At 43.2% G+C, this 60,948-nt stretch overlaps 2 protein-coding genes across 3 annotated transcripts; one reads left to right on the top strand and one right to left on the bottom strand.

Moving 5' to 3' along the window:
* Window positions 1-843: 843 nt before the first annotated feature.
* On the bottom strand, window positions 844-29,486 carry CCDC169 (coiled-coil domain containing 169). Its single transcript, XM_060234704.1, has 8 exons — window positions 29,330-29,486; window positions 23,370-23,452; window positions 21,893-22,003; window positions 21,742-21,782; window positions 13,786-13,884; window positions 13,525-13,578; window positions 7,113-7,189; window positions 844-1,050 (listed from the first exon to the last, which is right to left on the bottom strand). The coding sequence occupies exons 1-8, from the start codon at window positions 29,407-29,409 to the stop codon at window positions 948-950; spliced, it is 648 nt and encodes a 215-aa protein (XP_060090687.1). The 5' UTR covers window positions 29,410-29,486; the 3' UTR covers window positions 844-947.
* A 3,222-nt stretch (window positions 29,487-32,708) lies between these two features.
* On the top strand, window positions 32,709-48,804 carry LOC132568652 (ketosamine-3-kinase-like). 2 transcript variants are annotated; one of them, XM_060234703.1, is made up of 4 exons: window positions 32,767-33,058; window positions 33,585-33,854; window positions 44,647-44,717; window positions 45,898-48,804. In XM_060234703.1, the coding sequence occupies exon 4, from the start codon at window positions 45,944-45,946 to the stop codon at window positions 46,868-46,870; it is 927 nt and encodes a 308-aa protein (XP_060090686.1). In that variant the 5' UTR covers window positions 32,767-33,058; window positions 33,585-33,854; window positions 44,647-44,717; window positions 45,898-45,943; the 3' UTR covers window positions 46,871-48,804. The 2 variants fall into 2 exon arrangements, with proteins under 2 accessions (XP_060090685.1, XP_060090686.1); XM_060234702.1 differs by lacking the exon at window positions 33,585-33,854 and having other exon boundaries at window positions 32,709-33,058.
* Window positions 48,805-60,948: the final 12,144 nt, after the last annotated feature.

Here is a 60,948-nt window from a genome sequence, read left to right as displayed (position 1 = left end):
ATGAAAACAGGGTTGCCACTGAAAAAGTCAGCCCTGGGCCAAGCTTCCCCTCCTCTCCTTTGTGACACAGTTATGGAAACTCAAGTTGCTCAACAGGCAGTCCCTGAAGCCAGTTCACCTGAGTATTTGTCACTTGTTGATTGACGCTTCATGTGATAGCTTCATGTATTACATTTGTACTATGTCCTTCCTTCAGGGCTGTGTACTTTTCTCATTTTATCCTTATTGCAATCCTGAGAAGTAGAAAAGGCTGCAAGATAGAAGTTGATCTAGTGGACCACAGCTGACTAGGAATTTGTATCAAGGCCCCATGATCTCAGATTAGGGAAATGAGCTCTTTTATCACTATCAGTTTTCTTGGAATGCTCAGCTTTTCTTGAATGTTCAAGATCAAGAAATAAACAGGAAGATTAATAAAAACAAGATTTAAAAAACAGTCTAGAATAATAACTAAAAACAAATCAGAAAACTATTAGAAAGATATCCTAAAAGCCCAATGAACAATGTTTTAACATCCCCTCTGAAACATCACTGGAGGTGCTCTACATAGGAAGGCAATGGCAAGCCACCTCTGCTCATTTCTTGCCTAGAAGGCCCCTGGATGCGGTCGCTATGAGCCTGTTGTGACTCAAAGACATCTTCTTCTTCTTCTGCAATGACAGAAGGAATCAATCCATCAGTTGCAGCAGATTGTCCCACAGGGTCAAAGATGTAAAGGTTCTGATCTATGGCATTCATATAGCAACAGTTATCTGCAGTAGGTTCAAGGACAAATCATGCCTCAAACACCTGGTGCAAATGCACCCTTGTATGCAATCTGAGTGATATTCAGAAGTTATTTGCTTCTGTGGTTAGAACTGCAACTTTAATATACATTCTGTCTTAAAATAATACATTTAATTCGATATGTGGGAGAATAAACAAATCAAAATCTTTGGAAACAGTAGTCAGAGTTTCAGTTTGGGAAGATGCTTCACTCCTGCAGTCTTCTTAATTGGTCCTTTCTTTGGGTCCAAGATTCTTTGATTCTTTGGAATATTACACTTTCCTCTGAAACATAAGTGAGAAGAAAGTTCGGAAATACATGTCTGAGCTGGTGCAGAAATTAAAACTGCTCATATGCATTATGTTTTACTACATGCTGCCACAGTACTATTGTATTCATTACTGCCTCAGATTCTGTGAGACAGGGTGGCATGTGAGTGTTAAAAATTAGGATTAATAAATAAAAAGGACTTTCCTGAAGGCTGACAGACCACTTTAATTTAAGAAAAGTAATTTCCAAGCAATTTTACAGCATTGGAATAATACGGTTTAGAGCAGTTGCGGCCCCACAACTCTGGAACAAACTCCCAGAGGAGGTGCGGGCCCTGCGGAACTTAGACCAGTCCCGCAGGGGCTGCAAGACCGCCCTCTTCAAACAGGCGTTCACCAATAACTGAATTAATGTTTACCACCAGATTAATAACGGTTACCGCCAGTGTTGATTTAGGAATGTTTTAATTATTGATTGATTTTAATGTGAATTTTAATGTGAATTTAATGTTTTTAATACTGTATTGTTTACTTGAAATGCTGTTAGCCGCCCTGAGCCTGCTTCGGCGGGAGAGGGCGGGATATAAATAAAATTTTACATTACATTACATTACATCCTATTCATCTTAACAGCCAGAAAAATATATTCTTAAGAGCCAAAAAAAAATATAGACAGCTTCAAGAGGGGATTGGATAAGCATATGGAGTGGATGTCCATCAGTGACTACTAGCCACAGCATATTGTTGGAACTCTCTGTCCGAGGCAGTGATGCTCTGTATTCTTGGTGCTTGGGGGGCACAGTGGGAGGGCTTCTAGTCTCCTGGCCCCACCGATGGACCTCCTGATGGCATCTGGGGTTTTTTTGGCCACTGTGTGACACAGAGTGTTAGACTGGATGGGCCATTGGCCTGATTCAACATGGCTTCTCCTATGTTCTTATTCAAAGTACATGAAATCCTAGATGGTGCCAATTCAGGATTCCTTAAATGCTTGGCCAGGTCCGGAGAGAACACCTACTTGGGAGAATAGGAATTACTGCCCTGGAAATAATGTAGCACCTCCATCACAGAAGAATGTAGAAAGAATGTAGCACCTCCATCACAGAAGAGTTTGTATTTATTTACGTATTAAAACATTTATATCCTGCCTTCCCTCTTGTAATCATTGATCTCTGCCCCCTTTCTCCACTTGCATGCCAAGAGGGAAGATTTCCTGGTTTAAGAAGCCTGTGATTGAATCCTAATCTATTGTGATATCTGAATTAATTTCAGGAGCTGAAAGAGAATGAAGTCTTCTGTCTCAGGTGCAGCACACAGGGGGGGGGGGGGGTGGTGGAATATGCAAGCCCAAAGAGGTCAAGCTTTTTCCATTCCATAAACAAATTGTGGTTTGTCTGCGACATCTGAGTGCAGCTTGTGGTTTGCCTTTTCCTGTGGTTTGCCTTCTAAGGCACACAGAGAACTTCATCATCTATATGACTTAACAGAAACAAAATTCATAGAGATAAAAACTAGAGTGGGGAGAGGGGAGATGTTTATTTAAGATATCTGTATTCTCTCCCCCTCTTCCATGTAACATTACTATGGCAGCTGCTCTTGCATTTAATTCTGGGAACTGCCTCCCTCCATAACATTAAGTGAGAGAACCAGGGTTGCTGTTTTTTGTAGCAGGAACTTTTTTGCATATTGGATCACACACACCTGATGTAGCCAATCCTGCAAGACTTTTAAAGGGCCTACTGTAAGCTCCAGGAGGATTGGCTACATCAGGGGTGTATGGCCTAATATGCAAAGGAGTTCTTGCTACAAAAAAAGAGTCCTGGAGAGAACCAGAATCTTTCATGCATCATGAGGGACTTGAGAGCAGCACCCATGTACTGGGAGCAAGAAGACACTAATCTTTCCCAAATCCTCAGGCACATGTAGCAAAATCATTATCTCTCAACCTAGGTGACTTCTCTGGGCTGTTGTGAGGGAAACTTTAATGAAATAATAAACAAATTCTTCCTTAAGTTCTCTGCATAGGCTAATGGAGGAACTACATAATGGCTGTGGATCACCAAGACCCACCAAAACTTGGGAACTCCTGAAGGTAACTAACTAAATCTACAAAGCTGAAGAGTTTGTACATTTTGGTATTTTGTGTATCCTAAATGAAGGAGAATGCCTCAGTGGAAAGGATGACGAAAGGAAAGCTAGATGCATACCAAGAGCTGAAAATATTTCAGTGTATTTATTCTGAACAGATGGGTCTAATAATTTTACATTCCTAAACCAGCTGTTCAGAAAGCATGCTAATCTTACTTTTGAGAATCTCCATTATTGTACCATCTTCCAGAAGTAGCAAGAGGGCTAGAAATCCTTGTCTGCTTAAATGCCCAGAAACTCCTCCAGACACTGGGCTTTTCCACGTGGTGATGTTCTCCTGTGGAAGTCCCATTGCTTCTGCAGCTGCCAGTGTAGTGAAACAGCAACAGGGCTTCCATAGGGTGAGTATCCCCACATTGAAAGCCAGGGTAATGTAGTGGTTAAGAGTGGTGGACTCTAATCTGGAGGTTAGATTCTCTACTCCTCCACATGAAACCTTCATAAATGTGAATGTAATTCAGCACAACTCAATAAGGCTGAGCAAGAAGAGACACCAAACATTTGTCCTCACATTTTCTGCTGTGCCAACAATATTGTTATTACTATGAAAAGAAGGGTGAATCTCTGTCTAAACTGGCTTCTGTTTTCATTTGACTGTCACTAAAAACAGGGCATTAAACGCATCCCTGTTGCATACTTTTGCCTTGCTGCTTTCATCTCTTCCACTGGCTAGAAGATTTGGAGCATTGGACTCTATTCTACTCTACGGTTTATTATACCACATCCCGGATTCTGAAGTTGAAAGAATGAACTATCAGCTATGAGTAATTGAACTGTGTATGGGGGTGGTTCCTACTTGCACTTTATATATGTTCTTTGACTATAAGTAACTTTTCATTATATAAGTCATTTTAATTATTGAGGTCTCTATTGACATGGATGCCTTTGGCTGTATACCTCTGCCAGAGCTATGGCTGACCCAAGGCCATTCCAGCAGGTGCAAGTGGAGGAGTGGGGAATCAAACCCAGATCTCCCAGAAAAGAATCCACACGCTTAACCACTACACCAAACTGGCTCTTGGATTGTTTTCAGAGTGGATGATCTGTTGCAGAGATCCACATCCAAACTGCTCTTGTGAACTGGTTGACATGTATGCCTGGGATTCATGAATTCAGCAAGTTTTAAAGCACTGCTTGGGAGGGAAGGCAGCATGCCATAGCTTAATCTCATCAGATCTCAGAAGCTAAGCAGGGTTGGTACTTGGTAGGGAGATCACTAAAGAAGACTCTGCAGAGGAAGGCAATGGTGAAGCACCACTGCTTCTCACTTGCCTTGAAGTCCTTTGCTGGGGTCACCATAAATCAGCTGAGACTTGATGGCACTTTACACAAACATACAAACCGCTACTTCTACATGTATCTCTATGGTCTGGTGGGCTAGTTTAGGAAAAGCAATAGAGTTGGAAACCTAATAGAATATGATATGTGTTCTCAATTCTGCTGCCCCAAGGGAACGTCTGTCTTGTGTTTTCAAACCGTAGATCCAAAATGTTACATGGCACCCCTGTTAGAACTTGAGGGGCCTTTCAAAAGGAATGTGTAATATGGAATAGTGGTGTGCTGTTTAAAGAAGAGTCAGAAATCTCACTGGCTGTGCCTAAAATAGCTCTTTGGAAACTGGCCACAGTTTTTAGTTGTTCCTGTACATATACAACACTGTAAGCACGTTTTTTAAATTATGTGTACCTCTTAAGATTATGTTCCAAACAATTTATTGTTCATCTGAGTTCTTTATTATTCATGGTACATCGATTTTCATTAAATAGTTTCAAAATGTCATCTCTATTGCGCTACTGATATTTCTGATTTAATATAAATTGATTTATTCAGTTTGGCACCAGGCTTTTGACCAACAGGCATTTTATCTGTGAATAGCTTAACTATGAAGGTTACAAAAACAAAATAGATGGATTTAGTTTTTATAATGGGATACGGTATTGTAATTCCATGGCCAGTTGTTAATCTAGTAATTATTTACTCTAAATTTAAACTTGGCACACCAACAACCCTATACTTCAGATCTGTTTTGTATTATCAGCCTCCTCAAAAGGATTGGCTTTCTCTTCCATTATGAACATTTAATAATCTGGAAAGCTTTCTGCAGCACCTGTGTAATTAAAAGTCCAGGTTTGACTTTTACTAATATACCTGAAGCAATAAGGATGTGGCAAAATGCCATTTTAAAATTATCCATGTCATATAAGAAGATAGCACAATTATGCTATCTTTAATATATTTAAAGAAATTTCTGCTAATATGTGGTGGAAGGCTTAGGGTTGGAAGAAGAGAGAAAAATGACCTTTTTTTGGATTCAGGTTTAAGTAGAAAAATGTCACACATGCCATATTGTATAATGTAATAATAAGCTATTTCACAGTCAACGTAAAGCCTGTCTGCAGAATATGTAATGATTTGTTGGAAATGTGAACAAAATGTATAATATGCTTGTTCACATGGACCAACTCCATATGAATTGACAAAATCCCCTTAACTGAGGTGCCAGTCAGAAGAGACAAACCTGTGTGATCATCTTTCCCACATGGTTCAAACATTCACACACACAGGACTGCTTCGCACCATGGGGAAGCAGCTTCCACCATGCTGTATGTGAAAGACTGAGGCCAAGACTTTAAAATATTTATGTCTCATCTTATCCCCTTAGACTCAAGGTGGCCTTGAGGCCCTCATTATGATTTCCTTCTTTCCTTCCTCTTCCCCATTCCCCTCAAATTACTATATAATCTGTTCCTTTTAAAATATGGAACATTTTATATGCAACATTACCACACTAATATTCTGACAGTATGTTAGACTGTGATACAAGGAAGTGATGTGGTACAAAGAGGCTAACATAGTTCTCTGGAAGGCATCAGAGGAAACTCTATACAACAGTACCAGACTCTTCTATATCATAAGTCATGGATCTAAACACCTGCCTCATGAAATGCTGCCCTTTCAGAATCCCAGAGTATTTTGGGGAAGGGGGTGTTTGAAGATGCCAGGAATGCTATGAACTAAGTTGGAATTGTTGAAGAAGTTGGGATTGTTGCCTATATAACAGAATCTACAGAGCTGGAAAATGGAAGGAGCCAATTATGTATATTTTGTGTGAACCAGTTTGAGACTCTTTAAGGTAGAGAAAAGCAGAGCATAAAACCAAATTCCTCCTCTTCTTGTGGAGATGTTTTCTTACCCCTTGTATCTCTGTGAGGGAAGGAGGTAAATACTTTAAAAAATAATTACAATGGTATATTGACATAACAATATTTTAGTGTCGATTCTTTTAAAATGCAAAAATCCTGGTGGGGGCAAGGTGGCCACTTCCAGGACCAGAAGCATAATTTGAAAGGGACACAGCACTTCCCATACAGTTCATGAACAGATGGGAATGGCTCCCCATCTAAATTTCCTGGTGCAAAGACAGGCAGGCACAGATCTTCACCAATAGCCAGCTGCAGCACTCCCCGTCCCGCAGGAATGCTACCCATTTCCCTCAACAGCCTTGCATGTGTCAATGGAGCTCCCTCACACTCTCTTTGTCTGTAAGCATATGTTCATTTTCAGTTTTTTAAAAAATTCAGCAATGATATAAACATAAACATGAGCAAAAAATAAAGGAGGAGGGGTGCAGTGATGCAACTGATGATGAAAGCACTCTCCCTTGAAAATCCAGTTTATTTAAAGCACACATGGAAGAAAAACTGACTCCACAACTCTGAAAATGCAGAGGGAAGCCACACATGTGGAAGAACCATGTCCAAATCAATTCCAATGCTTGTGGATTGAATGCCAAGAAAATAAGTTTTAAAGTTAGTTTTAATGGGTGCCATCACATGTTTTTATAGGATATGCTTTTAATTTATTAGCTGCCTTTTTTGCCCTGATGAGGGCAGAAAAGTGGGGTATAAATTTTATAAATAAATAAATACCTCAGAATTTGGTTTTCCCTCTTGATTTCTACTTCATCCTTTTTCTGCCTCTCAGATGATCTCAATGATCCTGATATCTGCAGAAGTAAATACATACCAATTCTTAACTCCACACGCAAGCTGGAAAGTAATACAGCCTTGTTTGACAGAGATCTTTAGCACAACCCTCCTTGTATGTGAAGCTGTGCAGTTCTATAAATCCGGTACATTTTCATTGTTTGGTATAAGAATGATTCATGACACAATCTATGCAGAGATCTTAGGAAAAATGATCACCATGATCACTATGATTTTAGTATTTAACTAAACCACATGCTTGGAATTTCAAGCCTTAAGAATACACAGCGATCTGCACAATGGCTATATCGTTTGCTGATCTCTTATCCAGGGCTGAAAGATCACAAGTCTCTCTTGTGCCAGTATGGTGTAGTGGTTAAGTGTACAGACTCTTATCTGGGAGAACCGCATTTGATTCTCCACTCCTCCACTTACAGCTGCTGGCATGGCCTTGGGTTAGCCATAGCTATCACAGGAGTTGTCCTTGAAAGGGCAGCTGCTGGAGAGCCCTCTCTGCCCCACCCATCTCACAGGGTGTCTGTTGTGGGGGGAGAAGATAGAGGAGATTGTAAGCCACTCTGAGTCTCTGATTCAGAGAGAAGGGTGGGATATAAATCTGCAGTCATCTTCTTCTCTCAGGTTTCCATGCTTCCACTACTCAAGTGGGCAGACCCCTCTTGCCCTCTGCTGATGGAAAGGGATATACTTCTTTTTCCTTTCCAGATGTAACCATAGTTGAACACTCATCATCATTAGCTTTGAATTAAAGACATTATTAAGACACCAAGAAATGTTGCCTCTGCACCAAATCAAGCACTCTGCATGAAGCTGATGCATTACTCCATTGTGAAACAGGTAAGCAAGTCACCCCTGATTTTTTATTCTCAGCAGTTATTTTTAAAAATTCCAATTTCTAATTTACTGCAATCACTACAGAAGGAAGCTAGATGGTTTAACATAAATGCAGAATTGTCTGTAACTGTAGATGTGGCAAAATATGGAGAGATGGAATGGAATGTAGATGTGGCAAACTATGGATGGATGGAATGCCTTCACATGACTGGAATAACATCTTTCAGTGAGTCCCCAAACACCAGCAGGCAATGCCTTTTTTCTTCCAGTTTCTACATATTGGAATGGTTAGATTGGAATATAAGTGGTGAACGCCTGCAAACGAAATTTTGTCTCTGATGTTTTCCATACCTAGCTTCCATAAGTGAAAAAAATGTTCATGGATATCAATAGCTGAAAGCTAGATATACTGTGGGGAATAATAAACAGCCCAGAAAATCTACAACTCATAAAAAATAAACAGAAATACCAAGTAATACTTATTAAGAATTAAAAAGACAAAATCTTTACTCTAAAGCAGAGTTGGGCAACCCGTTTAGCACTCGGGTTGCCGGATCTGTGCTGGAAAATACCTGGAGACTTTGGGGGTGGATCTTGGAGAGGGTGGGATTTGGGGAGGGGCAGTACTGAATCTACATTTTTTGGGGGGAGAATTAAAAGATGACGCCCCCTTATGGACCATTCTATCTTATGGTCCCATAGAATACAATGGACTGCATACCCAATTTGGCGCCCCCTCGCTGTCAGCGCCTGGTGACAGCACCCCCCTCTGCCCCCCCAGATCTGGCCCTGGGAAGGGGAGGGGCCTCAGTATGGTACAGTGCCATAGAGTCCACCCTTCAAAGCAGTCATTTTCTCCAGGGGAGCTGATCTCCGCCAGCTGGAGATCAGTTGTAAAAATGTGAAATCTCCAGGCCCCACGTGGAGGTTGGCAACCGTAAAGCACAAAAGGTCCAATGTGCACAACTTGGCCATGCCTTAAACTATGTGTGTGTGTGTGTGTGTGTGTGTGTGTGTAAATGAGTGAGCAAGCACAGATTGGCAATTTTCTTCTTTTGTTCCTCTCCTCCAGTCCTCCTACCCCAGTCACTAGTAATTTGCTCTGTTTCAAACCTGCAGCATTTTAAATGCAGTGTTGCCACACTAACATTCTACCACTGCATTAGAAAGATTTGTTTGTTTGTTTTTCTTTAAACCACATGAAACTTTTAAAAGCTGTTTGAGATGCAATATGGAGAGCTGATGTGGTTCAAAGCAGGCACCAAAGTACACAATAGTACCAAGCTCTATACTAAGTCAAGGACCTAAATGTACAGTATGTCTTATGAAATGCTGCCTTTTCAGAAAACTGCCTAATGAAATGAAAATTAAGCTGAATCCCTAAACATTCTGCAGTGAGTGAAGGATGTTGGTTTAAATCCAAATTCATGACAGTTCTTTAAAAAATAAAATAAAACCATGACATTTAAGGGGAGGGGTATTTGTAGGTTCTGGAATGAGCTGCCTTCCATGACAATGACAACCTCTTTCCCCCCTCTAAACAAATGAATCTACCATTGGCATAGGGAATAACCTCACAAACTGCATTCTGAAATTAAAACATGAACATTTTTAATAGTAAAATTTCAATGATTTCTAGAGTGAGCTTAGGTGCATCTAATTACAGCTGTATTGCACCAGTTATTTTGGACATGTTGAAGGGTGCTGCTGAATAGACAGAGGAAAAATACACACACACACAAAGCAGAATGTGTGACTCCCCACACACCACCCTCTTTTTCATCTTCAGCACACCTCTTAATAACGACAAAACATAAATATGCCAGTACCAAGCTAGCCTAGCAAAAGGAACCATTTTCCAGCAATTTTACCTCATTCCATAAGACAGAGATAATTATACAGAGTAAACCATTTGCTTGCTGGTTAAATACATAGAAACACAGCTAATTACAAGCTTCCCCTTTTCTGTGCTGTGGTAGACAATAAGATGAATGACAGTTGTTTATTTATGGTATAGTGAAGTATCTTTATAAGCCATTACTTTTCACACTATTTAAGAAATGGCTTCCTTAGAACAATAAAAGAGAAGAATCTCTTTCTTTAGAATTCTACATTCATTCTAAATTACATATTATTTACTTCCTCACTGAATAAACCCATATGTGGGAATATTGTTAGGGAGAGGTATTTCCTGACAAGAGAGAATCCTGAAATTTGGTATACGCATGAAGTCAAAGCAACACCAAGTAGCAGAAAAATCAAAACTGAGGAATTTGTTCATTTCATCTCTCAAACAAGATCTGTAACCCAAAATGGTTATAGTGCTTCATCACTAGTGGAAATATGATGCACAAGTCATGTTCATGGACTCCTGAAACTACCTTATACTGAATCAGACCAATGCCTATACTGAATCAGACTCCTTTTCCACTGCAGTCTCCTGCTCCATGTGGCAATTAGTTCAAGTGGGTCCTGTGATCTTTGGTAATAAACTCTCACAGGACTAGAAAGAACTGCGGCGGGTGGGAAAACTTTGTGTCCCCCAAGTGCTGGATCCAACCCATCATCTAAGGCATGCAGATTACTTGTAATGTCTGCAAATGGAAAGGTTTGGCCCTTGCCAGTCCAACTGTGGGGCATGAAGCTTACTTTCTATTAAAGGGCATCATTCCAGCATAGAGCAATCCAAACTGCAGGGGGAGAAGAAAAGTTGGGGTGTGCATGGGAGTTCTAGTTTATCTAGCAACAGCTTAGAATGTTGCAGAATTTACCTGTTTATATCAGTCTGAGGCCACTCCCCTTTTTTCAACCATGTCACTTTCTATGCAATGAGTCCACCATTGCAAAACAGCATTCAGTATGTTAAGTTGTTGATTGTACAGAAACCTAAGCAAACATTGGTCTGTATCAATAGGACTGTCTAAAGGATACCTATCTGAATCTGAAGAGATGTCATTGCTACAGGCCAGATGCCTTAAATGAAGTAATCTAGCTCAACTTCACGTCCTCTGACCAGCAGTCAAGGGGGTTCAGGAATACAAAAGTCTCTCCAAATGTCTGCTGAGACCCTTTAATGGGATATGTCAGAGACTGAATTTCTCATGCAGAAAATGTGCTTATCACTAAGCCACAACCCCTCCTCTAATGTGAATAATTTTACTGCAACAGGTTCTCCTGAAATGTTTACTAAAATAATATTGTGTACTGAGTGGTATGGGCTCTGCCCTCTGCGCAAACAGGTGGCAGCTCCGAGAGGTGGGCAGGGGGGGGGGGGAAGACATTGACACCAGTGCTGGGTGTTCTGCAGGCAGAGCGAGTTCTTCTCATCTCACTCTTACCCTGACTTTGAGAGGGGGGAACTGGGTAGAGCTACAGCAGTAGCCCTGGCTTGAGCTTCTGGGAGCCAGCATGTTGTCAGGCCAGAGTAGTGGGCTGAGAAACAGCAAATAGAAGGACTGGTGGTGGACAATCTCTGGGAGGCCAGGCCTGACCACCTATAGCCCAGGCAGAGCTAGGTACCAGAGCAGATCTTTAAGAGGAAAGCTTCCCTGGGAGAGTGATGGTGACTGCTCCAGACTCTAATAGGATGAAGTCCTATCATAAGATGGCAGGGCCTTAGCTGCTGCAGGTGATGGGATGGATGTTAGAAAAGGGTTGGAAGTCTGCCAATGAGCACATGCTGTACCTTAGCTCCTGATGCTGGAAGGAGTAAGGCTAGAGGGAGAAGAGGAAAATATGGGTGACTCTTAACCCCCCCCTTCTTTTTCCAAAACCATTAGTTGGAAAAGTGCTTAGGTGCTTAGTACAGCCAGGGGAAGGCCACTGCCCAACCTCCAACATTATTGACTCAGGCTTTTAAGTAGCCGCTCATCCGGAGGCCTGTATTATATAAGAATTTCAACCAAGGACATTCTTATAAAATGGAAGAAAGCTGGATTGATTTCTTTCTATGTATTTGTATTATAAATACAGGTATGCGTACTAACCAGTTTTTGTAGAATTGCAGTTTTTGGCTGAACACAGTGTTGGTGCAAAAGCAGTGTTTCAGTTAATTACTAGAAGAAATTAGGGCATAATATTAGATTTATTTTTCAATATTTTGTATTCAGGAACAATTCCAGAATTTTACAGAAGTTATGGTGCGATTATTATTTTTTAAAAGGGGATCCTCCTTTTTTCCTCTTTTGAGTTGTCAGACTTGAGTGTGGCTTTGTGACTAAGCACAGAGCCAAACTAGATGTGAGGGTGTCCTCATGGCTACCATAAGGGCACTACTGCCATTTTAAATTCATTTAAATGCACTGTGATGGTCTGATTCAACTTTGGGCTGTAGTGTGGAGCTCTTCTTCCCCTGCCTCATGACTTTTCAAGTGCAGGTGTGGTGGGGGGGCAGACTGCAGCCATTTTAGCACTTGGTAAGGTGCTGGAGGGGACCAAAAGAGTGCCACAACCTGCCATGCCAGGTCACAATCAGCCCCTCATGGCATTTTTAAATGACTTTAAATTGGTGCTGTCATCCTTGTTGCGGCTGCAAGACCACTGTCATGTCTAGTTTGGCCCACAGTTACATTTTAAAATTTCTAAGAACTTCAGTATATGAAGTCAACTAAAGATCAACAACAGCCAATGGCCAAATCAGGCAAGATGTTGGAACTTCCACAAATGGATCTCACCAGCAGTTTCTGTCCTCTCCCCACCCCCCAAAGGGACATAGCAGTTGCATGGGACCCAATTTGGATGAGGGTAGTGGTATGGGAGACATAAAGTGTTAATCCTTCCCTATGCTCTTATAGTTTTGTTGAACAAAATCATTTGTCCAGGGCTGTTATTAGTCCAGAAGGGGAAAAAATATGGGCAGTCTTAGCCTTTCGGAGGGGGGGGTCAATTTCAATCACTAAAACTATGCTTGGTCAATTTCAATCATTAAAACTATGAACACACACACACACACAAAAGCCCTAATCCAAATAAAGCCTTGCAAAGCTGTTAAAAATGCTGGGTAGAGGGGTTCACAGACTTGGCCTCCAGTTATAATCAATCTTCAGCAAACACAAACTGCATGATGTTGAAAATAAATAAAAACAAATTTCATAAGAGTGATGAAGCTAAGTCCCATAAGACATGACAGTATCCAAGAGGGACATTTCTAAATAGAGAAATGATTTCACTAATTTTTCTTAAAACTGAACACATGGAAACGAGTCTATCAGCATTAAGCTTCAGTGCAGCAGATGAATGGGAGCACAGAAACTGATCTGAGCAGTAAATTGGAAGCACTGTGACTACACAGATTCAACCAGTACATCTACAGGAACAAAAAGATAAGAAGAGCCGTCAACAGCCCCTCCCTAGCAGTCCATCTGAGTCAGTCTTAGCTTTTTAGAGCTCTGGTTTGGAGCAAAAGCAGCTTAAAATAGAGAAGAAAAGTCCAGGGAGGAAAACAGTAGCAATCAGCTTAGGATAAAATGTTTTCTCATTAGGCTACAGAGATTGCTGGACTTACCTGCGAAATCACTGCTAAGAATGCACGCTGTTCATCATTAGCTTTATGGTAAGCCTAAATTCCAAACAAGAGATAACTGGTTAGCAAAAGCAGAGTTGAGAAGAGGTTAGAGAACAATCATAGCACAGAATTAATGGGTTTTAAAGATACCGTATGCAATTATTATGTTCTTCTCATCATTACTGTAGTCGACAACATGTCAGTTGGCAAAGAAGATACTTTAGAAGTGCCTGAGAGAGGTGATTATGCCAAAATGCAGACCTTCGCTTCTTGCTTCAATCTGAGCTCATGATCTTTCAGCTGGTTCCGAAGACTTGACTTCTCTTCTTCCAGTTGTTTCAGAAACTGATCTAAAGAATCCTGCCATGGCATATATAATAAAATAAAGTCAACACGCTTATAAATATTCCCCACCCTTTCTTCTCATGTGAAAAACAAACAAACAAACCAAGATCATTACTGCACTCCAGAATTGGTGACTGAATTGCTTAGCAATTGCGGTCACTGTTCTTCCTGCTGTTTACAAGTCTCTTGCTGACTTACACAAGAAGATGCAGAGGATCTGACAACACGGGGTGTATGTTGCTATCTGTTCTGCACTATAAATTTCAAGTACCTTTAATGAGATGCTTTTTAGTTCAGGTCTTCTTTTTGTCCTCCCAGTTACTGTGGAATTTTATGGGGCTCCAATTTAGACAGATGCATGTAGGCAGGGAGGATCACCAGTGCAGGTAAAAATTCTTAAAGTCCCATGTTTGGAACATTTTCGCTACTATAACCAGTGTTCCCTCTAAGATGAGTTAGCGTGAGCTAGCTCATAGATTTTTAGCCTCCAGCTCACATATTTTTGTCCTAGCTCAGGAAAAATAGCTTCAGAGCACACTAACTTATGCAGTAGTTCACAACTTTAATGCCAGTAGCTCACAAAGTAGAATTTTTGCTCACACGACACTGCAGCTTAGAGGGAACATTGGCTATAACAGATACGTATATGCAGATTTTGCTTCCTATCATGGTGAACAGTAGCAGCCCTTCCATGCATGGCATTTTCAGAACTGCCACAGAAGAGGGGAGGGTTGGCCTCTTAAACTCCCTGGGAAAATTCCCAATCAGTTGCTGGTGGCCAGGAGCGAGCCAGATTCTGGAGACACAGGCATGGCTGCAGAGGCCCTTGGTTCAGGCCCAGACAGCAGAAACAGTGGGCATCAGCTTACCCCTTGGCTTGGTCTAGCTTGATCCCAGCTGTGTCCAAGCTAGGGTTGCCAATCCCCAGGTGGGGGCAGGGTGTCCCCCGGTTTGGAGGCCCTCCCCCTGCTTCCATCAGAAAGCAGGGGGAGGGAAATGTCTGCTGGGCACTCTACTATTCCCTATGGAGACTGATTCCCATAGGGTATAATAGAGAATTGATCAGTAATATCTGGGGCTGGAGGGGGGAGCTGATTTTTGAGATAGAGGCACCAAATTTTCAGCATACCATCCAGTGCCTCTCCTCAAAATACTCTCCAAGTTTCAAAAGGTTTGGACAGGGGGTTGTACAATTCTATGAGCCTGAAAAGAAGGTGCCCCTATCCGTCACTATTTCCAAGGGAGGGAAGGCATTTAAAAGGTGTGCAGTCTCTTTAAATGTGATGGCCAGAACTCCCTTTGGAGTTCAGTTATGCTTGTCACAACCTTGCTCCTGGTTCCACCCCAATGTCTCCTGGCTCCACCCCCAAAGTCCCTAGATATTTCATTAATTGGACTTGGAAATCCTAGTCCAAGCTAAGCAATTCCTATACGACTGCTCCACAGAGCAGACAGTGTGTAAGGAGGTGATTGGCAAGCTTCTACATGTTGTTGCTGCTAAACTGGCCCATTTTTATCTCATCATTCCGTCAAGGAACTTGAATGTGGATGGGCTTCTTCCCCACTTTGTCTTCACGAGGAGCCTGTGAGGTGTGCTGGTTGAGAGTAAGTGACTGGCTCAAGGTCATCTGGTGGTGGAGTAAGGGTTTGAAGCTGGGTCTCCCAGGTCCTGGTCCCAGACTCCAACCACTATGCCAGACTGCCATTTAGCAATTGCCCCTTACTGAGTAAAGTTGAACTGAACTAAGAAGTTGTTTTCCAAGAATAGCATGGAGTCTAAACATTATCTACCCACATCTTTCTTCCTGCAATCAGGCAAGCCTTTCAACCCACAATTTATCTGCCACCATAATAAACTATGCTGAATATGGATAACATGGACACTTCAGATATATAGAATACAATGGGAAGATCTACTTTTCTTTGTGCTAAAAAAACAAAACAAAACATTTCAAACATTTCCCCAGCTGCCTATTTATTTTTTAAGCATTTCTGGAAATTTTATTTTTAGAAGTCAGATCAGAGAGAAGTCTTTACAGTGAAGGGGTGAAGTACTATTAAAAAGCTGCTGGCACACTGCAATAACCCCCCTGCTGGCTTTAAAATCAGAAACTGACATCAGGGCTACAGATTTCAGGAATATTTCATCCACAGCTAGGCAACCAGCTGTGAACTTTAATCTTCCCAAGGAAGGAACACACAGCAAGGATATAAAAATAAAACACCATTTTGTTCTTCTTAAATAAAAAAAAACAAATCAAAAACATGTCATAATTATAGATCACAGTTATGAATGAAAATGAACATCCCTCCCCCCTATTTAGTATACAGGGGCCTAGAATACCACCAAAATGAAATGGTGATGGGGTATTTATTTAGTACACTGTTATCAAACTCTTCCCCCAAGAAGTTCAGGGCAGTCTGTACGATTCTTCCTACTTCCATTGTATCTATGAAATAAGTTACAGCTGAAAGCCAAGATTACCTAACAAGCTTTCTGGCAGCGCAGGGGTTTGAACCAGTGTTCCCTCTAAGCTGAGTTAGCGTGAGCTAGCTCACAGATTTGTAGCCTCCAGCTCACACATTTTTGTCTTAGCTCAGGAAGGATGACCCCAGAGCACAATTTATGCAGTAGCTCACAACTAATGCCAGTAGCTTGCAACTTTAATGTCAGTAGCTCACAAAGTAGAATTTTTGCTCACAAGACTCCACAACTTAGAGGGAACATTGGTCTGAACATGAGTCTTCCAGATCCTAGTTCTACTCCAGTTTGGTGTAGTGGTTAAGTGTGCGGACTCTTATCTGGGAGAACCGAGTTTGATTCCCCACTCCTCCACTTGCACCTGCTAGCATGGCCTTGGGTCAGCCATAGCTCTGGCAGAGGTTGTCCTTGAAAGGGCAGCTGCTGTGAGAGCCCTCTCCAGCCCCACCCACCTCACAGGGTGTCTGTTGTGGGGGAGGAAGGTAAAGGAGATTGTGAGCCGCTCTGAGACTCTTCGGAGTGGAGGGCGGGATATAAATCCAATATCATCATCTTCTTCTTCTTCTTCTCCTAACCCTATGCTGCACTGACTAGGTTAAAAAGTAAAAAACAGTACAGTAGTCCCATGTGCAAGCACCAGTCGTTTCCAGCTCTGGGGTGACATCGCATAATGTTTTCACAACAGACTTTTTAATGGGGTGGTTTGCCATCTGCACTTCCCCAGTCATTTACACTTTACCCCAAGCAAGCCGGGTACTCATTTTACTGACCTCGAAAGGATGGAAAGCTGAGTCAACCTTGAGCCGGCTACCTGAACCCAGCTTCCACTGGGATCTAACTCAGGTTGTGAGTAGAGCTTGGACTGTAATACTGCAGCTTACCACTCTGCGCCACGGGGCTCTGAAACTGACTAGGTTAGAACCAATAAAAAGAGTATTGTCACAGCTTGGGTCACCCTAGCCCTGGGGGAGAAGGGGTGGAGCAGCAGCCCAATTGTAGAGGTGATGGAAAAGCCACCGGAGCCAACAAGGGAAAGGGAGCAGCAGACAGGAGGAAGGCCGAACACTACTAGGCCGATTTCGCACTCACCTTACTCTGCCCTCACGTCCGTCTTCTTCGTACAGCATCCTCCCGATTTCCCACTATTTGCGTTGGGGCTGCAGCAAACATCGCGGGTTTTGTGCAGCAAACAGAAACTGGTTTTTAGTGGTCTCTGTTTGCGGCATGAAAACCACAATGTTTGCTGCAGCTCCAGTGCAAATAGTGGGAAATAGGCTTCCCAAACCTCCCGCTCTGGCGGGAGACTTCTGGGTTCCCAGCTTCATCTCCCGCTCTCCAAAAATTGGGAAGCGGGGGGTGGGGGGGGTGGAGGGGGGGAGAACATACCTGTAGGCTTCATGCTGTTAGCTCCTGAGCAGTTTGTAAAATGCCTGCTCCTTTAACGCTGGGCAGGAAGGAGGAAACAGGAAGGGCTTCGCTTCGGAGAACGGCCCCTCCCTTTCTTTGCTTTAGTTTTCACAGCAGGCAGAGGGAAGAAGACCCGGTAAGTATTTGTGTGTGAGAGAGAGGAAGGGGGGATTCCCTGGTATGGAGGCCCTTCCCCCCCTTTAGAAAGCGGGGGGGGGGAGGGAAATGTCTACTAGGCACTCTATTATTCCCTATGGAGAACAATTCCCATAGGGAATAATAGGGAATTGATCCGTGGGTATTGGGGGCTCTGGGGGGGCAATTTTTTGAGGTAGAGGCACCAGATTTTTAGTATAGCATCTAGTGCCTCTCCCCAAAATACCCCCCAAGTTTCAAAACGATTGGACCAGAGGGTCCAATTATATGAGCCCCAAAAGACAGTGCCCCTATCCTTAATTATTTCCTATGGAAGAAAGGCATTTAAAAAGGTGAGCTGTCCCTTTAAATGTGATGGCCAGAACTCCCTTGGAGTTCAATTATGCTTGTCACATCCTTGTTCCTGGCTCCACCCCCAATGTCTCCTGGCCCCACCCCCAAAGTCTCCTGGCTCCGCCCCCAAAGTCCCCAGATTTTTCTTTAATTGGACTTGGCAACCCTAGTGGGAAATCATGAGGATGCTGCGTGGAGAAGACGGACGTGAGAGCGGCATAAGAGTGAGTGTGAAATCGGTCCTAGTTCCCTGTGGAGCAATGGTCTACTCTGATTAAAGGCTCCTTGACAGAAAGAGCCTGCTTAGGAGTAGGAAGGCAACCTACATTAGGCTTAGTAACCGGAAACAAACAAAAAATGGAAACTTTGTTTTTCCTCCTAAAAAATTAAGCTCCCATTTTAACTACACTGATAGCTACACTGCAGTAGTACTTGTTTTGCCATGGCCTGAATAGCCTGGGCTGGCCTGATCTCATCAGATCTTGGAAGCCAAGCAGGATCAGCCCTGCAGGTTGTTTCACACAGGGCTTTTTAAAGAGAAAACCAAGCAGGAACTCATTTTCATATTAGGCCACACCCCCTGATGCCAAGCCAGCCAGAGCTGCGTTCCTGTGAGTTCCTGCTTTAAAAAAAAGCCCTGCATATTTCCTATCAACAGTAATTCTAATTTAAGTTAGTGCCAAACATGACTGAATTGTATACAGAATTATTTGCTTAAGGTAGAAGCTTCTTCTAGAAAGCTGATGTGAAATCACTGAAGCCAATGACATGCTTAGTTTTGTTTTACTGTTTTAGTTGTAAGGCACCTCCAGCTGGTCTCAAGCAGTAGAATGCAACTCTTTTTTTAACTAATTAATTAAACACTGAGAGCATAAAATGGTCATATTCAAATGGCATAATCCAACCAATGTTAAATATCTGTATACCCCACTGATGATAATGGGAGAAATGTTAAGCTGTGAGACCCCCACAGAATTTCACTTTAGCTCGATGATGTGAAATATATTCAATACCTTGCCACAGAAAGGTTTTAAAACCATGCGTAAGTGGCATAAAGCATATTTAAACATGAAGTGCCCCCTGGTGGTTTATTTGGAAATTCACAACACATCATATCCCTCCCTGAAACCAGCTGAAACAAGCTTTCTTCCCTAAACTGATCACAAACCCTAACTAAAAACCAAATAAAAGCCTGGCTAAGCTGACAGTCTTATCTACAGCCATCATTTCCCATCTTGAAGAAAAAAGTTTTTCTTCACCCTTCTTAAGCTGAGGCTGGCTCAACCCCTCTCCCATCCAATGGAGTTCCATGGGCTCTGATTGGCTAACAATCACAGATTTGCACGAGGCCTTAATTACAATGATTGGTTCAGAGCCCTGAAGGAGAGGTGGGATTTTTAGGAAAGATTGCCACACCTTCCCTGCCCATTCACTTGCAAGTGCTCCACCACCCATGCTCCCAGTACTGATAGGGAAGCACATGCTCAGGGTGTGCAGCAGCTGCATGCACCAAGTGGTGGTTTCAGGGAAAGGGCAGGAATGCAGTCCAGGTGGCTCAGAGCACAGGCACGGTGAGAAGGTTTGTGAGCAGAAGGATTCACAGTCAGTTGGGGGACATGCAAGATGGAGGGTGGAAAGGGAAGCACAAAGGGGCCTTGTGGCGGGCAGAAGGGGACACAGGGCACTATCTCCCCCCACATACACCTAGAACCGGCACTGACAGCCTACTGGATCTTGACTATCTGCCTGGACCAGGGCTCTGGCTCCATTCCTTGAATCCAGAACTTGACATTCTGCAATTATGCCGTCTTTCTCTACTGACCATTTCTTCGATGTGACTCCCTTCTGCCTAGAGTCCCTTTGCCTGCCACCAGCCTAGCCATTTCAGCTTCCTGCCCGAGGAAACTGGTTTAACTGGAATCAGTCCCAGCTGACTCTGTTTTTGTGCAAGCAATATCATGACAGAAAAAAGATTGGTTTTCCATTGACAACATGGAAAATTAATTTCTGGAGAGAACTTTTATACATTCCCTGTAATCTCTCTTGATGAAAGGTTGCAGGCTGGCTAATTTTGCAGAAAGGAGCATTCATAATGCAGTGAAGCGTGCATCAAAGAGATTATGCTTTTGATTGCTTCATAATTATTGCCAGCATAAATAAAGAATATGGGGCACTAAGGAATTCACCGATCAACCAGTGCTCACCATAAGGAAGCCAGGGAGTTGCCCTTAATGCTAGGAACAGTTTCAACATCCAACCCTAACAGGCACAAATAGATTTTTCTCATTTGCTATGCTGGTCAGTTCTGCCTCACAGCTTCTAACTGTACTTGACAAATAGACTGAACCACCACTCCGGTGAAGACATAATGTAAATTAAATACATAAAATCAGATTCTGAGAAAAACCAATACATGTAGAAAAGAGAAGCATGTAAAAACATGGAGGACAACAATTAAGAAAGAGAGCTGTTCAAGTGAACAAAACAGCAATGACATTTCGCAGCAGTTGTGTACCAAAAACTCAATTTGCTTCCTTTTTCACCATCCAATCATTTTTATTACTATTAACTCACTATAATTTTCATTATTCCACTCTGATTCCCCAGGATATTAAACATATCATTGTTAATATTAAAACCCTATTATTGAATCAAGATTATTAACCTTTGCAAATGGAATAAAAATGTGGACTAAAACCAAGCTCTGGGATATTCCAGTGGCATGTTCTTCTGTTGCAGCCAAAATAACAAGAAGTCTGACTTACAAAAGCTTACTCCACCATAAGTTTGTTAAGATTTAAGGTGCCATGAGATTCTTTGTTACAGTGCCATTCTAAGCAGACTTCAATAGACTTAGAAGGATGTACCTCTTCTTAGAACTATACTGCACCAGTTTTGGTGGAACAGCCTACCCCAATATGGTGCTTTTAATGAACGTACAGATGACAGTTCTGACACATACCCTATTCATAAGTTTTTACAATCTAAACCATAGTAAGCAAGCAGGGACCGTGTTTGCTGTGTGTATCATAGAATTATTTATAGTGCTCACGGCAAAGACATACATTATAGGCAATTGCCATAATCCATGCAGTGGCTCTGAAAAGCAGGACTGATTTTCAGCTATGATATAAGATGAAAGCCAAATCATACACACAGTGCGGCTGATGGATATGGCATATGGCCTACTTGGTGGTGCACACAGGCTTTTTCTGCAACCATTGTTTGACCAGTCATCATGAAAACCCTCCGACAGCTCAGAAAACTGCCCACAAAAACACGTCAAACTACATAAAGCTTCAGCAGGAAAAGCTAACCATTGTGAAGAATGGTCAAAGTACTTCATGAACTAAACATTACAAAATGGAAAAGAGGGAGAAGGACAGCCACACAGAAATCTTCCAGTCATAAACTGTTCCGTAACACAGAACATAACATATATTTTTATAGTAGAATTACTAGGCACTTATCCAATTAAATACCATCATACTTACCATGTGCATTTGATCAAAAGAATGAACAGAAGCCAATCTGTCTGTAAATAAGAAAAATACATGAGCATTTTGATAAACAACATCCATGCACAGGTGATCTATGTCTAGTAACTGTCAACTTCAGAGAGAAAATAAGGCACTTCAATCATACCTGTTGGGCTGCCACAAATGTGCTGCATTTTTCCTTGGAGAAGCCCGATTTGCCTTTCTAACTGCCTGTTCAGCTCTATTTGGGTTTCATACCTGGTCTTCCATTCATTATCTTAAAAACAAACAAACAAAAGTAGTAGGTGCCATGCCCTTTGATTCACTAAACTCAAACTTTGCAAACTTCACATCAAGATGTAGATGCTTACTCACAAAAAAAATGAAAACAAACTACCTCTAGAAAGAAAATCACTACCTGGATCAATATCATGATGGAATACTATTTCACGTGTTCAATATCTCATGAGAAAACGTTACTTCACAGGAATTATCATTCAATCTAGTAGTAAACCGGCTGGCTGTGGATGTTGCAATGCAAAACCAGGCCCCCCTGCAGACCAGGTGAATGCACCCATTGTGTCTCATGTTGATCTGATCCGGCAAGAAAGGAATTCAGAAGAGCTTTTGACTTTGTTTTAGAGAGGTTCTATTCTATTGTATTCCTGTGGGGAAGGAACTGTGCTAGCTAGCTTGTGGAACAAATGGTGTTTTGGACAAAGCAGTGATGCAGAAATTACAGTAAGTTTAGATTGATGCCTTATTTGTTAGCTGAGTATTCAGATCTGATACCAATATAAGCCTGGCAGTCAGAACCTACAAAGCTGATGGTGGAAAGTGCCACCAAGAAGGAAGAGGAGAAGGAGTTGGTTTTATACCCCGCCCTTCACTACCTGAAGGAGTCCTGGAGCAGCTTACAATCACCTTCCCTTCCTCTCTGCACAACAGATGCCCTGTGAGGTAGGTGGGCTGAGAGAGCTCTGAAGAGCTGTAACTGACTCAGGTTCACCCAGCTGGCTTTATGTGGAAGAATGGGGACTCAAATGCGATTCTCCAGATTACAGTCTGCTGTTCTCAACCACTACACCAAACTTACAGCCAATTTATGATAACGCGTAAGGTTTTAAGACAAGAGACACTGAGAGGTGATTCTGCCACTGCCTGTCCCTGCATAGCAACCCTGGACTTCCTGGGAGGTCTCCCATCCAAGTACTAAACACTGTCAACCCTGCTTATCTTCCAACATCTAATGAGATCAGGCTAGCTTGGCCCACCCTGGTCAGGGCATGTGGTTGACAGGTGCAATCAAAGTCTTGAGCTGGCCAAGGAAAAACATCACATGATCTCAAAGTACTCCTGACTCATGCGGAGTTACTCTCATCTCTGGGGTTCAATGCCTCTGAATGCTTGTTTCAGTTTAGGGCATGGCTCTAGCTCCCAGAGCTAAAGTAAGATGACAGGGGTCCCCCATTTACTGGGAATGGAAGCCTTGAGCCCCATTGTGTATACTCTGATCACTTCTGTGCAACTGAGCAGATCAGGTGCCTCAATTATATTGTCTGTTGCATTGATATTGTAATTAAATTTGTTATTCTGTATTGGTTTTGTTTTAGTTCACCAGCAGTCTAGATTTAGTTTCTTACCTTCATCCTCAACGTTGTTAAGGCTTTTCTCCAGTTCGGCCGCTGTATTTTTCATTTCGAACAGTGAGAGTTCTAGAATTTCTCTGAATAAACAGAGAATAGGTAGTTACATAACCCATGGCCTTCCATGACCTATAAAAACTTAATACTTACGGACATATGAAAATGATCTTTATGCTCTCATTAGAAATTTACTGCCAGATAAATTTGGTAGGCTACTTGAGTGCATAAGCAGGCTCTGCTTAAGATTCTAATTTGCAAAGCCTATAAAACCAGGAAGCAGCTGTCCTTCTAAAACAACATATTCCTCCTCCTCTAATATTTTCTGGGAGGGACTTCCAGGTGTTGACACTAAACTGACAGATGGTGGCTTCAGCTCATGCTACTGAGCAAGACCATATTAAGACTTGGAGAGTCCCAGGACTAACGGATTACTGAGCTCCTACTCCTGCTGTGGCCATATGTACTAGAACTGTACCTTTAAAATTAGTATTTTGCCATTCCTTTTTGACACACAGCATCCAATTTAGAATCCACATGAACGCACAGTAAAGTGGTTTTGACACCTACTCCCTCTGAAGAGCCAGTGTGTTTAAGAATGTTAAACAAGAATCTGGAAGACCCGCACACCCTCCAGGAGTTATGCCCACCTTTCTAAGCCCACACTGATTTAGAGAGGTGGAACTATGGTCAGGACAACACTGTCAGATCCCACACTTTGCCATAGGCCAGTAACATTCACAACCTCACAGGGCTGTTGCAGGGACAAGAGAACCATGGAAGAAGACCAGGACAGGACAGGACAGAAGAACACTAGACCAGATTACGTTTTTTGAAAAGGAGGTGTTGCTTCTAAATAACGCTGAAGCTTTAGTTTTAGTATGGTTTGAATGTATGGTTTAGTATGGTTTGATCTCATTGTTTTTATTTGGTAGATGGGAGGGCACAACAAAGCAGTCATCACTGGAAAACTGCAGCAGTTGAAATGAAATGTATTAATGGGTGGTGGAAAGTGCCGTCAAGTCAGAGCTAACTTATGGTGACCCTGTACAGTTTTCAAGGCAAGAGATGTTCAGAGGTGGTTTGCCATTGCCTTCTTTCATGTAGTCCAATTCAAGAAATATCTGGGGACTTTGAGGATGGAGCCAGGAGACTTTGGGGGTGGAGCCAGGAGCAAGGGTGTGATAAGCATAATTGAACTCCAAAGGGAGTTCTGGCCATCACATTTAAAGGGACCGCACACCTGTTAAATACCTTCCTGCCATAGGAAATACAGAAGGATAGGAACACCTTCTTCGGGGGCTCGTAGAATTGGACCCCCTGGTCCAATCTTTTTGAAACTTGGATGGTATTTTGGAGAGAGGCACTGGATGCTATACAGAAAATGTGGTGCCTCTACCTCAAAAAACAGCTCCAGAGCCCCAGATAACTGCAGATCAATTCTCCATTATTTCCTATGGGAATAAGTCTCCATAGGGAATAACAGAGTTCCCAGCAGACATTTCCCTCCCCTCCCCCTGCTTTCTGATGGCCCTAAAGCGGGGGGAGGGCCTCCAAACAGGGGGATCCCCTGCCCCCACCTGGGGATTAAAGTCCAACAGTGGCAGCACAGTTTGGGAAACAAACAAAAACCAACTGTGCCAAAAAACAAGTCTTTTTTAATTTAGATATTAAAGTTTATATATTGAAAGTTCTCACTTCATGCAATAAAAAACTTCTTAGAAGGCGACGTCTTTGGTTGGACACCTCATGTGTTGTGAGAAAGAAGGAAGTTTTCTCACCCCTTTGGAATTGAGAATTTCTTCAGGAGTCGATCTATCAGAATAGATTTTCTTGGACTGAATATGTGTGGGATTTCCTTTGAAATAGTTTTTTTATCGCATGAATTGAGAACTTTCAATATAAAAACTTTAATATCTAAACTATAAAAGACTTGGTTTTTGTTTTTTGGCACAGTTGGTTTTTGTTTGTTTTCCACCTGGGGATTGGCAACCCTACTTTCACGTCATGACCCTGGTATTCCTCGGAGGTCTCCCATCCAAATACTAGCCACAGCTGACCCTGCTTAGCTTTTGAGATCTAGTAGACATAGAAACATTATTCAGTAACCTTTCAATCTGCCTTTCCAATATTTATTCATGAGGCAACTAAAGAGAACCTATAAGGTTCAGATGCAGTTTGCCACTAAATACAGTTGCAGGGGAGTAGTAGGAAAGGGAAGCTACTGCTTTCTTGTGGTTTTACAAGGGGCATCTGGTTGGTCCTGTAGGAAGCAGGATTTTGGATCAGGGATTCCTGACCTTACTGAATAGTTACCTTACTGAAAATCTGTACGTTTCAGATTCTGAGAACTGTTAATAGGAAGCACAACAAAATGGTAGCCACAAGGGCTGGATACAATCACAAAACATTGACAAGTTCCACAACACATTAAGAGAGTCCAAACCAAATATATGATGAAGACATGGCCCTGGTATTCTTTGGAGGTCTCCCATTCAAATACTAGCAACTGTTTCCCAAAGAGATGCTCCCTGCAAACACAGAGGCCATACCTCCTGGGCTCATCTGAACTATCACCTACTCTAGTGAAATAGAGAAAACAAAGCCAGGATTGGCTCTATACTTTAGGGAAGAAGCAAGTGTGCTCCAAGCACACAGAGGAGCCATGTGGTGGTGGGAGGAGTTTTGGGCTTGATGGGAAGTGTGTGGTAGGTGCTGTCAGGTCATGGCTTTCTTATGGAGACCCTGTAGGGCTTTCAAAGCAAGAGATGTACAAAGCTGGTCTCGCCATTTCCTGCCTCTGCATAACACTCGTAGAATTTGTTGGTGGCCTCCCTTCACGTTCTAACCAGGGCTGGCTCTGCTTAACTTCCAAGATTTAATGAGACTGGGCTAGTCTAGGTCAGAGTACACCTTTTCTAAATCACATACTGAGGAAACAGCATAATATTTTTTAAAAATTATTATTGGAAACAGTGGCTTTCAAACTGTGTTCTGAAGAGTAATGCTTATTCCAGAAAGATAGCCATATCAGCCCACTGCTACAAGTCTTATGGCATCATAAAAGTTAACAAATTTTTACTTCAGTTTTTGTGGTCTAGACTAGAGCAGGGGTGTCAAACATGCGGTCCAGGGGGTCAAATCAGGCCCCCAAGCGACTGGCTGTCATTTGCTTCCATTCCCCTCTCTCTTGCTTCCTTCTGCATAACAGCTTGCTTTGCCAGGCTTGCACGATCACACAAGAGCCACCAAGCAAAACCTGAATTTTCTCCATTGGCTGAGACTCCTCCCTTGGGGAAAAAGGGGGAGAGGGAGAGCTTGCTTTGCCAGGGTCTCTCAATCGCACAGCAGAGCTACTGAGCCAAGCCTCTATTCCTTCTATTGGCTAAGGCTCCTCTCCTTCCTGGTCCCCTGGGAAATAAAGGAAAGAGCCAGAGCTTCCTTTGCTCAGTTCCCTGGACCCCATGGGAGAAATAAAAAGAAAGCACCAATGAGTGCTAATGTTTTAAGCATGTTTTAAGGGTTTTTAAAAAAATCTTTAATTGTGTTTTTCTGTGTCCTTTTATAAAATTTATATCTCTCCTACCTAATCTTAAATAGGTATACCCACGGCCCAGCCTGACATGGCCTGGCCTGACAAGGTCTCATTTATGTCAGATCCAGCCCTCATAACAAATGAGTTCGACACCCCTGGCAGAGCCCACTTTTTCTGGTGCAATTTTTACATTTCACTCTGTGCTTTCTGCATTTCATGGCTTCTTGAGACTGCTGGGGGTTTTTGTTTTGTCATATCTCTTACATAAAATGACAGCACAATTAAGATTCATTTGTGGCATCTGAAGAAATAAGCTCCAGTTTCCAAAAGCTTATAATGGAATAAAATTTTGTTAATACTTTAAGTGCCACAATATTGCTGTCCACTTAGCATTTATGCAGCACTCTCAAAGTATATCACATATATTATTTTGCAACTGTTACAGCAACCTTGTGAGGAAAGTGAGGAGAGCTGCAGCTTTCCTTCCACTGAGAAACACTGCCACAGTCATTTCACATGAAGCTGTCTTATACTGAATCAGCCCCTCAAGATCAATATTGCCTACTCAGACTGGCAGCAGCTCTCCAGAGTCTCAGGTAGAGGTCTTTCATATTACCCACTACTGGGGTCCTTTTAGCTGGAGATGCTGAGGAGATGCTGCACACAAAGCAAAGGCTTTTCCACTGAGCCCAGCCCCTACCCATTTCACGTCATGCCTCCAGGCATGAGAGACAGCCTTTTCGCAAAGCAAAAAAGCCACCTCCGGCAGCCCATTCAGCGTGCAATTAAAAGTGGCAGATTGGATTACAGATGTATCTGATTCATGGAAGGCAGCCCACTGTCAAGTTTGCCTGTGCAGGCCACACTTAGGACCCAAGCACCATCACTCTGTTATAATAATAATAATAATATATAATAATAATAAATTTTATTTATATCCCGCCCTCCCCGCCTAGGCAGGCTCAGGGCGGCTAACAACAGTTCAATAAAATTATACAATATTCCCACAGCATGTCATACCCTCTCCCCACTTCCCCATCCCAAGCATACAATTTCATGAATCATGTAATTTAAAAAATCTGTTTGACTTCTAAAATGATAAAAATATGATGGCAATGGACAAATGCCCTGAGCCGGATAGCCCAAGCGAGCTTGAACTCATTGGATCTTGGAAGATAAGCAGAGTTGGCACCTGGTTACCACTAGCATGGGAGACAACCAAGGAAGGCCAGGATCATGATGCAGATGCAGGCAACATCTCTTGCCTTGAAAACCCCACAGGTCACCCTAAGTCAGCTGTGACTTAATGGCCCCCAAAACAAAACAAGACTGGTCACAACTCTGTTAAAATGCATTCTTTCAAATACTCCAGTGCCCTGGCCTAAATGCTCAGGTGTTCTGCCATAGCACACTCAGGCCCATTCCACTGAAGGCTGTGCAGGAGAATGTCCCAGTCAGCTATGACCCATGTTAATTAGCATGCATATACAATGTGTCACTTGGTGTTCTGTTTCAGTTACCAGAATAAGTTGAGCTGGCTCTACCTTGCACTTACTGACTTGGGAAGGGGGTGCAGATGGCCCCAGTACAAAATCAGTTCAATATTATCTGAGCATATGACCCCCACACTTTGCTGACATGCAGGTACTCTCTAATTCCAAAGGGCGCTACTTCTATGTACCCAGTCCCTTTTTCTCTCTGCAGGTGCTTAGAGGGTCTGCAATGCAATCCTAAACAAAATTCCATCTTTTTATGCCCACTTACAAGCAATGTTCCCTCTAAGCTGTGGAGTCGTGTGAGCAAAAAATTTACCTCATGAGCTACTGGCATTAAAGTTGTAAGCTACTGTATAAATTAGCTTGCTCTGGAGCCATTTTTCCTGAGCTAAGACAAAAATGTGTGAGCTGGAGGCTAAAAAACTGTGAGTTAGCTCACACTAACTCAGCTTAGAGGGGACACTGCTTAAAAGGGCATAACTCTACTTAATGTTGCACTATCAGCCTCCTTCACCCCTGAAGGAAGAAAGGGTAGGGTAAGGAGGGGAGGGAATGGGAGGAAAACGGTGGGGCAATTGAAATTATCCCCCACCTCTCCAGCTTCCAAACCCAACCAGGGCAAATATACACTTTTGTGGCAACCACATTCAGCCTCCCTTTCCTTCTCAGGACAGGAATATAAACAGTGACCTACCTTACAAGTCTGTTGTGAGGACTCACTGAAACAGTGGTACATGAAACCCTTTGAATGTTCTAAAGATCTGTATAAATGCAGAATTATGATTATTTATTAGGTACTAAACCTATTTAAACCCACTGCTGGTTTATTTGTTTGTTTTTACAACTATGTGAAAAAACAACTCTTAGATATTCTACATCCCAGGAATGTCACCATGCTTGGTTGGAAGGCGGACCAGCCTGAGACTCACTTCATTTGCGCCTCTTGCTGCACCTCCAACATAATCTGCTCAGAGTCCACCAGTTCGCTTTCGTCTGCCGTTTCCCCCATGGCCAACTCCGCTGACTCCTCGCCGGCAACCTCCGCGTCCCAATCGCCTTGGAGAAGGCACGCCGGCGAATCACAAGCAAGAAAAGGCCTGGCGGTCACGTGACGGAAACGCTTCGAATGCCCCTGTCCCTTCTCCTTGTCACATCACAGGACTACACGCTCCTCTCCGGGGGAACCAGCAGAGGGCGCCCTCTCTTCCAAAAGACTCGCTTCTCTGTGTTTTGGTTTTGTTAAATGCCCTAACAATAACGAACGCTATGGAGTCGGGCTGACAGAATATCCCTGCTCTGCTGTTACTTCGGATACATTGTTTATTGATCCATCACATTTCCATCCCACTTTTCTCTCTTGCATGTTATTTACGTTTCCCTCACAAGACTATGCCAAGAGTATGTGACTGGTCCAGAGAGCGTCATAACTTAATGGGGTGTGATTTGAACCCAGATCCTTCCAGTGCTAGCCTCACATTCTCACCACTGTATCTTCTTGATTAGCCAGGCAACTATTTTCTGAATGAGGAGGGAGCGCTGAGACCTTTAAGGGACTTGGGCGCAGTATAATATATACATGCCCAGGAGGGGCATATAGCCCAGGAGGTCGTTACATTCGGCCTCCCAACATCTGTTGGCCATCCCTGGCCCAAGAGATGCCCACCTTGCCTCAACTAGGGCCAGGGCTTTTTCGGTTTTGGCCCTGACCTGGTGGAATCAGCTCCCTACAGAGATCCAGGCCCTACCTGGCTTATTAGCCTTCCGTAGGGCTTGTAAAATGGAGCTGTTCTGCCAGGCTTTTAGCTGAGGCTACGAGCGTCTATTCTTGATCTGGTTGGCCTCCCCTATCAGCACTGTCACCTGTGAGATATCATGAAGTGAGACGGCCAGGCTGAGCAATATGTGATATGGTAAACTTCCCTGAGTGCTGTCTGTTTTTAAAAATGTTTTTATTGTATTTTATTGTTTTATCATATGCTGTACTCCACCCTACGGGGAATGGGCGGAATAGAAATATACTAAAATAAATAAATAAATGATGTTTCACAACACCTGCTTTAACTAAGGATGCCATGGACTGTGCCTGGAACCTCCTGTATGTAAAACATGTGCTCTTTCACTGAGCAATGTACCTTCCATGAGAGGACTGCTATGACCCTTTTTCCTGCCATTGCCACGTCAGTAATCAGGGCTGCTGCACATACTACTTATATGTGCAAACTGTGTGTTAAATTCCAATTGGCCAGCGACCAGGGAAGTAGTCTTATGGCCTCACCGGCAGAGGTATCCCTCCCATGTTTCTCATCAGCCACAGTTTATGATGCTGTACTTTATATACAGTAATTACCATAGTCCCTCATATACAGCTCTCGGACCTCCTTGCCCCAGGACCCTTCCCTTACTGCAGTCCCCCCCTGGACTATCCAGCTTTCTAAGGGCCAGTTTGGCTCTCCCCAACTGCTGCTACCCATTTGCTCTTCTTGAAGCTTTAATTTCTCTAGGAAGTAAAATATCAGCCCAAATGTTTATATTCTCTTAACATGGTAACATGACTCGCAATTATATTTGCTGACTGTATATGAGGGAGGGTCCTATTGCAGTACTATACACACACACATACACACACGCGGAGGTCATTTTGTAGAAAAATAGGTGGTGGAGCTCATCCAAGGATTGTTATGCAGCTGCACCTGCTATTCAATGGACAAGGTGGGGAGGAGGAAGTGGAACTCTCAGAAAGGTTCAGGAGCTGTGCTCCTGTGAGCTCCCACTGAATCTGAGACCACTGTGCGTGTGTGTGTACACACACACACACACAGCCAAAATAGTTATTTCTTATGACTTAATTGTTTTATTAAAGAGGGGGGAGTCTAATTTGATTTCAAAACATTATGCTTATTAGTTTTGCCAAGGATATTACCAGCAGCCTTGGCCAAGTCTCTTTAAATCCATTTGTTTACCATAGCACTAGAATTTCTGTTTCCCTTCCTGAAAAATGTCTGCCAATGATCTAAAATGAATGTAAAGTAATATTATTTTTTTTCATCATGTATGATTATTCATTTTCATGCCATTCTGAAATCCTTGGCAGATTGCCAACTTAATGATAATGCTTTCTCCCCACAAAAAATTAGTAGGCTAGAGATGGAGGCCTTAAAAGGACCCAAAATTGAACTGTTTATGAAAAACACTACTTGAACTATCTAGAGGAAGAATCTCATATGTAATCTAGAAGCACAGACCAATTTTTCCCCTGGCTGGTTACTGCAGGTTTTTGTGAGTTAATTGAAGCTTCATAATTTTAATAAATAAAAATCAATAAACAGGTAAAAGAACATCAATAAAATAAAAGGCATACTAATTAAACTAATGTGTAGCTCCATGAGACCTGGCATTAATTTGCACCATTTCCCCCCACTTGGATACCTATTTTTCTTTTAAAAATAAAATATTACAGACCTGCATTCCCCAAGGTTAACTGGTATACATTCTGAGGCTAGTACTCATGCAGAGTTGCAACCCTGGGTTGAGAAATACCTGGAGAGTGCAGCCTCAGAGTGGGATTTAGGGAGGGGACCTCAGTAGGGGTCCCCATGCAGTCCACCTTCCAAATAAAGAAGTGATTTATGTGGTCTGGAGATCAGTTATAATTTCAGGGGATCTCCAGCCTCCAGCTGGAGGTCGGCAACTCTATCATAACTCATGTAGGGAAATCTAGTATGGCTCCAGTAAATATGATGGGTTAGATCCCGCAAGGTGCTGGTACCAATGCAATTAGGGCACTTAATGCAGTTTCCTTTGCCCAAGACATATACAGTGCATAAAAGCTAGTACAATGGTGATGTCAGAGGTGTGGCCTAATATGCAAATAAGTTCATGTTGGGGGGGTTTCTATCAAAAAAGCACTGCCTCTACAAACAAGCTCTAAACAGGGCAACACCCTTCTAAATCCATTGACTTCATTAGAAGGTAACTCGGTTTAGCACGACGCCACTATAAAACAGTCATCCTAGCGTCAAACTTTTTGATCTAAAACCGCAAATCCATGTACAGGAACGCACAGCACCGTTGCATACAGAGGACTAAAAGGTCCACATTCTACAAAGGGCTGTCTTGCGCGACATCCCCCTTTTGTTTGCAAACCGTAAAACTCCATTGCCATCTCCACTCCGCCTCGACAGCAAAGCAGCACGCGCCGCACACAAGCACCTCCCCCCGCCGCCGATTTCTTCAACCCGCTTGAGTGGGCGGGATCAGAACTAGAAGCGTGGCTACAGGGGCGGTATTACGAGAAGAAATCCCTGCTTGTGGGCGGGGCCAGACGGCGACCTCCCCTGCAGTTTACCACACGTGGGCGGGGCTTGGCGGATGGGGCTCTCTCGGTGATTCGCTTAGGAGGCCGTTGCTGGCTGAGCTGTGAACTCGGCTTGCTTGGCTGGCGAGTCCAGGCAGTTGCAGCTTAGCCCGCAGTTCGTGGCTTCGAGGACGCGCCTGCGATGCCTCTGAGTTTCCGTGGGGCAGCTTAGCAGCCGGGGGTGGCAGAGAAGCTTGATGGAAGCGATGTCCCTGCAACAGGATCACCTCGGGCAACGGGGCAAGGGCGCTCTTCCTCGCTGACTGGAGGCTCCCGGCTCTCCGCAGCCTCCCACGACAAAAAGGTGAGCGAGATTGGTCCTTTGAGCTCCCTCTCCCGGGCATTTCTTTCTCATCCTTCCCTGCTCCCTGTATGCAGCGCGCTTCCGCTCCTATATCTGGGGGCCGCGGCGCTTACTCAGGAGAAGCAGGCTGAAAGGGCGGCGATTAGGAAGTCCGCTGCTAGGCATATTTCGTGGGAACCGAGAGCCTCGCTGCAGCCGCTGGGGCTCGCTCCCTGCCGGTGAAGCGTGCCTGCCTGGCTTCCTTGTCACCTGGGAAGGAGAGAGGGACGCTCCTCTCCTGCGTGTCCCCTCTCCACTTGCCATGCTGGCCGGGCTCTTCCCGAGCCGAAGGGTTCCCAGCGTCCTAGGCGCTATTTCATTCACTCGAGGACGTGAGAAGAAGAAGGGAAAGCCCTTTGCAAGCTGCAGCCCCGGCTGGGCCCGCTTACCTAGCGAGCGCGAAGGCCCGCCGGGGAAGGGCAGGCCAGTAGCTACCGGCGGGAGGGGCCAGGCCGCTCTATTTACCCCCCCCCCCTTTCCTCTGTAGGGCGCCTTCGCTGGACCCGAGGAAAAGGGAGGGAGGGAGGGAGAGTGAGCGCGCGCGAGAGAGAAACAGCGAGAGAGCGCGCGACTGCAACGGGGCAGGGAGAAAGCGGCAGTAGCGAGGGAGAGAAAGAGGAGAAAAAACAGCGCGTGAGAGAGCGACTGCAACCGGGACAGGGAGGAAACAGCAGAGAGAGAAGAGAGAAGAAAAAACAGCGAGAGAGAGGCAGAGAGAGAGCGACTGCAGCCGGGAGAGAGAGAGAAAACAACTGTAGTAAGAAACGCCGAAATGACCCCCCCGCCCCACCTTATCTCATTTTTTTATTTATTATGGGTGAGAGAGAAAGCTGCATCCAAGCCCCGCGCCCCCCTCCCCAAAACAATTTTTTTATCTCCCAGGCCCCTGGCTACCGGGCTGGGGAAGGGGCTCTCTCCGCCCTTTCCCTCTGGAGGATCGCTCGCTCCCCGCTGGCGCAGGTTGTGACTCGGTGGGGGAGTGGACGCATTCTCATGCCCTCAAACGCCCCCCCCCTTCTCACGCCCTCAAAACCCCCGGATCTCCCCCACGCTCCGGTGCCTCGTGGATTTTAAAGGCTCAGGGAAACCTCCGCCTTTCATCCCGCCTGGCCCGGTCCTGCTGGCCTTGAGGCGGGTGTTTGCGCTTCCTTGATGCTGATTGTCTTTGCCTCCTGCTTTGGCAGGAAGCTCTTCTGAGCTTGCAAAGAAACTGTGGGATGGATTCTGTATTAAGGTCTCTGTGCCCACTCAGATAGACTGCTCTGGGACTGTTTCTAGCAATAGAAACAGTGTTCTGGGACTAGAATGAGAGGGTGCAGAGTGGAATGACAGCCCCTGGGAGTAGCACCGGGGTTAGGGTTATGGAATTAAAGTCTGGGAGCCCTCCTTCCAATCTGAGAATGCTTCTGCTGCTCCCAGGGACTGTCATTTCACCCTGGGGGACTGCGATTCCAGTCCCAGAGTAGTCTGTCTGAGCACAGATACCTTAACAGAAAATCCATTCTGCATTTTCTTGCAACTTTGTGCTGCAATGTATTTCAATGGAGTGGAGCACAAGTAGTTTCACTTTCCAGTCTTTGTATGCTGGCTGAAGTTGTCTCCTTGCAAATGGCTGATAGTTTGAGCCAGCTTGTCTCCACTGAAGGAACCTGAGAATGGGTGCCTGAATGAGTACTCTAACCTGGAGACCCACAGCCAAAGGGGGATGTAAGTGGAGAGCCACTGTCACTCTGAGGAGACCTTGGGGGGTGGGAAGAGAAACTTGCAGTGCCCAGCCATTTCATTGCATTTTATATTTGTGAATTACGTTGTGATCCTTGGGTTTTTTCTTGATGTTTTATTTTAAGAATTCCATTGCAAAATTCCAATATCTCCCCACCTTTCCATTTTAAACAAAAACATCACAAGAGTTTTGAGCATGTTATAGTTTTTATCTCTGCTACCTAGCTAGCATCACATTTTATAACACACATGGCCCAGTCCCACAAAGTCCTATTTATGTCAGATCCTGCCCTTGTAGTAAATGAGTTTGGCACCTCTGCCTTCAGCTGATCCTGCATTGAGCAGGGGGTTGGACTAGATGGCCTGTATTGCCCCTTCAACTCTTATCATTCTGTGATTTTCTATATATAAATCATGCTCTGGGCTCTAGGAGACCAATGTGCTGAGATTGCCTTTTTCATTTCTACTGTGTCAGCGTGTTTGCACAAACAGGTCATACTGCCAGAACATACTTATCTTGGTTTCATTATGTCAGCCAATACTCTGGATCCATCCCACCTTGCATCAGAAGAGGCTCCAAATTCCTATTTCCTTTCTCAAAAGGGATTGCAGTGACTGTGCTCAAGCTTTTTCTGAGTCTGGTTCTCATGGACACAAGCCAACTGCTATGGTACAGTTGTGGCACCTTTTGATACAAGCCAAAATGAGAGTAGTATTTTTATGGCAAAGGTTAGCTGCCATAATACAAAGTGAAGATTCTGATGGGGCCTCTTATTGCTGGTTTTATTCTTTAATGATGCAAATATTTAATCAATTTTAGAGTGCATTCTGCATGTGTTCCAAACCATGATAAAAATGTATATGCAGATGAAGTAATTCACGTGTAGCCAGCCTTTAGAAAGGCATACCACTTTAGCAGAGTGTAACAAAAAGAGAATTGGGGACTCCTCAAAGCGGGACTTGACAGGAATAATTCTCCACAGGTGAGTGACATTCCCAAGACATCTGATATGCTTTAGCTATGATTAAAAACCCAGCCTAGGAACAGTTACATGCTGGTTGCCATGTACAGATTCCCTTCACTCCCCCATTTGGTAGTAAGACGAAGGTACCACAGATCTGATGGTATAATTGCCAACCTCCAGGTCACACCTGAAGAATGCCTGCTATTACAGTTGATCTCCAGACAATCACAGTCTGTTCTCCTGGAGAAAATGGATGCTTTGGATGATAGACTTGGTATTATACACAGCTGAGGTCCCTCCCCTCCCCAAACCCTGCCATCTCCAGTATCCTTTCCCCAAATATCCAGGTACTTTTCAACCCATTGCTGGCGACCCTATCACATGGGTGCAGCCATTCTGGTCTACTCACATGTCTGTCCTATTCAAGTCCAAAATGGTGCACACAAAGCTGGCCCAGGGTACTCGGTCATCTCAGGCAAAGTACAGTACCCCACTCTTTGGCCTGTGCCACCACCAGCTGGGACCAAGCTTAGACCTAGGATAGGGTTGCCAGTTGGGAATTTCTTGAAGATTTTTTGGGGGGGAGAGCCTGGGGAGGAGTTTGGGTAGGTAGAGAGCTCAGCAGGGATGTGATTTCATATAGTCCACCCTCCAAAGCAACTATTTTCTCCAAAGAAAGCAATCTCTATAGTGCAGACAGCTGTTGTAATGTCAGGAGAACGCCAGGCTCTACCTAGAAAGCAAGCAAGAAAAGTGAGAACCATGGATGAGATGGAACTGGAGAACCCAAAGCAACCATGTAAACAAAATCTCAACTCCAGACTAAGAAACCTCACTGTATTCAAAATGATTATTACACAAAAACACTACAAATTGTAATATCACACTTCTATTAGTTAAGCGCTTAAAAAGAGATGCATACAAATATAGGAGCAGAACAGAGAATTCAATGCATATAAGCTGAGTCCATTCAAATAAGTGTTCCATAGGGTTTAAAGAGTAAATAAAGTTCCAGAATATGAGTTCAACAAGTTCAATTTAAATCCAGTTAAGTTCCAGTGACCTGGTTCCAGCTTCCAGCAACCAATGATATCACAGACAATGTTTTGCTGATGCTTTTTCCAAGTTGAAATTCCTCAAATAACAACCAAGGAAATTCCAGAAATCACAATACAGTTACACATTCCATTAACATACCTTTACACCAATGAATTCTGCTGAGATGCTCAACATACTGTAGTTTTCCAATCAGTTATTAACTTTTCATGCAGAAGGACATCAAATCCCCATTTAACATAGAACTACCAGGTGTACATACTTCGAATAATCAAGCATCCCATTAAGGAGATTGCACCATTAAAAGTAATGTGTAAAAAACCCAAAATGTACAGTTATAAATGACAAGACAGATTGCAGTAATTGTTTTTATCTTTTAATGCATTTCTTGTTCCATGTGGATTACTTTATTTCTTTTCTAAACTCAGGTATTCTTTTTTCTGTTTCTCTTCTTAGACAATATGATAGATATCAATGAGGTATGCTTGCAGATTCAAAGAGTTTTTGTTTTATATATTTTATTTATCTGCATTTCTTCTCCTTTTAATGCAATTGAATCTTCAGTTGTTCATTTACTTCAATTCAGATCTTTTGTGACATGTTTCTGGACAGAACTGGAGGTTGTGGGGCCTTCAAATTCCAGCATCTTATGTGGTATCAGAGATGTCTTTGGAAATTCTTTCCTTTGGCACTTCAGTGGTGTACAAGGATGCTTCTTCAAGAAAAAATAATTATGCATTTTTTTAAAAAATCACCCCAAAAAGCATGATTTAAGAACTATCTAACAGAAATTAAAGACTGCTGTGTGAGATACCTTGGAAATATTTATAGTCTGGGGCTTCTCAGAAAACCCAGACAGACCTTTGTTGATGTGTTCCTGGACGGAATTGGAAATTGTGGGGCCTTCAGAGTCCAGCATTTTATGGGATATCAGAGATATCTCTGGAAATTCTTTCTTCCTCCAGCACTTCAATGGTGTATGAGGATGCGCCTTCAAGGAAAAATAATTATGCATGTTTTAAAAAAATCACCCCAGAAACATGACTTAAGAACTATCTAATAGAAATTAAAGACTGCTGTTGTAATGTCAGACCTTGCAAATTTCTGTGGTCTGGGGCTTCTCAGAAAACCCAGACAGATCTTTGTTGATGTGTTCCTGGACGGAATTGGAGGTTGTGGGGCCTTCAGAGTCTACTATTTTATGAGATATCGAAGATGACTCTGAAAATTCTTTCTTTCTCTGGCGCTTCAATGGTGTACAGGAATGCACCTTCGAGGAAAAATATGCATTTTAAAAAATCACCTAAAACATGGAATAAGACTGAGGTGTCATGTGTTATGAGGGCCAGATCTGACATAAATGGGAATTTGTGGGGTCTGGCCATGCATGTCATAAGATGTAATACCAGGTAGTGGAGATTTGAACTTTATTAAGGACACAAAAAAACCCAAAGATTTTTTTTTTAAACAACTTTAAATATAAACATACTTGAGAGTCTTGCAATGTTTTGTTAAAAATGGAAAGGTCGGGAGATAGTGGGATTTGGCAATGCAATGTTTAAAATAAACATCAAGAAAAAACTTAAGGATCACAGCAGAAACTAAAAATATAAAATGTCTGTCTAGGAAAACATGAAATGGCTTGGCATTGCAAGCTTCTTCCCCGCCCTGCCCAATCTACTTAGGTTGGCAATGGCTCTCCCATGTAATATTCCCCCTTGGCTGTGGTTCACAGGGTAGAGTACTTACTAGGCAGCAGTTCTTAGGTCCATTCAGCAGAGAAGCTGGCTCAATGCACCATGCCGTTATTTGCATGGACACAACTCCAGGAAGCATGAGCTTCAGCTGACAATAGGAATGCTGGGAAGTGAAACACACTACAGCACAGACAAAGTTTCAAGGAAAATGTGGAATGGATTTTCCATTCAGGTCTCTGGGCCCAGAGGGCACAGGTAGACCTTAATGGAAAATCCACTTCCCATTTTCTTTGTAGCTTTGCTTCCTGCTGCAGCCATAAAAAGCTAAAGACTTCTGCAGTTTCGGAGCTTCAAAGGGTGAGGAGCGGAAGGGGAAGAAAAAAGCCCAGAGGACTGATTAAACCTTGGGTTGGCAAGTTCTGGCCCACTGGCTGGACATTTCACACCCCTGGCCTAAGAGCTATCTAATGGAAATTAAAGACTGTTGGACCTTGGAAGTTTTACGATATGTCACAAATTCCTCTGAAAATTCTTTCTTCTTCCTCCACTTCAATGGTATAAGAGGATGCACCTTTAAATAAAAATAGTTATGCATGCTTTTAAAAATCATGTCTAAACGATGATGTAATAACTATCTAATGAAAATTACAGAAGAGAAAAAGAGATTAGATTTATACCCCGCCTTTCACTCAGAGTCACAGAGTGGCTTACAGTCTCCTTTCCCTTCCTCTTCCCAAAACTGACACCCTGTGAGGTAGGTGGAGCTGAGAGATCTCTTTTAAGAACTGCTGTTGAGAAAGAAGTTCTTTTAAGAACTGACCCAAGATCACTCAGCAGGTACATGTGGAAGAGTGGGGAATCAACGATCGAGCCAGGACTTTGGAAAGGCCATGATAGAAAAGAGTAAAAGACCAACAATCAGGGCTTAGAGGCCAAGGCCTGCCTTCAAGGTCTCTTCCTGGTATTGGCAACAAAGGTAGAGAAAAAAGTCTGTCTAACAGCAACCTCTGTTTTTTATGGGAACACACCATGTCCCTACCCTACCACTATTGACCATCCCTCTGAAAATTTCTTTTAGGTCCTGGTAAAGGCACTCTAAATATTCTCTCCAACCTGCTCCTCATAGTAGTCTATTCTCATTCTCTTCCCAAATTCAAGTAGCTCTTCAACTGTATCCTCTTCATCGGTCTCCACATTCTCACACATTCTTCTTTTCAGACAGTGGTTCTTGAAGAACCCAGAAAGATATTTGGTGACACATTCCTTGATACTATTAAAGGTTGTGGGGCCTCCAGACAACTTCATTTTTGGAGGTATCTGAGATGTCTCTGGAAATTCTTTGTCCCTCTCATGCTTCAGTGGTGTAGGAGGATGCACCTTCAAGGAAAAATAAGCATATTTTTTTCAAAATTACCCAAAAACATGACTCAGGAACTATCTAAGGGAAATTAAAGACTGCTGTTTGAGATACCTTGACAATTTTTGTGGTCTGGGGCGTCTCAGAAAACCCAGACTCATCTTTGTTAATGTGGTCCTGGACAAAATTGAAGGTTGTGGGGCCTTCAGAATCCAGCATTTTATGGGATATTTGAGATGACTCTGGCAATTTTTTCCTCCTCTGGCACTTCAATGGTGTACGAGAATGCACCTTCAAGGGAAAATATTTATGCAATTTTTTTAAAAAATCACCTAAAACATGGCATAAGACTGGGGTGTCATTTCTTACAAGGGGCCAGTTCTGACATAAATGGGAATTTTTGCGGCCAGGTCATGCATGTCATAAAATGTAATACCAGGTAGTGGAGATCTGAACTTTATTAAGGACACACACAAAACAAAGATTTTTTAAAAAACTTAAAATACAAACATGCTTAAGAGTCTTCCAATATATAGTTAAAAATGGAAAGGTAGAGGAATAATGGGATTTGGCAATGCAATTTTTAAAATAAAATATCGAGAAAAACATAAGGATTCAAGCAGAAACTAAAAATATAAAATGCTCCGTCTAGGAAAACATGAAATGGCTGAGCATTTCAAGCTTCTCTCCTGTCCCGCCCCATCTACTTAGGTTGGTAATGGCTCTCCCATATAATATCCCTCTTTGGCTGTGGATTCACAGGGTAGAGTACTCACTAGGCAGCAGTTCTTAGGTCTATTCAGCAGAGACAATGTTATGTATGAGGACTCAAGGGAAGACTTTGGGTATTCCTGCCTGGCTCATGGAGTCATATGGACTGAGCTTGGGGACTTGGGAACAATGGGCTGCAGGATCCAAAGCCCCCACAGGTTTGAATGATGCAATTACATGCTTGTGTGGGAATCCAGAGATGTATGTAAGTGAGCCTGGTGGCCCCAGCACTCAGCCTTGTAGTGTAGCAGCTGGATACTGTGCTACTCCTAATAAAGAGCTTGTTATCACTCATCCTGAGACTCCTCAATGCGTGGAACCCACCATACAATAGACAAGCTGGCTCAATGCACCATGCCATTATTTGTAAGGACACAACTCCAGGAAGCATGAGCTTCAGCTAGCAATAGGAATGCTGGGAAGTAAAACACACTACAGCACAGACAAAGTTTCAAGGAAAATGTGGAATGGATTTTCCATTCAGGTCTCTGGGCAAGTAGACCGTAATGGAAAATCTGCTTCCCATTTTCTTTGTAGCTTTGCTTCCTGCTGCAGCTGGCAAAGACAAGGCAGAAAGAGCTAAGGACTTCTGCAGTCTCAGAGCTTCAAAGGGTGAGGAGTAGACGGGGAAGAAAAGAGCCCGGGGGACTGATTAAAGCCTTGGGTGGGCAAGTTCTGGCCCACTGGCTGGACATTTCACACCCCTGGCCTAAGAGCTATCTAATGGAAATTAAAGACTGTTGGACCTTGGAAGTTTTACGATATGTCACAAATTCCTCTGAAAATTCTTTCTTCTTCCTCCACTTCAATGGTATAAGAGGATGCACCTTTAAATAAAAATAGTTATGCATGCTTTTAAAAATCATGTCTAAACGATGATGTAATAACTATCTAATGAAAATTAGAGAAGAGAAAAAGAGATTAGATTTATACCCTGCCCTTCACTCAGAGTCACAGAATGGCTTACAGTCTCCTTTCCCTTCCTCTTCCCGAAACTGACACCCTGTAAGGTAAGTGGGGCTGAGAGAGCTCTTTTAAGAACTGCTGTTGAGAAAGAAGCTCTTCTAAGAACTGTGACTGACCCAAGATCACTCAGCAGGTGCATGTGGAAGAGTGGGGAATCAAAGATCGAGCCAGGACACTGGAAAGGTCATGATAGAAAAGAGTAAAAGGCCAACAATCAGGGCTTAGAGGCCAAGGCCTGCCTTCAAGGGCTGTTCCTGGTATTGGCAATAAAGGTAGAGAAAAAAGTCTGTCTAAGAGCAACCTCTGTTTTTTATGGGAACACACCATGCCCCTACCCTACCACTATTGACCATCCCTCTGAAAATTTCTTTTAGGCCCTGGTAAAGGCACTCTAAATATTCTCTCCAACCTGCTCTGCATAGTAGTCTATTCTCATTCTCTTCCCAAATTCAAGTAGCTCTTCAATTGTATCCTCTTCATCGGTCTCCACATTCTCACACATTCTTCTTTTCAGACAGCGGTTCTCGAAGAACCCAGAAAGATATTTGGTGACACATTCCTTGATACTATTAAAGGTTGTGGGGCCTCCAGACAACAGCATTTGGGGGGGTATCTGAGATGCCTCTGGAAATTCCTTCTCCCTCTCGTGCTTCAGTGGTGTAGGAGGATGTTCCTTCAAGGAAAAATAATTAAGCATATTTTTTTCAAAATTACCCAAAAACATGACTCAGGAACTATCTAATGGAAATTAAAGACTGCTGTTTGAGATACCTTGAAAATTTTTGTGGTCTGGGTTGTCTCGGAAAACCCAGACTTATCTTTGTTAATGTGGTCCTGGACAGAATTGGAGGTTGTGGGGCCTTCAGAATCCAGCATTTTATGGGATATTTGAGATGTCTCTGGCAATTTTGCCACCATGTCAATGGTAGAAGAGGATGCACCTTCAAGAAAAATAATTATGCATGCTTTTAAAAAATCACCTATAAAACATGACCAAGAGTTATCTGATGAAAATTAAAGAAGGGGAGAGGCTTACAATCTTCTTTCCCTTCCCACCCCACAACACACACCCTTTGAAGTAACTGTTCTTGAGAATGCAGTTCTTTTAAGAACCGTGATTGACCCAAGGTCACTCAGCGGTTGCACATGAAGGAGTGGGGAATCAGGACCGAGCCAGGACTTGGGAAAGGCCATGATGGAAAAGGATAAGAGGTCAGCTATCAAGGTTTAGAGGCCAAGGCCTGCCCCCCAAGGTCTCTTCCTAGTATTGGCAACAAAGGTGGAGAAGAAAGTATCTGTAAGAGCAGCCTCTGTTGGGAACAGAATGTATTCCTACTGAGTTGTCGACTGAAAATGTCTTGTAGGCCCTGGAAAAGGCAGTCTAAATATTCTCTCCATCCTGCTCCTCATAGTAGTCTGTTCTCATTCTCTTCACATACCAACTGTATCTCTTCACGACAGTAACAATGCAAGTACCAGTAATCACTACTCCTTAATAATTAACTTATCAAAGATTTCAGGTTTTCACGGCTGGTAACATCATTAGGGTTTGTAGAATCTTTCGGGATCAAGTGCCGTGTTCTACTGGAGAAAGTTTTCCTTCCAGACGTTTCGTTCTCAGCTGCGGAGAACATCCTCAGTGGCGTTGCAGCCGGAGCAGGCGCTCAGACCTTCTTGGCTGATGTGCATTGAGATGCACAGCAGCCAAGAAGGTCTGAGCATCTGCTCCGGCTGCAACGCCACTGAGGATGTTCTCCGCAGCTGAGAACGAAACGTCTGGAAGGAAAACTTTCTCCAGTAGAACACGGCACTTGATCCCGAAAGATTCTACAAACCCTAATAATTAACTTGATAGTTATTATTTGTACCCTAACTAAGAAGAAGCAGAAATCTCATAAGACATACTGTCAAATCATTCAAAGTATTGTTTCTATATATTGAAGGAGTAACAGTCACAACATTTATATTTCCTGAGTGGTTAAAGCATTTTGTGAGTATTTAAAGCACTCTACAAGAACAGATAACAAAGCTTATGTATCCATCCACAGAAAGCAAACTCCAGACTTGCCTGTCTCCATTTGCCTTGGGGTCAGGCAGGCAAGAAAAGATGAAGGGAGTTTCACATTTCAGTTTCCACTTGGTTTTGCTATATGAAATTGGATTCCCAGCTTAGAATGCACTATTTTCACTACCACACTATAGGAAGCCAGCCTGCAGCAGTGGTTACAGACACAGACTAGGATCTGGAAGACCCAGTTTCAAATCCCCATTCTGCCACAGCAGCTTTTTAGGTGACTCATCCTAACCTATCTTATGGGGTGTTGTGAAAATTAAGTGGAAGAGAAAACAGTGCAAGCTGCTTTGGGTCCCAATCAAAGAGAAAAGTGGGACATAAATAATTAAAGATCAGCTTTGCAAGATTGTTTTCATAAAGGGCTATCCACAGTTTTGTGTGGCTCCTCTTGGAGAAACCTAGGCTCCAGTCAAGTCCAACCTCTGCTGTTTTCTTTCTTTCCTTTTGCTCATTTTTTTTTGGTAGGGTGAAAAGTAGATGACTTCACCCCACTGAAGAGAAAGAGCCTTCAGTGTTCCATTCTCATCCAGTGGGCGAAGTCATATGGAACTGGTTAGTAGTACTCAAGCTGTGATCCTTCGGGTGAATTCTCTCCTCTGTATCTCGTGCCTTACTACTTTTTGTAGCATCCTCCTGCCACAGGCTGCTTCCATTGATGATAGCCCACATCACTGCTCCGTGTATCTCCTTGACTGTAGCCCTGATGGAGAAGGCCGCCGCCGCTACTCTGGTGGAGAGTACTGTGATTTTACCAGGCAGCAACAGGCCCTGTGCCTCATATGTCTTAATCATGCACTGTTTGACCCAATAGGCTATGGTGGATTTTGACACTCTTGCCCTGGTTTTGCAATATGAACAGTGCATCTGAATGCTGCTGTCCTAATCAAGTAAATGTGGAGAGCCCTGCACATGTCTTACTTATGGCACATTTTCTCTTTCAGGTGCTTTGGATTTGGACAAAAAGATAGCAGAATTACTGGCTGATTACAGTGAAAGGCTGAATTCACATCAGGTATGAAGGACGAGTCCATCTGCAGGGTTAGAGATTCCCTCAGGAAGATACACAACTCCTTCCTTACCAACAGTGCCACCAGCTTGGATACGCTCCTTGCTGATGTGACTGTTATCATAAATGCCATCTTCCAGGGCTTTTTTTGTAGAAAAAACCCAGCAGGAACTAATTTGCATATTAGGCTACATCCTCGATGCCGAGCCAGACGGAACTGCATTCCTATTCGTTCCTGCTCAAAAAAAGCCCTGCCACCTTCCACAATAAGTACCTGAGTTCTGTTGATTTCACTGGTTCAAGTGGTGGTTTGATGAGAGCGTGTAATACCATAGGAAGGTCCCATGTAGGGAAACTGCTGACTTGGTGAAGCCAACTGCCTCGTCCCTTGTATGAACCTTCACACATGCATGTTTGTGGATAATCATTTGAGCCTCCTTTGTCCTAGGCAGGCATGCAGTGGTGCCATCTATGTTTTAGTGTGTTCAGTTTGAGGCCTCTACTACCTTCAGACAGGAATGGCATGGTGACACAATGTCTTTATACATTCGGTAAAGTGGATCCAGATGTCTGTCTTTGGTCAGTGCTTTGAATGTTAGCTATGTTTGGTTGTAAATCCATCTTCAGTGGTGGTCTTGACTGTAGCATGGCCTAGGATAGACATAGCAGTAGTATATGAACACCTAGTTTCTTTAAATGAAACTAAGTTCTCTGGGTCAGATGAACTGCATCCAAGGGTACTAAAACATCTTGCAGATATAATTTCTGAGTCTCTGGCCATTGTCTTTGAGAATCCTTGGAGGACAGGTGAGGTGCCAGAAGATTGGAGGCGGGCAAATGTTGTCCCCATCTTAAAGAAGGGGGGAAAGGAGGATCACAATAACTAATGACCCATCAGCTTGACATCAATACCTGGAAAAGTTTTGAAATAAATCATTAAACAGTCAGTATTTAGAAAGGATGACTGATTACTAAGAGCCAGCATGGGTTTCTCAAGAACAACTCATGACAAACTAACCTTCTCTCTTTCTCCCCCCCTCCTTAAGAAAGTGACTAGAAGGAAGCAAGGGGCTGGTGGTGGGGTGGAGGGGCAGCTGACCTGGGATGCTAGCCTTGCGCTGGCGCTGAGTAAACCCAGCCAGTCACATGACACACTGAGGAGGGCGGACTGTTGTTTTGTTGGCAGGTATAGGTGGTACCTACGAAGTTTCTGCTCTGCGTTCCTGAAGAGGATGGAGGATATTCTGAGGCGAGAGCTTGGCACCTCAGTGCTGAGGACCACAGGGCACTCGGGGAGTGGTTGCATCAGTCACGGCGAGAGCTTTCACACAGACCACGGCCGCGTCTATGTGAAAATTAACTCCCGCGCTGAAGCCAGAAGAATGTTTGATGGAGAAATGGCAAGTTTAACAGCTATCTTGGAAACACAGACAGTGAAAGTTCCTAAACCTATAAAAGTTATTGATGTGCCAGAGGGTGGAGCTATGTTTGTTATGGAGCATTTGGACATGAAAAGTTTGAACAGGCATGCAGAAAAACTTGGAATACAGCTGGCAGATCTTCATCTTCACAACCAAAAACTTCAGGAGAAATTGAAGAAAAATGCAAGCACCGTTGGTAAAGTTGAAGAGACAGATGTTCAGGTTGTAGAAAGGTTTGGGTTCCATACGGTCACTTGTTGTGGTTATCTTCCACAGGTGAATGATTGGCAACAGGACTGGGTGACTTTCTTTGCCAGACAGAGAATTCAGCCTCAGATGGACATGATTGAAAATAATTCAGGAGACAGGGAGGCAAGAGAGCTTTGGGCACAGCTACAGCTGAAGATACCCAGTTTGTTTGGTGATATGGAGATAGTTCCAGCTCTTCTACATGGGGACCTTTGGGGAGGAAATGTAGCTGAGGATAATTCTGGCCCTATTATCTTTGATCCGGCATCTTTCTACGGTCACTCTGAGTATGAGTTAGCAATTGCAGGGATGTTTGGTGGCTTTGGTGGTTCTTTTTATTCTGCCTACCACAATAAAATCCCCAAAGCACCAGGTTTTGAGAAACGGCTTAAGTTGTACCAACTGTTCCACTACATGAACCACTGGAATCACTTTGGAGGAGGGTACCGAGGCTCCTCTATAAATATAATGAGAAACCTGGTGAAATGACTTTCTACAGTAGAGTTTTATCTCTCTATTAAAAAATACACTTCCTGTTATCTCAGCTGCATTGCTTTACATCTGTTACAGTAGATGCTGTCCATGCATCTTCTTCCCCTTTCTGTGTCTCAGGTTTGGTGATGCCTTATTGCAGTTGATCAAAGAAATGATCAAGGAGCTAACTGAACTTATATGGAAGAGGCTGTTTTAGTGTTGCTGAAAATGTCTTAGCATGCTAGACTGGAGAAAATTATCTCTTGTGCAAGTAGTTTGATCTACTCAAAACAGCTCTTAAAATGAAGCAGCAAAACCCTAATTGTATTACTAGTGTGGCGATGGTAGCACCACTCTCCTCTTCTGCCTTCCCTTTGCCCTCCACCCTGGAGCCTCCTCAGAGTCACTCTTCTCAGAAGAGGGGCGGGTTTGTAGGCACCCAAACCCTCCTCTTCATAGGTCCCCCTCTGTGGTCTCCCATACTACCCATGGACCAGCCTCAGAGTCTCTCAAAGTTGGTTCTCCTCTCTGGCCATCCTCAGAGTTCAACTTTTTATTCCCCTTCCCTTGGTCCCACTTGTGCTCAGCCTTGTCCCTCAACCATCCCAGCTACCCATTGGTTCCCTCCACCCATGCTTCTCCCTCTTCCCATCTCATTCAGGCTCTTCCCTTCCGGCTTGGCACTGGGGAGGGTGGTGTTGTGCATCCGTTCCCCTCCTGACCCTTCACTGTGGCCACAGCTGTTTGGGCTGGTTCCGCCCATCTTTGGGCAGCTGGGGAGGGTGTTGTTGATCTTCTATTGGTGAGATCGCCTATCAGGCAGCTGCTTTGCTGGCCTTGTCACATCCTGCCCCATCTGCCACATTGTCTGCTGCTCCTGGCTTGCTGCTGGTTTCCACCCTCTCTGTGGCTTGTATCAGGGCTCAGCAGTCTTTCTCCCTCTGTCCTGGGGGACGGGGGTATGGGGGTTTTTGACTGCTGGGCTGGCCGGGTGAGTGCCTAGAGTCGGGGCTCACTGGGAGCAGGTCCCAACAATTAGCTATGTCTAAGCAGACTCCTTACCAGGAATTGCCTCATTCACCGTTCCCCTCATAACAATACAAGTGATTTACATTCTGGGGATTAATCTTGTAATTATTCTTGACTGAATTACTCTCAATCTTGCACTTCTATGGCAGACAACAAAAGAATGTAGCAGCCCTTTTACATTTCATTAGAAAAACATCTCAATGGGATTTAATCCTGAGTGAGTACAGGATGGAACCTAAGCAAATATTCTTAAGTATGGGTTTACAATTTCACTCCTGCAGCAGTTGGACTTGGTCTGTATCTTTTTGCATGTACTACAATTTGGCCACTAGGCCAGTGCGTTTATATTTAAGGCTGCAAGCAACAGAAGGGTGTGAGGAAATGTTATAAAGAAAGGCCAGTTTCAAACAAAGTCTGTAATACAAAGGTAATTTATCCACTCAAGAGTGGGTGTGGACCATGTTCTACAGTTGATAGGTAGGGCAAAGTGGGATTAAACAAAATGTAAATTTAGAAAGTGCAGGATGAAACATGGTAAGCAGATCTAAGAAAGTTATAAAGCTGAATTAACATAGGCGTGGACATGCAGGATATTAGCACCTCTAGTGTGTAAAAAACATTTTGGATTACTGGTATTAGATTGCAATAACATATTTGGGAAAATGTGTACTAAAAAAAGGCTATGCTATAAATAAGTTTAGAACACACATGATTAAGAAAAGCAACGAGAGAAGCAGTTTTGTTCTTTCAAGTGTTGGTTTCTTCATCCTCTAACACTAGGTAGGTGAAAAGCCATGATTCTTAGAATGCATGCTTATGCAGAATTCAAAATGCTTTCCACTGGTTACATTACAGCACTTCCTGAAAGTTTTGAATGTTGGGAAAACAGTATGAGTTATAAACTACATTTATAAACTTCAGCACTGTGTTTGCTTTTTTCCTGTCCTAGTTTCAGTACTAGTAGCACTGGCTGTTAACTGTGAATTTGACAGAAAGCTCAGCTCAAATAACAGTTTAATCTTCTTGTGCTGTTTAAATAAATTCTTTGCCTGATTAAAAAAAAAGAGAAACTGACTACTTATGTAGATCGAGGGAATGTGGTAGACATAGTTTATATTGATTTCAGTAAGGCTTTTGATAAGGTTCCACATAATATTCATGTTGAGAAGTTGGTAAAATGTGGTTTGGATCCTATTACTGTTAGGTGGGTCTGTAACTGGTTGACAGATTACACCCAAAGAGTACTTGTGAATGGTCCTCATCCTCTTGGAAAGGAGTGACAAATGGAGTGCCTCAAGGATTTGTCCTGGGGCCTGTTTTGTTCAACATCTTTATAAACGATTTGGATGAAGGAATAGAAGGAATGCTTATTAAATTTGCAGATGATATTAAATTGGGAGAGGTATCAAATACAGTAAAAGACAAACATGATACAGGATGATCTTGACAGGCTGGAAAACTGGACTAAAACAAATAAAATGAATTTTAAGGGGGGCGGGAAATGTAAAGTTCTGTATTTAGGAAGGAAAAATCAAATGCATCATTAAAGGATGGGGGACACTTGTCTTGGTAGTGGTATGTGTGAGAGGGATCTAGGGGTCTTAGTGGACCATACACTGAACATGAGTCAGCAGTGTAGTGTGGTGGCTAAAAAGGCAAATGTGATTTTGGGCTGTATTAACAGAAGTATAGTATCCAGATCCCGTGAAGTGATGGTATTCCTTTACTCTGCTCTGGTAAGAGCTCACTTGGAGTACTGGGTTCAGTTTTAGGCACCACAATTTAAGAAGGATATAGACAAGCTGGATTGTGTCCAGAGGAGGGCAACAAAGATGGTGAGGATTCTGGAAACCAAGTCCTATGAGGTAGGGTTGAAGGAGCTGGGTATGTTTATCCTGGAGAGGAGATGACTGAGAGGTGATGTGATCACCATCTTCAAGTACTTGAAGGGCTGTCATCTAGAGCAGGGATGTCAACTCATTTGCTATGAGGGCCGAATCTGACATAAATGAGATCTTGTCGGACTGGGCCATGTGCATACCTATTTAAGATTAGGTAGCAGAGATATAAGCTTTATAAAGGACACAGACAAACACAATTACAGATTTTAAAAAGCATAAAACATGTTTAAAATGTTAGCACTTGATCTTAAAGGTGCTTTCTTTGTATTTCTCCAATGGGATCCAGGGAACTGGGCAAAGGAAGCTCTGACTCTTTCCTTCCTTTCCCAGAGGACCAGGAGGGGGAGGAGCCTCATCCAATAGACGGAAGAAAGGCTTGGCTCAGTATCTCTGCTGTGTAATTGAGAGAGCCTGACAAAACAAGCAATCCCTCCTCCCCAAGGGAAGAGCCTCAACTAATGGAGAAAATAGAGGTTTTGCTCTGTAGCTCTTGTGCGATTGAGCAAGTCTTGCAAAGCAAGGTGTTATGCAGAAGGAAACAAGAGGGAGAAAGAAACAAATGACAGCCAGTTGCTCGGGGGAGGGGGGGGCTGATAGCAGCTCTCCAGGGGCCTGATTCAGCCCCCAGGGCTGCATGTTTGACACCCTTGATCTAGAGGGTATTGCGGAGTAGTTTTCTGCTGACCCAGAAGGTCAGACCAAAAGCAACAGGTTGAAGTTGAATCAAAGGAATTTTTAGCTAACATTAGGAAGAACTTCCTGACAGAGGAGTTCCTCAGTAGAACAGGCTTCTCAGGAGATGGTGGGCTCTCCTTCCTTGAAGGTTTTTAAACAGACTAGGTGGCCATCTGAGAGCAATGCTGATGCTGTGAACTTAGGCAGATCGTGAGAAGGTGAGCATCAGCACTTAGTTTTCGTGGCCCTTCTTACATGTCCAGATACATGTTGATTGCCAATGTGGACCTAGGAAGAAATTTTTCTCCAGACCAGTTGGCCAGGAAATCTGGAGGTGTCCATAGCCTGGTCATTCCAGTTTAAAAAAAAAAAAGGATCAGTCAGGATAAAGCCTGTGATTAAAAACAGATGGGCCTGTAGTTTCATTTGCAAAGAAACCTTCATCCACTCTCCTTCCCAGTGCAAACAGAAAAAGAGATTGGTAGATGCTTTCCCTAATAGCATCACTGGCTTGCCAACCTCCATCATAAACCACGGGGAGACTCTCCCTTGCCATTGAGAGGCTAGCAGGCAGACTAACCTGGACTCAGTTCCAATACGAACTTGAGAGATTGATGTGGATTTGGAACCAATGATGTCTTGTATTCTTTGAAGACAAAAAAGCCTCCTTTCTTCATCCACTGTGAAAACCAGAGTGACAGTATAGCCGTCAGTTTGCCTATATGCAGAGGCCTGGCTTGTATGACATCACAACTGCATCTGTTTTGAATATTTGCCCACTAGGCAGGGCTGGCAAGGGGCCTAGGAAGCTGAAGCTGGTTCCATTTCCCTATTGGTTTCTTATTTGTGACCTCTTCATGATTCAACTGAAAACTGAGGAGAGTTTGAAAACTCTGGACCTCAAAATAAGGTTTGAGCAGCCACAAATCATGCACCCCCACATTCAGGGGCTCTCCCCTTCAAGGGGACATATGCGGGTTCCTGCTCCAAAGCCCAGTTCTTGTGCCAGCTGCTCCAAAGTGGGGTCCCCCAAACAATCACATAGGCAGACACTGGGTCCAGGCTGTACCCCAAAACAATCTTTGGATTTACCCAAACAACACATCACCACACTCCAGAGACTGTCCCTTAAAAGACAACATACAGTGGGGCTCGGTTCAAGCAATGGTTCTGTCTGCACTTCAAAAATGAAGTATGGGCAAGGGAAAACACATACAGTGGTGAGAGAAATTAGAGAAAATGTAACAAGAAATGAAGAGCCAGGAAACAGGAAGTGAAAAGAGTAACCCCACAATGAATTTAGCAAAGGCATAGAACGTTTGCCTCTGAAGCATGTCAGGAATTACAGATATCATGCATCTTCAATCCGAAAGGATGTTTAAACCATATTCTTCATTCCAATTATACCTTATAAAATGAAAACTAGAAATTTCAAATTACCAAGCAGAAATAGATAAAAAAACCAACCCACCAATGACAATTACTGTTCTAATCAAACCCAACAAATACTTTATAATTGCTTTACCTGAATTGTACTAGAATATCTTATTCAGAGTTCTCAACAAATATTGAGCCAGTTTGGTGTAGTGGTTAAGTGTGCGAACTCTTATCTGGGAGAACCGGGTTTGATTCCCCACTCCTCCACTTGCACCTGCTGAAATGGCCTTGGGTCAGCCATAGCTCTGGCAGAGGTTGTCCTTGAAAGGGCAGCTGCTGTGAGAGCCCTCTCAGCCCCACCCACCTCACAGGGTGTCTGTTGTGGGGGAGGAAGATAAAGGAGATTGTGAGCCGCTCTGAGACTCTTCGGAGTGGAGGGCGGGATATAAATCCAATATCTTCTTCTTCATATGATTTCAGCAGCTACCAATAAGGTATGTTTGTTAGATTACAACTATCAAGTGGCTGACTAATTATAAACAACTTTCTTCCAGAACTCGTATATAACTGGCATGTCCATTGCTTATGCATAAGACAGTACCCAATGCCTCCAACAATTAATGTGACCAATACCATAGCTTCTATTACATCTGTGGAGTGAGATATCAATGTATAGGGATTAGAGTGTCAAAGTAGGATCTGGAAGACCCAGGTTTGAATCGGCGCTTGTTTGCTGAAAGCTTGGGCCAGTCATACACTCTCAGCCTAACCTAGCTTTTAAGGTTGTTGTAGGGATAAAATGGAAGAGAAGAAAGATGTAGACTCCTTTGGGTCCCCAATGGAGAGAAAGGCAGAACATGAATACACCTTTCTTTGAATCTGAGGGAGGTACAGATGGTAATGTTTCAAACTAAATTCAGTTTTTCCATAACATTCCAGTCCAGAACTTCTCCCTCTTCTTTCTGCAGATATAGATGGAGTTTCAACAGAGGATAAGGGATCTATAGCATCTGCAGGATCCTACTACTGATTTTCTCTGAAGCTTCTATATATGATTTCTTATCTGGGAATAGTGAAAAGGAAGCACCAATGTATTTGGAGTGACCAGGGCTTTTTTTTGAGCAGGAATGCACAGGAACACAGTTCTGGCTTGCTTGGCATCAGGAGGTGCGGTCTAATATGCAAATGAGTTCCTGCTGGCTTTTTCTACAAAAAAGACCCTAGGAGTGACAACTTTAAAAGATTATTCCATCTCCCAAAGCAAAGGTTTCTACCTTGGCTGTCCGCACTCAAGCAGTAGAAGAACCTTGGAGGTTTCTCCCCACATTTATTCCATATTAGTATTTGTAAAGGTATAACATTTGACTTCCAATTATTGTTTTTCTCTTTTACCTATTTCTTTCCAACCAGCATCTCTGCACAGCAAAGCAGAGTGTCACACATTCACTGGCCTTTTCCCACAAGAGCACCTCATTTCGTTGCTCTCATTTTCTTGAGAACAATGATAATAAATTTATCTATCTATCTATTTTTTAAGAGTGCACCTTCTGCACTTTCTGAGGGGAAAACACAATTATTTGCAGCAGTCTGCTTTACTGTATGAAGTGTAGAATTGCCTCAAGGGCCAAAATGGAGACAACTGTGGTCATCCTGCCTTTTAAAACATAGCACTGCCATAACTGAATGCAAAGGCCCAATTTTATGAACAAACTAGTACACTGTCTCTTCACCATAGATCTCCTTGGCACCCATGTTCTCAACTATTTTTCTCCCACCTGGGCTTCTTTAAGGTATCTGAACCCAATTGTGAGAAAGTGCAGTTAGAAAGCTCAAGCCACATGCACTTTTACTCCAAACAAGCCATCTCTGGGATTTAAAGCCATAGCAAGTAAGGAAATAACCCCCCCCCACACACACATTTTCTTGTCCTGAAATGGCCTCAGGAATCCCACTGGGAAAATGTAATGACATAGCCCCCAGGAAAAGCACACCATATAGCTGGGCTTTATGCTCAATAGCTTTCAATGAAATTAATAGGGTTCCACATGAATACACAAAGGAAAGGTAACTTTCATGTTCTCCAAGTGTATTTCTGATGTGCATGAAGATAACCAGCAATTTCTGCTTGTACAGTTATCAAGTCCAGGTATCTCTGAACGAAAATAAAATCAACACTGCAGAGTTCCAAAGAGCGGCATAGTCCAACAGTATTCGGAAGCTTCCCCCGCTCCCCATTCCATCCCTCGTGGTATAGCAAACTAATCCAGGAACATTCATCATTTTCAAAAGCAGTCTGCCAGTCAGTTTGGGGATGGTGGGGAGTTGCCACTAAATAAAGGGGGAAATCTAAAACTACTGCTCCTGCAGTTCACAGAACTAGATTCACAGTTCTTTGCATTATCAGATCGTTATTAATTTTCCATGTTTTTCAGCTTCTACCCCAATTTAAACATTTTGGAAAATTAAAGTCACGATTGCTTTGAGGAAAAAGCTTCAGAATGAAAGTGGTAAGATTAAAGAATCAACTGGCAGGGTCTCATATGTTCCTACTTAAAGCCACTTCAGTGGCTTAAGTGTTCACTCACAAATAAGAAAACTACAAACCTTAGGAGAACAAACTCTTGTGCCTCTGGCTAGACAAAACCCACTCCAGAGACTATTCATCAGTTTCTTAACAACCTCCCTACTTTAAAAAGCTTAAATTTGTAGACTTTGCTTTGAGATTACAACCATGTGGTTTTGGGGGTGGGGCACAAGACAGAAAGTTAAGGTACCATTTTCTCATTGTCTACCCCAGGAACAGGCTGAAATATGTCAAGCACTTTTAAATAACTGGGTAAATCTATCCTTACAGTGATTTTATTCACAGAGAAACAGGACACCAAAGTTTTCTTCCCCGTCCAATAGCATCCCATGGTGTAACAAAGGCCAACATGTATTTAAAAAAAACAAGTCAACCGGAATCTGCATTTGGCACCTATTCAAAATGAGGGCTGCATTCAATGACAGCAGTATCAACAGATAACAAGGGATTCACTTCTGGACTTCAAAACATCTAATCTAATTTGAAGTCAATATATACTGTACATGTGCATATGGCAAGAAATCTCACGATACTGTAAATCAGGGGTGGCCAAACTTGCTTAAAGTAAGAGTGACACAATAAAAGTCATGTTTGAGACTGAGAAGACATGAACACAGGCAGACTAACCACGACTCAGCTCCAACATGAAGTGGATCTGGAACCAACCATGTTCAAGTCTTGTATTTGAAGACGAAAAAGCCTCCTTTCTTCGCGTGCTCTGAAGACCAGAGTGACAATACAGCTGTCAGTTTGCCTATATGCAGAGGCCTGGCTTGTGTGACATCACAACTGCATCTGTTTTTAATACTTGTCCACTTGGCAGGGCTGGCAAGGGGCCTAGGAAGCTGAAGCTGGTTCACATTTCCTTATTGGTTCCTTATTTGTAACCTCTTCATGATTCAACCAAAAACACTGAGGAGAATTTGAAAGCTCTAGGCCTCAAAATAAGGTTTGGGCAGCCACAAATCGTACACCCCCACATGCAGGGGCTCTCCCCTTCAAGGGGACATGCTGGTCCCTGCTCCAAAGCCCAGTTCTTGTGCCAGCTACTCCAAAGTGGGGTCCCCCAAAACACTGGGTCCAGGCTGCACCCCAAACCAGCCTTTGGACTGACCCAAATAACACATCCTCACACTCTGGAGACTGTCCCCTGCAAGGCAATGTACAGTGAGTCCTGGTCCAAACAATGGTTCTGGCTGCACAAGTTTCTATTTGGAGTGCTACCAAGAGACCTGTATTTCAAAGGACAGTTGAATAAGGAACTGGAAAAACTGCTTGCAGTCCCATCTGATAACATGGGCACATCAGATACATAGTACAATGGGAAGATCTATTTGTGCAAAACAACATTTCATAACATTTCCCCTGCTGCCTTTTTTTTTGTGTGGGGGGGGAGCATTTCTGGAAAATGTTTAAAAATCAGATCAGAGAGAAGTCTTTACGGTGAAGGATTGTTAAAAAGCTGCTGGCACACTGCAATAACCCCCATGCTGGCTTTAAAATCAGAAACTGACATCAGGGCCACAGATTTCAGGAATATTTCATCCACAGCTAGGCAACCAGCTGTGAACTTTAATCTTCCCAAGGAAGGAACACACAGCAAGGATATATATAACATCACTGGTTTTTTTGTTCTTAAATTAAAAAAACCCCAAATACACCATAATTACAGATCACAGTTCTGAATGTAAATGAACATTGCTCCCCCCCCCCCTATTTTGTATACAGGTGCCTAGAATACCACCCAAATTAAATGGTGATGGGATATTTATTTAGTACAGTTATCCCACTGTTCCCCCAAGATGTTCAAGACAGTCTGTATGATTCTTCCCACCTCCATTGTATCTGTGAAATAAGTTACAGCTGAAAGCCAAGATTACCTAACAAGCTTTCTGGCAGCACAGGGGTCTGAACATGAGTCTTCCAGATCCTAGTTCTACACTCCTGACCCTATACTGCACTGACTAGGTTAGAATCAATAAAAAGAGTACTGTCACAGCCTGGGTCACCCTAGCCCTAACGAAGGCAGCAGCCCAATTGTAGAGGTGATGGAAGAGCTACCTGAGCCAACAAGGGAAAGGGAGTAGCAGACAGGTGATATAGTACCCCTGTACTGATTCCCAAGCCATGCACCCCTGGAATGTGATATTGCAATGTAACCCTAGAATATTAATATGACACAGCAATGCCCATTTGAATTGGAATGGTCTTTCTTGCACATTAAGGCAGAAAAATCCAATTCCTTCTAGGCCTCAGGCAGGCTGGAATGATGTCAAGTCTGATTCACAGGCTGGACAGACATAATGGCCAATGCTGAAAGCTTAAGAAGCATCCGTCTTTCTGCTCCTGGAAATGAAGAATTCCAGGCCCAGAGAGGGACATATGATGGGCAGAGCCGTAAAAGTTCCTTCACTCTTTTGGCAACCTTTTAAGTCCCGTTATCAAAACATAAAGAAGTAAGGGTTACCAGGAACCCTGCAACACAAATAAATGGCGTGTGTGTATGTGTGTATATATATATACACTGTTATTCTTCAGGGCAAGGCAGCAAAAACACAAAGGCTAAAGGTTAAGTGATCATCTTGTGAATGTGTGGTATAACTGTAAACTGGTCTCATATTTTCTGTCAGGGAATGACTTTTAACAAAGTTTCTATTTTTCTTTAATTATTGATAAGGCTATCAAAGTCAACCAATCTCCTGAACACTTGATGGATGCTTATCCATGTTTGACACTAAGAGATCTATCACTTTTGGGGAGCTTCAAAGGAATCAGTTTTGAAAAACAGGGCCACAAAAAGTCATTTCGCCAGTGTAATTAAAATTCCTCTATTGGGATATGGATCTATGACACAATGATCTCTGACTGGATATTCCACATATGACACCCCGATTTTCCATTGGTGTGATACTCTGCTTCCTCATTGGGTAACTGAATCATTTGATGTGATGTAATTTACCCTAGAAAACAGGCAACCCCACCTGTCAGGTTAGAGAAGAGAGAAGGAAAGAAAAAAAGTCAGAGAGTCGGAAAGAAAAGGGAATTCCTCCATCCATCCCTTCCTACCCTAACCCCCCCTTCTTCTCAAGGGAAATCTCCCTCCAGATGCTTACATTTCCTCTGACTGAACCTACCCTGCAAGATCTATGTATTGTATCACCTTTCCCCATCTATACTTATTCAGCTAACCACTGTATTCCTCTTGTATGCTTGAAATTGTTTTTTTGGGATGTAATCAAACTATTGTTTGATTGGGATGTCAGAGAGTCGGAAAGAAAAGGGAATTCCTCCATCCATCCCTTCCTACCCTAACCCCCCCTTCTTCTCAAGGGAAATCTCCCTCCAGATGCTTACATTTCCTCTGACTGAACCTACCCTGCAAGATCTATGTATTGTATCACCTTTCCCCATCTATACTTATTCAGCTAACCACTGTATTCCTCTTGTATGCTTGAAATTGTTTGATTGGGATGTAACTATTTGAAACCCTATACCTATAATAAAATCCATTATTAACCAAAGGATTTTCAGTGGTCTATCTCCATAAACATAGACAGAGATTCTGGCTCACCTCACCTCTCGTAGACTCACCATTTTGAGCTAAGAAATATTAATATTCCCCAATAAAAAGTTACTTGAGGTGTAATACAGGAGGAAGGCCAAACACTACTAATTCCCTGTGGAGCAATGGCTCCTTGACAGATAGAGCCTGCTTATGAGGAGCAATGTCATAAGAAGATGGATTAGCTTTTCTGGTATAGTGACTCATCTTTGGCATTGTGGAAAGAAGATAGCATCCCTCTCTGGGAGGGCAGGGACAGAGGGTGATTCCAAACATTGGTTGCAAGTAGAGAAGAGCCTGGGTTGCTCATTTGTAAGTAATGTTCAGAGTGCTATCTTAATATAAGAGCCACACAGAATAAACATCAATGTTTGAGAGCCACAAGACACGAAAGCCAGATGTTTGAGAGCCGCAAGACATGAATACCAGATGTTTGAGAGCCATGGGGGAGGGGGAAGAGGGAGGAAGAGGTGGAAAGAAAGCAACTTTAAATGCATTCTCCAAGCCACCAGTGGAGGCTTTGAGAGCCACACAATGTGTGAAAGAGCCACATGTGGCTCCCAAGCTGCCATTTGGCCACCTCTGTCCTATAATCTATTCAACCTACTTCTTGAAATGAAAGGCAAATGTAGTGTCCCTGAAAAAGCTATATTCCTGCCTTCCAACACCAGCAGACAGTCTGTCAGAAATTTAATTACATAGTTTAGCATTATGTCCACAACCATGGAGTCTCTACGGTAGCAATGCATAGAACTGGCAACCTACATTAGGCTTTGTAACAGGAAACCAAAAAAAAATGGAAAGTTTGTTTTTCCTCCTACAAAATTAAGTTACCATTTTAATTACACTACAGTAATACTTGTTTTGTCATGGCCTGAATAGCCAGGGCTAGCCTGATCTCATCGGAAGCCAAGCAGGATCAGCCCTGGTCAGTATAAGGATGGGAGACTACCAAGGAATACCAGTCATCTTGTGGAGCCAGGTAATGAAAAACCACCTCTGAATGCTCTGCCCTTGAGGACCTCATGGGGTTGCCATAAGTCAGCTGTGACTTAACAGCAAGCCCCCACAAAAAACAACCCCAACCTTGTTTTATCAGTATGATTTGGTTTTGTAATTTTTACTTCTATTCATTTGTATTTTTTCCATGCCTTTTGGTGTCTGGCCTTATCCTATTGAGATCAGTTCTAGCAAGAAACATCTTACTGTTAACATGTATCCTTATTTGATTCGATTAAAAGAAGCTGAGTTGATGAGAGCAGCACAGAACCTGACAGGTTATCAGAGAAGGGGGGTAGATTGAGAAAGATAGGCTGGGAGGCAAAAGATGGGGAAAGCAGGGCTGGGAGGCAAAAGAGATGGGGTAGATTCCTTTCTATCTGCTCCCCTCTCTCTATTACCTCTACCTAGGAAAAGTACAGTTTTTCTCAGCAGTGGAGACCAAAGCAGCTTACATCATTTTCCTCTCTCCATTTTGATCCACACAACCCTGTAAGGTAGGTTAGGCTGAAAGTATGCAGGTGGTCCTAAATCACCCACTTCGCTTCCACGGTAGAAACTTGGATCTGGCAGACCCTGCTCTGAAGCACTGACTGTCACATCACAGTGCTGTCATAGGGGGGGGGCTGCTGCTGAACAGGAACAGTCAGGCCTTGGGTAGAAAAACTCCAAGTGGAGGCTGAAGATCTCCTGGTATCACAACTGAACTCCCAACAAGAGATCTCTTTCCTCCTGAAGAAAGTAAGTGCTTTGGAGGGTTGACTATGGCACTATATTCAGCTGGGGCCTCTCCCCTCCCCAAAGTCTGGCTTCCATACTCTACCACAAAATCTCCAGAATTTCCCAACCTGGAGCTGGCAACCCTAGTCAGTACTGGCCCTAAAAAGCTCTCCCTCAAAGACCAAAATGGGTCTGGAAAGGACCTCCCCCATCTTTTACTGATAGAACCAAGCCAGGTCCAACTCAGGGTTGTAGGGTTGCCAGGTCCAACTCAGAAAATACCTGGGGACTTTGGGATAGAGCTGGGAGACTTTGGGGGTGGCACTAGGAGACTTTCCCATTCATCCAAAAAACAAATAAAAATACAGCAGTGCAATTCCCCTGAATGCAGTCTTCATTTCCTTATATCCCAGCACCTGGCTGCACTTTGACTAAATGAAACTGAACATACACACACAAAGCAGCCAAAATAAACACTTAGGATACACACACTTTTGTGATCTCATTGGGGCAACTGTCTAATTGGAGCTGCTGAACGTAACCATCTGTATTTCACCAACTTCTTCAGACTAACAGGAAAATGAAAGCATAGCAGCCTAGGGGGTGGAATTTCCCTCCTAACGAAGAGGGACTCTGCTGCATCTCATCCTTTTACATATACACACCAGGAAGACCCAGGTAGCTCTGCTTATTCACCCCATCCATTTAGCTTTCCTCTTGGTCTCCCATCCAAGCTGGCTGTACTCAGCTAATTGACGGAAGGCTTTATCTCCTCTATGAAACTGCAAATCGAGGTAAGCCTTTCTGTGTCATTTTCCCTTCTCCCTCCATCAGCCAATTGAGGGAGGGCTTTCTTTTTCTCTTCTGCAAAGCAATGCCTCAGTCCTCAGCCAATGGAATTCAACAGACCTTGAGTGGCAGTTGACGAGCCAAAGGTTGATGAAGTGAACAACACAGCCAGTGTTGAAAGCTGGAAGGTGCCACTACCATAAGGCTTTTATATACATAAAATGAGCAGGCTGCATACACGGATGGGGCGGGGAGGCAGCTTTAGAATACAGTCTACACAAGGCTTTTTGCTTTTAAAAAGTCAGATACTCTTTCTTGTAAGGGTAATCCACTCTGAGCTAGAATGCCTAAGCCTAAAATGGAGAAATATTCTGAGAGCATGTCCTGTAACATGATCTCAGCTTGTAAGTAATAATCAAATCAAATGTGCACATATGAATGGCTTGCAGTTTGACTT

Source organism: Heteronotia binoei, chromosome 3, assembly GCF_032191835.1.
Source record: "Heteronotia binoei isolate CCM8104 ecotype False Entrance Well chromosome 3, APGP_CSIRO_Hbin_v1, whole genome shotgun sequence".
NCBI classification, from domain to species: domain Eukaryota; kingdom Metazoa; phylum Chordata; class Lepidosauria; order Squamata; family Gekkonidae; genus Heteronotia; species Heteronotia binoei.
This window is presented reverse-complemented; position numbering and strand designations above follow the sequence as displayed.

Coding starts and splice junctions, on each gene's coding strand:
- CCDC169 (XM_060234704.1), bottom strand. CDS start 29,409: ATGGGGGAAACGGCAGACGAAAGCGAACTGGTGGACTCTGAGCAGATT. Junction 23,453..29,329: donor CAGCAAGAGGCGCAAATGAA/GTGAGTCTCAGG, acceptor CTGTTTATTCAG/AGAAATTCTAGAACTCTCAC. Junction 1,051..7,112: donor AGGGAAAACCAAATTCTGAG/GTATTTATTTAT, acceptor CTTATGTTTCAG/AGGAAAGTGTAATATTCCAA.
- LOC132568652 (XM_060234702.1), top strand. CDS start 45,944: ATGGAGGATATTCTGAGGCGAGAGCTTGGCACCTCAGTGCTGAGGACC.